Raw genomic sequence first — 72089 nt, 5'->3', positions numbered from 1 at the left:
GCCCCTGCGCAAGGATGACACGCAAAATCGTGAGGCGTTCCATATTTTCCACACTCCATTCTCATCTCCCAAATCCACACTCCCTGTCACCACAACCACTCAGTGTGATGGCTGATGCCACAGAGTTCACTCACTCTCCATCCTCCCTGATACACCACGAGTGAGCTACACGATCGGTCCTCAGATTGACCGCCGACTGACCAGTGGTGACATGTGGCTGAGCGGTTGTTTCATTTCCTCACTAACTAACTGATCGACATCACTCACTGTACAACAATGAAGAGAAGATCGTGTTGTGACGACCGAATACACTATGACTGGTGACCATTGCAAGATAATTCAGTCAAGCCGAAGAGGACTTATTGATGTGAGGGGAGACAAGAAGGAAGCGGCAGCGATGTACATAGTCTCCAAAATCTCTTGCATTGGATCATGGTGGTGTACAACAACAGTATCATCAGATGACATTGTACTGGTCTCCAATTAACCCATATTCCAACCTATCTGTTAACACACGTTTCATGTTAATGAATACACACAGATTAAGACCGTTTGTGTTCCTTTGTAATGTGTGTTTCAATGAAGACGTTTGAATGAGAATGAGTGAAACCCCGTGTTAATTGTCATTGTGTTTTGTCTCTGGTGTTATTGTCGTGTGCGATAGCATTGTTTGTTTGCCAAGTCAGTTTGTGATAATGAGTTTTACGTGGTCAATGTGCCGTTATAATTCATAGAGTAATAATAGACGAGATAGAGGAGTACTGGTATAGAAATGTATTTCAAAGTGAGCAAGTCACCACCAACACCATCATCATCATCATCATCATGACCACCACTTCTGGAATGGTCATTTGTACGATATTGGATGCAGTTGGTGATAATGATGACGGCGACGATCACAATGACAATAATCGGTGGTCGATGAGATATTCATGTGAATGTACATGTTCAGTGTATCAGTGGTCTAGATGTATGCTTGTCAATCTCATCCACCTTGTTTTATGAAGAGGCATAGCTGACAATGAATTGTTTTGGATTGTTTTCCAACTCTATTGAGTCAATGTATCTGTGTGTGTGTGTGTTTGTTTATTTGTTTGTTTGAGTGTATGTGCATTTGGTTGTTTAAAAATATAGTTGTGGATTACTATACTACTGAATAGAAGTGAATGATTCAGTGTTGTTTGTGATGCTGAATTGTGTGTTGATTTGGTGTATTGGGTGTTGTATTTGTGTTGGAATAATGCATATTGATGTGTGTGTGTATGTTGACTGGATCTGTTGAGGAGAGCTTTGTGTGAGATGTGCAAATGAGTGAATGAACGAGACAAGCCATTTGTATGGTATGATAATGAGTTAGTTTTGAGCTATTTATCCGTTTGTTTTGGCAAATCGGTTCTTGGTAATTACGTTTTTGTTGTGTAATCGGATTTTCCTAATTGCCGATATACGTATCTGCCACCAAATCAGTGAAAAACCGAGAATACCGTTTCTTTTCCTTTAATCAAACCCTGGACTTACCATTCTCACACCACTGCACTTAATTTATAGACCACTGTTCTGGTATCCAACAATGTCAGTCATAAAAGCTATCAATAATTCTTCATTCATGTTAGTATCTCCTATTTACTTCCAATACATTTTCCTAGTTTCCTCTTAAGCTGGAATTTGACTTAGTAAATTTTCATCTAAATACAAACAATAATGATATCAACAATTCAAATAATACTAATATCACTAGTAGAGAAAACGATTCTCTTCAAATACCTATTATCAATTCAATAATAATAATAAGCTATTAAATAAATCATTCATAGTCTATAATCATTGGAATGTGCATTTTGTTGAAAATAAATAAATAAGACTATGATATTCCTTTTTTAAAGGTCAACTACACATTGGGTTGTTCATTCTTTTCTTTTTGATTTTAATTAATTACATTTTCTAATATTTTGTTTTCCAATAAGATTACACGTAACTTATGTCGTAGCAGTGGTAGTAGAAGTAGTATTAGTAGCAGTAGTAGTAGTGTTGTGAATGAGAACACAGGTGAGGACAACCAACTATGTATTTAGCACAAATTACAACGTTACTTGGTAAAATACAAAAACCATGCTATGATACACTATTTGCAAAATGTTCTTCAATTGCCTCAGGCTTCATTGTTCCTGGATTTTCACACAAATTGCTTTCTATTTCTGTTCTTCTCTTCTTGATCTTCTCAATCTTCTGCTGTCAGATATTCTATTCCTTACTCACCATATATACTACTTATGTTGATATCAGTAGCTCACACCACACTCGTCCCCCCTTTTAATAAGCTGTTCTCGCAATCTTTCTGATCGGCGTACCATTGTCTCCTTTGGTGCTGTTCGTGACTCGTGCTCATGATGTTCTTGAAACCATCTCTGTAGTTGACTGGCATTTACACGCTTCTGCTTGTCTTCTCTCCGGATCGTGTAAACTGGGCCGCGTCTCTCCGTGATAATGTACGGTCCCTCCCATTTCGGGATCAGCTTTCCTGACCCTGGTCCTCCTTCAGTGTTAGCTCTCCGTTCTCTACACTTTACCAGGTCCCCCACTCTAAAAGGCTTCCACGCTCTTCTCTGCTGTTCCGCCTTCTTGATGTCTGATATTTGTTTCTTTTTCACGTTCTTTATTGCCTCCGTCCTCTCTTTCCTTAATCTTGTTGCTGTCCACTTCTGCTGCTGTGGCCACGTTTTACTATGCATTGGAAGTCGTGGCTGTCTACCATACATAAGTAGGAAAGGTGATTTCTTGGTTGTTCCTTGGATGGAGGCACGATGCGCCAGCAAAATTAGTGGTAACTCTTTCTCCCAATTCCCTCCTTTAGATGCTAACCATTCCTTTAATGTCCGGTTGTTTCTTTCCGTAAGCCCGTTCGTCTGAGGGTGATACGGTGTAGTTCGTATCCTCTTGATGCCGAACTGCTTTAAACGGGCCTTAAACTCGTCACTTTCAAAACAGGGACCCTGGTCGGTTAGTATCATCTTCGGTACTCCATGACCCGCTACAATGTGCCGGATTATTACTTCGGTCACTGTTTTCGCCCGCTGGTCGGCAATCGGTACAGCGTCGACCCATCGTGTAGCATGTTCCGTCATTACTAGTAAGTATCGGTTGCCGCTATCCGTCTGTGGAAATGGTCCCATCACATCTACCGACCATAGATCACCGACTGCGGTTACTGGGACCGACTGCAATGGCGGTTGCATGTATCTATCGCTTTTCATTAATTGGCACTGCTGGCACGTCAACACATATTGGGCCACATCGTCTCTCATGCCTGGCCAGTATGCACTTTGCCGTAGTAAATCTGTCGTTCTTGCGATACCTGTGTGCGCTACCTGATGGCATTCGTGTATCATCTTACGCCGCCAGTCTTTCGGGATCACAGCCACCCAATTTTTGTCATCATCCTGCCAGACCAGAGCTCCATATGTGTTCACTTTCAGTCTTTCCTTTTGCCGAAGCAACATTATTACCTCCTTGTCCATTGCTCGTTTGTCAACATCTGCCCCCTCTCTTATCACTCTGATTACCTCTCGAAGTTTAGGATCAGATTTCTGTTGCCGGACGAGTTCTAGTGGGTCTCCCTCTATACTGTTCACTGCGTATGCTGTCAATGGAAGCTCGGCTTCCATGTCTGGTCTTGACAGGTAGTCTGCCATTACATTTTCCTTCCCTGGAACATGCCCGATACTGAAGTCATACTCCTGCAGACGTATCATCCATCGCGCCAACTTCCCACGTGGGTCTCGTGCTGTTTGTAGCCACTGCAGAGGTTTATGGTCAGTCTCGATGTGAAATCGTCTACCTAACAGATATGGTCTCCACTTGTCTACTGCCCACACAATCGCTAAACACTCCTTTTCGATCGTTGAATACTTCTGTTCCGCAGGCGTGAGAACGCGACTTGCGTATTCCACCACTCTATTAGACTGACTTAAAACGGCACCTATACCATGGTCACTTGCGTCTGTTGTCACTGTAAACGGTTTCTCCAGTTCGGGCAGTCTTAGCGTCATCTGGCGGTCGTCCAGCACGTTTTTGATTTGATTAAACGTTTGTTGGGCGGTTTCAGTCCACGAAAATTTAGTGTTACTCAACAACTTATAAAGGGGTGCTGCTATTTCGTTGAAATTCTTGATGAACCGACTGTAGAACGCCGCCCTTCCCAGGAACTGTCTCAATTTCCTTTTCGAATTCGGTACTGCAACGTTCTTTATAGTCAGAATTTTCTCCGGCAGTGGTCTTATTTCTCCATTTCCCACTTTATGCCCCAACAACGTGATGCTACTTTTAGCCATCTGTGACTTGTCCTTATTAATTCGAAGTCCGAATTCTTCAATTCGCTTCAAGACCGCTTCCACATGCTTGACATGATCTGTTTCTGTCTGGCTGTATACAACTACATCGTCGCCATACACTTCGACATTATCTAGATCCCTGAGCAGTAGCGACATTAATCTTCTGAACGTAAATGGTGCACCCGCCAATCCAAACGGCATTCGTCTAAATTGATATTGTTTATCACGTATGGTAAATGCTGTTTTGCTTCGATCGCTCTCTTTTATAGGCAGCTGCCAATAACCTGACCGCAAATCCAACACTGTAAACACTGTGGCATTCTGCAGCCGATCTAATGTTTCCACTACTGTTGGCATTGCACACGGCTTTAGTTCTGTTATATTATTCAGTTCTCTAAAATCAACACAAAATCTATATTTCCCATTCGGTTTCTTTACCAAGAGTACCGGTGAGCTATATGGGCTGTCCGCCTCCTCAATTATTCCTTCTTTCAGCATCTCTTGGACCTGTCGATTTACTTCAGCCTCTAAGTGCACAGGGACACGACGTGTTGTGAATATACTTCCTCCATCGTTCTTTATCGGGATTTCGTGCTTTACTTTGTCGCAAAATCCGTACGGTTCTCCTTCTCCAGTGAACAGCTTCGCATACTTTTTGCACAACTCGGTGATGTTTGGTTTCTTCGTCGGAACGGCTGTTGCCACTCTAACCTCAGCCACCTCGCTACTTTCATGTATTGGGAATGAACCGTACTTCGTGACCACCTTACCGCTTCTTAGGTCAACTATGGCTTTTACTTCTCTTAGGAAATCTGCTCCTAATATTGGTCTCGACAGGTTTGCGGTTACCACGAACGGGAAACTTATCGCCGAACCATCCACTTTTACGATACTGTTAGACACGCCTAATACCTCTAACATATGCCCTCCTATAGTGTGAACTGCGACTTTACACGGCTTGAATCTCTTACATTGCTCTTTACCTATTAACGAAACTGCTGCCCCTGTATCGATTAGGCACACTAAATCTAGTTCATTTACGTTCACTCTTGCATAGACTGCCCCTCTATCTACTAATGCAACAACCCCCAGATCCCTAGAGTAAGAAGGAAACACGTAACGTCTAAAATATCTCCGTTTTCGTCGTGTTGGACAGTTTATCTTCCAGTGTCCTGTCCCTCCACATGCGAAACACTTATCATTCCTTTTACGAATCACTCGTAATGCCGCAATCTCGTGCTGCAGTTCTTCAATCTTCTTCTCAATGCTGCTTATCTCCTGACTTTCGCACGCGACCGGAGCTACTGTTCGTGTCATCAACTGCCGCGTCACCTTTGCAAGCTCACTGATATCCATAGGTTGCGCGGCGTGTACCAGTCTCAGCTGCTGGGAAACGGCAACTGGCACGCTCTCGATAAACTGCGACGCCAACAACTGTGCCTCCGACTCCTCATCCAGATTTGGCAGCGCGCGACGCAGCAACTTGGTAAGCTCGACGGCCAGCACCAGCGGATCACCATCGATCGGCAACTTCGCCACTCGGAACTTCTGCAGTGCTTCTTCTCTGTCCACTGGGCTATCGAACTCCACGATCAACCTCTCCGTGACTGCCTCCCATGTCGTCTTACCGCCCGCACCGTCCAGGCTGTCATATACAGCTTTCGCTCTGCCTCTCAGCAGCGTCCCCAGCACCACCGTCTTCGCCTTCGGCTCCTTCACTCCCACCAGCTCCGCCACGGCTTCGAACTCCTTCAGGAAGCTCATCACATCTCCGTCCTCAAATTCCTTCGGCCATGGGATCTTCATCCTTGGAGGCAGCGACACCAAATGTTGTGAATGAGAACACAGGTGAGGACAACCAACTATGTATTTAGCACAAATTACAACGTTACTTGGTAAAATACAAAAACCATGCTATGATACACTATTTGCAAAATGTTCTTCAATTGCCTCAGGCTTCATTGTTCCTGGATTTTCACACAAATTGCTTTCTATTTCTGTTCTTCTCTTCTTGATCTTCTCAATCTTCTGCTGTCAGATATTCTATTCCTTACTCACCATATATACTACTTATGTTGATATCAGTAGCTCACACCACAGTAGTACTAGTAGTATTGATATTATTAGTATTGTTAATAGTATTATTATTGTTAGTAGTAGTGGTAGTAGTAGTAGTAATAGTAGTAGTAGTAGTAATAGTAGTAGTAGTGGTAGTAATAATAATAGAAGCATTGTAAGTAGCAATAGTGGTATTGTGTGCATTGTATATAGTAAGAATGTTGTCGATATTTACTGAACTAATAACCTTTTTAAATGAATATTGTCTAATGAGACTTTCAATTAAACTGCATTACCATATAGTTAATTAATGAATTAGTCTAAATTTTCAAGTCAAGTTTATTATCGAATTTTGTTTCCTTAATTATATTATTTTAGATAAATAATAGGAATAGATCAGTCTATTTTAATGGAGTTTTGTTCACTGAGCTGGATGGTTTGGTCGTGGAACTTTCATCGTCCTTTTGCACGACATCATCAGCACAAACTCCAGCTCCGAGAACCAAACTCCCATCAAAATCACACACCTGAGCTACAAATCTTCTCCATCAGATCAGCCTATTGTATGATTTTACGGGTGTTTTTAATTAGCTTAAAAATTTTAACTGATAACTCATAAGTGAAATGTACACTTACTTTTCCATCTACTCTATAGTTTTATTCTGGTAATTAAAAAATTGTAAGTATGTATAAACAGTTATCTACACAAGATACTCAATATCCATTGACCTGATACCATCAGCAACAGTTTACTGTAGGAAAGAAGAACCCAACTTCCAGCTAAAGAAGAATAAGGAAAGGATACTGCAGGTGGATAAGATATGTATTGAGGAAATCATCAAATGGCATCATGAGGCAAACGCTAACTTGGAATCCTGAAGGTAAACAGAAAAGAGGAAGACCAAAGGATCTACTTCACCGAGAAATAGAAGCAAGGATGAACAGCAACTTAAAACAACTGCAAATGATTGTCCAGACCAGAGTTGGCTGGATAATGCTAGTGGGCGACCTATGTTTCTCTTTGAGGGATAACAAGCGTAGGTAAGTAAGTAATTATTTGATTTATATTGTCTACAACAATTTTTTTTTCCTTCATAAAGTCAAATAAACAAACAGTTTACGCTGAATTTTATTTTCATCTAAAGATTTATATCTACTTGAGAACTGTTGAAAACCAATAAATATTGAGCAGCACTTTCATTGACATAATAGAATTCTTCACCAGTTCATAGTCCTAACTGAATAGTTATGATCTTGTGTTATTCACACAATAAATATCGAAAGTAACAGAATTATCATCAGTGACACTTGACATATATAGCACTATATTTTGAATTAATTAAAATTGGATATTAGAACAACAAATGTAAGCGAACAATTGTTCTCAATTAGATCGTTATCAAGCTTTACTCTAATATACATGATTATTTATACGAAAATGTTAGACCAATCAAGGCTATTTGAGTCAATAATTACAATGAAATAAAATAAGTCACCGAGCATAATTGGGTAGAAGTACAAGTTGATAGTGGAAAGACAGGTGTACTGATAGTAGTAAGAATATTAAATTACGATAACAAAACTCTTATCAATAGTTAAACATTGGAAATAAGAGGTCAAACATGGGTAAATAGACTTAGAATAGTGTGATCACAAAACATTAGAATCATTACGTAGTAAGAAGTATGTAAGTAATTAGATAGTGAAGAATACAAAAGGAAACAGGAGGAATATTACAAACAAATCATAACAAAATTAAAAATAAAATTTACAAAAAATTCGTTTGTTAAGTTATGTCCGACAATGGAAGGGATAAGTGGGTTACAAAGTTTTTCTGTACACATAAATCGGGGTGAAATGTACGAATTCCTATGGCTTCTGCTATATGAAGGAGACAGGAACGAACTCCGTTAGGAAATGATGGAGGTGTACCATAGATCACTCTAAATAATTTCGATTCATCTACATTATGACCACTATCAATTAGATGTGCCAAGACAGAACTGCGTATTGTTTTTATCTGGCCCTTCCCTTGATTGGTCTAACATTTTCGTATAAATATTCATGTATATTAGAGTAAAGCCTGATGGCAAAAATTGGAAACAATTGTTTGCTTACATGTGTTGTTTTAATTTTCACAATGGGAATCTTTAATATTCTAAAATTCGATATGTTAACGACTAAATTTTAACTCACTTATTTTGGGTTAAAATGCTGACAATGAAATCGAATATTTTCGACACCGATTCTATGTATGTAGGTCGTAATTAAGTTAAAAATTAGACTGACACTATTATCTGGTTGTCTCTAGTGTATCAGTGGTTTAATATTTAATAACAGTCTGTAATGTGAACGTTTTTCAAGTTGAGTAACATTAGATATTAATTAAGTTTATAAAGTCATGAAAAAAAGTTTTACTGACGAATGAAAAGATTCAATACTGATTACATTGAATCAATATGTTAATTCACTTGGGTTTTCTTTAACTGAAAGCAATGAGTTCATATTATAAAAAAAAAGAACATTTAAGATTGAGTAATGAGGGTATACATTGAATTTTCTTTTATATTTTTAAGATTTATATAAGTAGAAAGGGTTTTGTGGAGATTTCAGTATTTTCGTAGTTGAAATCATGAGTCAATTGAAGCTAGACCACCATGGAAAACCTGGAAGCACTGGATGGCCGTCTCGTCCTATTATGGGACTCCTCAGCAGTGCTCATCCACGATCCCGCCTCTTGAGATTCGAACCCAGAACCTACCAGTCTCGCTCCAGAGCACTTGACCGGTAGACCACTGAGCCGGTGAGCAGTGACCAGTGGAGTTCAACCACGTCTGTTGTGAGATAATAACTCACTGAAGACAATTGGTAAACGGTTGCTCAAATTTCGTGGATTGGTTGAAGTTAGACATTAACACCGTTAGGTGCCGGCTCAGTGGTCTATCGAATAAGCGCTTTGGTGCGAGATTCATATAAGTGATTATATGAAACGAAAATGTTAGAACATTGAATCCATTATTTTTAAATAAGTTCTATAGTTTCGTCTTTAAATATACACTTCTTGCAGACGGAATCCAATCTACATAATTACCGATCACCAATACATTATTATACTTAATAATAATAATAATAATAGTAATAATGTGGTATGGATTACTTATATTCACATAAATAATATATAATGACGGTCGGGATTGAATGTATTTCAGTAGAAGACCGATAACGAACGATAACGAAATGTAATTGGTATAAAAATGCATGTACAATAATAATCGAAGATTATGGACCGATATTTGCGAAAGGAATGGTCAAGATTAAAACAATTGATTGATAGTTTGCAAATTCACTGTTTATTGCATGATTGTGAGATTTTAGTGAGATAGTCTGTGATTTTCGTGTGTTAAATGCATTCAATTGTTCCCACTCGTGTTCTTGTTCAACTACAAGAAGCTCGTTGTTGATATCAAGTACGTCAATCGTATGCTAGAAGGATAACCCTGCTCTACTCATCTCGGATTCACTCACATCCTGATTCTAGGGGACTTCAATCTTCTCAGAGTCGATTTCGCGGAACATACGTACATCAGACGTGAAAACTCTACTGAAGCTCGGTTCTTCAAACTCATTGAAGATCTGGGACTATTCTAAATGTCAAGTCGGTAACTCGTTGGAGAAACAGTCAGACGCCGTCAAGCTAAGACCGTGTATTTACTGACGGAGAATTCCTAAATGACAACCTCTCAATCCTGGCTCCCCTAGTTATAAGCGATCACACCGTAATAACCTTCAGTCTTATCAGCAAAACCGAGTTAAGATGTCCTACTGGCAACAGACTCTGGAATTTCAAACGGTTGGATATGTCAGCTTTTCAAGACAATATGCAGCAAGTGGATTGGGAAATTTACCATCAACGTGATGTAGATGCTCACTAGGATTTCTTACTACACTCAATCTTATGTGCTGCTAAGCACTCAGTTCCTCAAACGATCCCCAAAATAAACAAGCAACATACAATCATCAAGAACTGCACTCTTCATTTACTAAGCCACGAAAGGCGCTGCTGGGCAGAATACAAACGAACTTGTAACAACAGCGCATATAGACAATTCAAACATGTAAGGAGCATATGCACAAAGGTAATAAGAGAAGACAGGCTTCAGTGCCAGATAAACCTTATCGATAAATTTGCCTCCAATACGCAAAGCTTATTCCGTTATGCAGCTTCTCCTTAGCAAGCCAAAACTGTGGTTTCCCAACTGCTAGGTCCTAATGGCCGGACCAACAACGATGGTGACGCCGCTAACCTTTTGGCTGAACAATGCTCTTGGACATTTCGACTAACCTAAACTAACCATGTTGATGAAAACTTCATCCACAACTTCACAGGACTTTCCGAAATGAAACTGAGCGCTGACTAGGTGTACCGGAACCTGTAGCATCTTAGACATAATGGAGACTATGAACACAAATGAGACAACTTGCCTTTAGAGTATCTCAAGTTGAAAAATATCTAGGAGTGTAGGCATGGTATTTCACCCCTGACTCTAAAAAGATGAATGCACGTTGGAAGGTATCCAGCTGTGAATCACAAAATCAGTTCGGGGACTCAAATCCAAGTCTTAAAAACAGCATCTCCAGTCACTCGACCTTCGCTCATTAGAGTACAAGCGTCCTTGAGGTGACCTAATAACTTGCAGCATCATCTTCGACTCTGGACATCTCGTTGAACACCTGTATAAGCCTTATCCCGACATTTATCCTAGCGGTATAATTCAGAAACTGACGGCACAACGACAGTAGAACGGATTATAAACACACCCTTCTGTAAGGTCCTATTTTTGAAGGTGAAAATCCCTCCATCTATACATTTGCAAATTCTACTTAATGGTTTCTTTATTTGTACATATTATTAGTCTTTTTGATGCCAATTCAGTCAGTCAGTCAGCTACAATGTAGGACCAGGCACATATGTGCATCGGCCCAAGTTGCCATACCTCGTTAGCACAACAAGATGAACACCGGATTCATAGAAGTAATTAATTTAGTGGTGTTAATATATAAAAGATAGGTTGTATATAAGGATATAGTATAGGAGGGAAAAAAGTTATGAAGCAATTTCAATCTCAAGGTTTAAGGGAAAATAAAGAGTGTATACACCTACGCCATTGTGATCGATTCTGAGCCATGTCACCTAGAGTCTCCAACCATTGGTTACGATAGTCACGCGGACCCCAACCAGGTAGTCTGCATCTGCCAACATGGCTCAGACTAGAAGTTAGTGAAGCCAATTGAGACTGTAATGATTAACTTCACAATGGTTTTCTCAATTTTTCTGACGCTTTCATTGGGTTTCTATGTTTCGTCTTGAACTGTATCTAATTTGTTTCAATTGTTATTATTCTGGCTGCTACCATATTGGTTGTTCCCACTTTGATTGTGCTGTTTCATTTGACTGGGATCGTGCATTTTGGTTGCAAATTGGAGCACTTTCCCGGAATTTGAAACACTTTATGTTATAGAGCAACCTCTCAAACAGAATTCTTACTTGATCTATCCAGAAAGGATAGAATAACATTTACTTTTTGGTATGTTCGGTAAATTTCTTAAATTTCTTGTCAATTTTCTATTTATTGTAATTTAGATTGATTATTATGGGAACAATTATTGTTTGAATAACTGTGTGGTATTATTTGTTTAGGTAATTTGCACATTTGTATATATGATAAATTTTAGAACCGTTATTACCCCAATCATCTTGTTATGATTTCGATTGGTGTGTGCAAGTTTCTTCACTTTTATCCAACAGTTATTCAGCAGCCAAACCTAGTTTGAAAATTAGGTTTGGATTTAATACCTTCTACTCTTTAAGAGTAGTCAAATGCTGGGATTCACTGCCGGCTGAGTTAGTTCAAGCAACCTTCCAGGAGTCCTTTGGGAGAAAACTTGACATATTCTTAAGGACCAAGGTCAGTATCTTAACTCCGCTTGGAGCCCCTCCGACGGCTACTGCTAGTCCCAAGCCCAGATGAAGGGGGAGGGTTGGTCATGGGTTAGCGACACAATCCTGTGGTAAACTAACTCGCTCAAAAACGTTAACCAGAAAATTAAACTCGAACCATTTAAACTCTGTCCTGTGAGTTAGAAGGTCTTCATTTAGAAGAATTATGACGCCTCGTGGTGGAAGCCAAGTTCCTTCGGAAGTCACGAGGCCTCTTCTGACAACCAGAGTAACCATTAGTTTAGGTACACGGAATGTTCGTACAATGTGGGAGACTGGGAGAGTCATCTAAGTTGCTGCTGAAATGAGGAGATACAACCTGGAGGTGCTTGGAACCATTGAAACGCATTGGACACAGATTGGACGACAGAGACTAGCTTCAAGAGAGCCACTGACATACTCTGGCAATGAACAGGAAAATGCTCCACATACATAAGGCGTTGCACTGATGCTATCCAAACAAGCACAAAGTGCACTTATAGGATGGGAATCTCATGGACCAAAGATCATCAAAGCCTCCTTCAAAGCAAAGAAAGAGGGCACTACAATGAACGTCATCCGATGCCACGCGCCTACCAACGACTACGATGAAGATGTTGAAGATAAATTCTACAATAGGGTGCAGTCAATCGTAGACAAATGCTCAAGAAACGACTTGACCATTCTGATGAGAGACCTAAATGTCAATGTTGTAAAGGACAACACCGGACATGAAGACATCGTGGGACGACATGGAATGACTGGGAGAAAGGAACGAAAATGTTGAGAGATTTGCAAAGATATGTGCTTTCAATGAGCTAGTCATAGGCGGCACTATATTCCCACTCAAATGCATACACAAGGCCACATGGACTTCACCGTACCACACTACGCAGAACCGAATCGACCATATCTTCATCAACAGAAAGTTCAGAAGAACGATGGAGGATGCGAGAGTCAGGAGAGGGGCTGATATAGCATCAGATCATCACTTGCTAGTCACCAAGATGAAATTCAAACTTAAGAAGCACTGGGCAACGGGGCGGACAATATCACGAAATTTTAATATGGCTTTTCTTCAAAATACTGACAAACTCAACAAATTCAAGATAGCCCTCAGCAATAGGTACTAGGGCTTTCACAATCTACTCAATGGACAGGGAACAACTATGGAGAACAACTGGAAAGGGATCAAGGAGGCAATCACTTCAACATGTCGTGAGGTTCTGGGCCAAAAAATCACCACCATAAGGAGTGGATCACCGTTGGTACACTGGATAAGGTTGAGGAAAGGAGGAACAAGAAGGCAGCAATCAATATCAGCCGAGCAAGAGTAGAAAAAGACAAGGCACAAAGCGGATACATAGAAGCAAACAAGCAAGTGAAGAGGAGCATCAGAACCGACAAACGTAAATATGTGGAAGATTTAGCGATGACAACAGAAAAGGCTGCACAACAAGGCAACATGAAACAACCGTATAACACAACAAAGAAACTCTCTGGAAATTGTCGTAAACCAGAGCAACCAGTGAAAAGCAAGGAAGGCAAGGTAATCACCAACATTGAAGAACAACGAAACGTGTGAGTAGAACACTTCAAAGAACTCTTGAATCGAATGACCCCACTGGACTCACCCAACATCAAAGTAGCGCCCACGGACCTCCCAATCAATGTCGGCCCACCAACAACTGAAGAGACCAGCAAGACCAACAGACAAATCAAGAGTGGCAAAGCAGTGGAACCAGGCAACATTCCAGCAGAAGCACTGAAGGCAGAAGTAGTAGTAACTGCAAAGATACTCCATATTCTCTTCAGTAAGATTTGGGATGAAGAACAAGTGCCAACAGACTGGAAAGGACTTCTGATCAAGATACCAAAGAAAGGTGATCTCAGCAAATGTGATAACTACTACCACTCTTCTCTCAATACCAGGAAAAGTCTTCAACAGGGTATTGCTAAACAGAATGAAGGACTCCGTTGACACCTAACTTCAAGATCAATACGCTGGATTTCGTAAGGATCGATCGTGTACAGACCAAATCGCAACTCTACGTATCATTGTGGAACAATCAATCGAATGGAATTCATCACTCTACATCAAATTCATTGACTACGGGAAAGCATTTGATAGGGTAAATAGGAAAACACTATGGAGGCTTCTTCAACACTACGGCGTGCCTGAGAAGATAGTCAATATCATACGGAACTCCTATGATGGATTAAACTGCAAAATCGTCCATGGAGGACAACTCACCGACTCATTCGAGGCAAAGACCGGTGTCAGGCAGGGTTGCTTACTCTCATCCTTTCTCTTTCTCCTAGCGATCGACTGGATTATGAAGACGTCAACATCTGGGGGGAAGCACGGGACACAATAGACAACTAGGAAGAAGCTGGGACGATCTAGACTTCTATCTTCTATCGCACTCGCAACATCAAATGCAGGTCAAGTGTAGCAGCAGCGTCAGCAGCAGTAGGTCTCAACATACGCAAAGGGAAAAACAAGATTCTCCGGTAGAACACAGCATGTACCAACGAAATCACACTTGACGGAGAAGCTCTGGAGGATGTGAAAACCTTTACATATCTGGGCAGTATCATTGATGAACACGGTGGATCTGATGCAGATGTGAGAGCGAGTATAGGCAAAGCTAGAGCAGCATATCTACAATTGAAGAACACCTGGAACTCTAAACAACTGTCAACCAACAGCAAAGTCATATTTTTTAATACAAATGTCAAGACACAAGGCAAGACCTCACTTGGAATCCTCAAGGCAAATTGAGGAGAGGAAAACCAAAGAAAACATTACGCCGAGAAACGGAGATAGAAATGAGAAGAATGAACAACAATTGGATGGAACTAGAAAGGAAGGCCCAGGACAGAATTGGTTGTAGAATGCTGGTCTGCGGCCTATGGTCCATTGGGGGTAACAGGCGTAAGTAACTAAGCAGGTAAGGACAACATCTTACTATGACATACTATTAGTTTTTCCTTCCCTTTTTTATCAATGACATATTTAGGTTCCTACCTGGAGGTATCGGTGATCCACTGTTACCAGACACGGAAATCCGTTAAGGGAAGGCTTCTTATACTCCGTTCAGAACCATTTGAAGAGTTCGCTGAACGTACTTCTATGGTATGTGTGAAGACAAAAAAGATACTTCAAGCTGTCTTACTGTAACCTCCTTAGTTTAGTTTACTCTCCAGCAGAAGGAATAAACATGATCAAACTGAACGTTATTTCTATTTTTTATCTTGTTCACGTGGTAAATAACTCGCGATAAGCGCGCTGTTCCTCGTGTGCGTTACTTTAGCGCTCTTACACATGTGACCAACGTATGATTTCGTCCTAGAAAAATCTTACTTCGAATTTTACAGCTTCAAAGTTTATAAAATCGGCCTTTATTTCATCACATTTGTTATGACTCATAACTATCGCACTTTTAGCTTTGGTTGTTATTATATGCTTTTAGTCCCACATCATATGATGTGAATGCCATATAGCTTTCCAAGTTATCCGATCTCTTAAACTTCTCAGCACAACATCATCAATAAGGTTGCCATTGGCTTCATCCAAAATCAACATTCTCGTCCCACGTATGACTTTGAAATCTCCACCTGGGGTCTGACTAATTCGGTAGTGAATTCCGTTTTGCCGTTCGGTGAATTAGTTATTACATCTAAATCTTGACATTTGTACATCGTGAGTCCCTAATTTGCCTGAGTTGACCAGTCTCAGTCGGTTTGTAGTAATAACATAGTCTGTGTCAGAATAAGTACAGTTCGCATTCACGAATTCATATGACAGAATTTCTTCTCCATTATGATGAATTGGATTTCATTAACAGTTCAGTGTGTTGTGAGCATGGATTAGAGCTACCTCCCCCAATATTACTTTAACTGTTGTTTTGTGGCTCAAGGTCTAGAACTCGCATTCTCAAATTCAATTGTGTTGAAGTAGTATGTTTTTGATCGTTTATACGTACTCTAAACGTTATGGTGTAACATTTAGCTGTCTATTCGTTTCTGTCTGGTCTTCATTTGAAGCTGTGAGATCGAATGGAGTTATATATTGCTAGCCGATGTAATAGGTTCGATCCAAATTAAAGTATGGCGAGGACTTGATTGAACATGTAAGCATCTTTAAACTGGGATTATTTCTATATTTACTAATGAAAGTTAGCCATAAGAATTAGTAATGGTCAGGTGCAAGCTGAGGACAGTTTGGCAATCAAAACATAAAAATACCCGCAACCAGGTTGCAGTGACACATATCTCTTGAAACACTTTGCTTTAAGTACCTAATAATGTTTCCCTACAACTTCAGTCTTCAGTAATAAGGATAGTAGGTTGATGAACCTGTGTTAATCCTGACAGATTTCCTTCCAGTGAAGGTCCAGCTTCTTTTTGAAAATGTTCACTGATGGTGCTGATACCACTTGTTCTGGTAAAGCGTTCCAGTCATTGACCACTCGATGAGAAAAACGGGACCCCACCTTTAGTTTATTAGATCGCGGTTTCAGAACCTTCTTGCTATGACCTCGGAGATTATTAGTGCTGGAGGGAGCAAAAAGATAAGACATATTAACACCCAGATCATAATTAAAGATACGAAATGCCAGTATAAGGTCACCTCGCGTCCTACGATAAGATAAGGGGAAAAGGTTTAGACGTTTTAAACGCTCATCGTAAGGGAGTTTAGAAAGATCCTTTACTAATTTTGTCCCTACACGCTGGACACGCTCAAGCGATTTAGTATCCTTTATCAGACAAGGGCTAGCTGCTTGGATACAGTATTCTAAGTGTGGCCTTACATAGGTGGGATATAAAATTCGAAACATATCCTCGTCGAAGCATTTAAATGCTCTGCGAAGCGACCATAGCGCGCGATAGCCTTTGGAAGCAACCGCATTGCAGTGCGTAGTAGTTTTCAAGTCGTGACTTATAATTACTCCTAAGTCTTTGTGCTCTTGAACGCGTGGCCGAGATGTACCATTAAAGGTATAGTGGTAACTAATATCATGCCCGATGTGCATGAACACGCTCTTCTTGGAGGCTAAAGGTTTTCGGCAAGTTTAAATATTTGTAAAATGGTGGGCATTATTTCTTCACATACAATAAAATAGCTCATATCATGAATTTCATCTTAGTGTCCCCTCCACTAAATAAAAGAGTCTGAATATAATTAGATGTTAGATGTAATGACATGTAGCGAATATTAGGATTAGTTTGGGATCACGTATATCAAATTTGGTCCACTTCAAACCTAGTAGCTCCTCTATCATATGTAGAATTTGACATGTCATCATGTTTTAGTTATTTGCAGTAAAATTTGAGTCACGTGAAATCCTCCTACTAGCCTGAGGAATGCCTATTACCGTGTTTCAAGGCTCTAAAGGTAGACCGAATATTTTCTCACATCTGTGAACTGACTTTCAGTTTAAAGAAAAAGTTCCAATAAAACACTAAACATCTACGTTGTTTTTTATTCTGCTCTGGTATCTTCTGTTTTTTTCTTTTGTTTAGTTGATTTACAAATATGGAATCTGTCGATATTCATTGTTCTGCCTTATGCACAGCCAAAAATCGGCACTTGTCACTTGCTACGTCTACAGATGTTTCAACTCCATTTTGTTTCGTAGTTATTGCTGACCCACAGCTTGGTTTACAAGAACAGTATGTGGAAAAACGTCCTCGACCCCACCACTGGGATGGGGAAGTAAAGCTTGTAAGTAGGGCAGTAAATATTGTAAATCGTCTTTGTCCGAAGCCAGCTTTTGTTATCATTTGTGGGGATCTTGTTAACGACCAGCCAGGTGGTCCTGATAGATGTAGACAAACATCTGATTTGCTGGACGTGTTGTCTCATCTCAACAGTGATATTCCTCTTATTGTACTTCCAGGAAATCATGATGTTGGGAACCACCCTGATGCAAATGACGTGCAGGACTATAGAAGCGTGTGGGGAGATGATTACTTTACTTTCATATTTAACCGAACAAGGTTTATTGTACTTAATACTCAATACCTAGTGAATAATTCGAAGTGCCTATCTTCGGCCAATGAATTCCGTCAATGGTTCAATGAACAACTCTCTATAAAAAATGAAAATTTTGATATGTCGGTTGTATTCCAGGTAATATATTTTACTTCAAAGTAACTGAGAATCGGTAAATGTTGGGATAATGCTTTGCTAGCAATTTTTAGTTCTATATTTCCATATTTTTCAAAACATCATACTTTATATGTCTCCGTCATTTGTTATGGTCCGACCACAATTTGTATTATAAAGCTCGTCCTTGTGTTATGGGTTATGTCAAATAATGGCTTTTTGATTCTATCCTAAAAGTGGGAAGATATAGTATCCATTTGTGACCACTAATTGCTACAAGAGCCTACGTTGACTAGGGTAAGAACATTGGAGCAACTTTAGCATGCGCAAATTAACACGTAGCACCAATTCGTGGTGCTGTTTACTTCTCTATTTAATCTTTTTACTGCCATTTTTCTGACTTAGGTTTGTAATGTATCACAGTTGATTGGAAATACTAGCTATTTATAACAAAACACTCCGATCACAATCGGCAGTAAAAAGAAAAAAAAGGAAATCATACGGACTAACAAAGGTAACAGTCCTGAAGAGTATAAACTGATATAGAAAATACGGCTAAGATAAATTTCATTCGCGCCCCAGTGTTCGTGAAAAATAACCGAAAACTACAGAAGTATTGCCATTAGATCGTTTTGGAGCCATTCATGATGAAATCTTAGCTATTGAGTTACAGAGTCTCTATGACTTCATCTAGGAGTAGTAAATTATCACACTGACTAATTAAATGTTCATGTACTTGCCTTCGTCCCGACGGTTGCTGCTACCTTGACGTGGTGGTCGGGCTTGCCTATCGTGATGAACCAATCGAGCTATACTAGCTGGAACAATCATTCCTCAAGGTCCTATGCCAGGCAGGTTAGTTGAAGAGCGGTAAGACTAAAAGCAGCAATCCCAAGGTCCGAAGGCGAAGTCGTACTGCTAACTGTACAGAGGTGTGACGGCAGCAAGGTGTTTTCTTCAGACAACCAGCATAGCAGCGATTTTGTCTTTCCACAAAAGAGGAGTGGAATTAGAAAAGGTCGACCCTAAAAATGCACACGTCGCCTTATCCCACGAATTTTCGTCCCCGTCAGTAAGGTCTCATCAAGTACGAAGCTAACATGAAAATTAATCACAAAAGGGTCTTATGTGACCGACCTCAAGCAGTTGTCCCTTGGGCACTGCGGTCAGGCTCCCAGGTCACTAAGACCACCTCTAACCTAGTTTCCTTTTTTAGGTACCTCTCGAAAAACCCTTTCATAGTGTGGGCAACCAGAAAGTGATAACCGCTCTCAAACCTATAACAGCACTCAAGATCACTGTATTCATAATCAATTTCCTTCAGTTCCTATTATTCCTCCTGACTGGGCTTTCAACTCTAAACTTCCTCTTTTGACTTCCTTTTCAAGTATCACCATGGTCGACGATTCTAGTGCGCGAAACCCTGTCTCAGGTCTACTGAAACATCGCTCCAAACTACACATTGGAGCCTTCAACCCACGTACTCTATGTCAAATCGGCCAACAAGTCTCCTTGGCTAAAACCATAGAATCTTGTACCATTGATGTATGCTGTATCTCAGAAACACTCATACAGGATCCTAGTATGGTCATTCACTCGACCTCACCTCGCCAAAACGAAGAGCCAACGAGATACACCCTCTGTTTATCTGGCAACCCGATGGCTAGTTCTCATGCACTTGCAGGTGTAGACATAGCACTTAGTACGAGAGCAGAACAAGCACTATTAAAGTGGGTCCCCGTTAACAATCGCCTATGTGGTGTTCGGCTAAACGGCTCCGTGCACATACATGCTGATCGACTGAGTGTTCTCGTTGTGTGTTGCAGGTGTAGGCATAGCACTTAGTACGAGAGCAGAACAAGCACTATTAGAGTGGGTCCCCGTTAACAATCGCCTATGTGGTGTTCGGCTAAACGGCTCCGTAAAAACTCGGAAGGATAGGGAAATACGTCATTGTCTTTTCAATGTTTCTGCCTTCCCTCCCACTGGCTGCAGCCATAATGAAGTGAAAGAGGACTTTTATAGAAAACGTCGACAACTTCACTTATCTTGAAAGTCTGATCAGCCCCTATGGGCTGATATCTGACGAAATCTCTGCGCGGATTTAGAAGGGTCGTTTGGCTCTTGCTAACTTACGTGAACTATAGCGAAGGCGAAATTATTATTTTATTTATTTAAACACATACATATTGATACAAAGGGGCGCCACACAAAACAATGAGAACGGGAAGACAAAGCGGTTAGATGCACATTTATAAAAGAAAAAATAGAATGAAAAAAGGAGAAGAGTAATGATGGGGGGGAACTGAAATGTACAACCAGAAGACTCAGTTAAGAAAGTTATAACCACCCTTTATGAAGAAAGTAAGAGAAGGTTACAGCAGGATCGCCACTGGCTTCTATTCTGAGCCATATCCGATAAGGTCTCTAGCCACTGTGTCGCACCATCTCTCGGACCCCATCCAGGGAGTCGGGAAGGACCCACAGAAGCTAGCCCTTTACGGCTTTCTTTCATACCACAACATCATGTCATACAATGACCACCTCTCCGCTTTTTCCAACCAGTCCCAGAGTCAGCAAATAATACATGACGTGGAATTCTCTGGGACGACATTCGTAGAACATGTCCAAGCCACCGAAGTCGGTGTTTTAAGATGGTGACACTAATTGAATTTTTGTCTCTGCGCCCGAACACATGATGCCGAACCTCTGCATTACTAACATGGTGTTGCCACTAGATGATAGCAATCCTTCGGATACAACGATGATCGAAAACAGAGAGTCGTCCAACATCCTTAACTCGAAGAGGCCAGGTTTCACAAGCATAAAGCGAAACTGCTCTCACCGACGCGTTGTAGGCCCGATCTTTTACAGCCAGACTAACATCACGAAGACGCCAAAGATGGCCCAAATAGGCATAAGCCTCTCCGGCTTTCACTGTACGTGCATCGATCTCATCACTCATGCCACCACCAGCACTTATGTAGCTACCTAGATACACGAACTTCTCAACTACTTCAATCTGCTCACGATCCAGGGTGAGTACAGGATGAGAATCCTGCCAGAGCTGTTTCCAGGATGTCATCGATGTAAAAGTTGTAGAGAAATATTGAGATTGGACAACCCTGCCTAACCCCACTGCTCGAATGGAACAAGGGAGAAAGGTGGTTGTATGCCCTCAATCTGCCTGAGGTGTTCGTATACAAGGCCTTTAAGATGTTAATAAACTTCTTAGGCACACCCTTCTTCAATAGACAATCCCAGAGAACAGTCCTGTCCAACGAATCGAAGGCAGCCCTGATATCAAGAAACACTACGATTGTTGGCCTGCGATAAGTATGACGGTGTCCTAACATTTGACGGAGGGTGAATGTTATGTATTTGACCTAGGCTGTAGCCAATTGTTACGTCTGACCGATTGTGAACGCTATATTTGCTTCCCTAAGCTAGTTCCGTACTCCCGAGCTAGAACTATACACCGACTTGAAGACCAGAGAAAAGGCCCAAAGTGCGTGGGAAGAGCTTTACTACAGGATTCATTTATGTACAGAAAATACAGGGGTTTTATAGTAATTAAGAGACCTTGAGTTTCCATAGTAGTAGTGTGTTAAACAGCCAATCAGGATCTCGTTATTTTAGTAGCATAGCTTCTATTAATCGCTGATTGGTTGGGGTTCTTTATGAGCCTCTGGAGGCTCTGATAGAGTTTACTGTAAGGCGACTTAACAGTGAAGATATGATCAATGCATCCTCGACCAGAACGAAAACCAGCCTGCTCCTCGCGAGTCAATCGTTCTCGGGTTTTAAACAACCTACGAAGAATGACAAGCCAATAGTTTGGACGCAATCGGAAGTAGACTTATCCCCCGATAATTGTTACAGGAACAACGTGAACCCTTTTTAAAGGTAGGGACAACTATCGACTCATTCCATGATGTTGGAACACTTTCTTGCTCCCAAACCTTTGCAAACAACACAGTCAATTCCTTAATCAGAAAGTCACCACCATCTTTAAAAAGAGCCAGAGGTTAGTCATCTGAGCCCGGTGATTTGTAACGTTTCAAGAGTTGGAGTTCCTTGCGGACTTCCGCCTCGTTTGGTGGATCAGTCTTCACCGGCCATGGGGGCAGGACAAACTGGTCGATGTTGCTGGAGCAGCAGGCCAGTTGAACTGCCCTTCGAAAAATTCCGCCCATCGTCCAAGACGCCGAGAGATGTTAGTGATTGGCTTCCCGTCATCTTCGCAGATTGTTTCACTCACACCAGACTTCTTGCTGCCAGTGGCTCGGATGAGTTGGAAGAGCTTCCGGCAGTTACCGATACTTACTTGCAACAGAAGTTGCAGCCAATTTACTAATATCAATCCGTTGACGGCGGTCATTTCTTCGGCCACTGAAAAGTAAGTAAGATTGGCGCAGACTAGGGCATGATCAGAGTCCAGATAGGTACTCCAAAAGGAGCGGCAGTCTTGTACACAACCACGCCAGCGGTAGCTGATCGCGATGTGATCAATCTGAGTCCAGGCTTGGGATGCAGAGAAAGGACGCCAGGTGCCACACCGGCGACGACTGTGCCGGAAGTTAGTGCTAGCCAGAAACAGGTTGTAGTCTGTGCACAGTTGCAGCAAACGGTCCCCGTTATCTGTCCTGCGACCAACAAGTCCCCATCGGCCACCTAAACGACTCTCTTCTGTGCCTAGACGCCCGACCTGTGCATTCAAGTCTCCGGCTAATACTACAATATCTGTCGAACGCGCTTTCTGGAGAAGAACAGTTAACTGGTGGTAGAACTCATCCTTGATTGCATCGGAGCTGCAATCTGTCGGGGCATAGGCGGAGATGACGAAAAGACACCGTTTCGAATTAGGACAAGTTGGTGATTGAAGAAGAAATTTAAATCATTAACTAGGTACTTGGGTGTGAGCGACATTAAATGTAGGGACCAATGATACTATTTGGCTGCCGAAACCGAAGTAAGCAAATCAGGTTTCGGATCAGGGACTTAGTGATTGAATGTTGGAGACCGTAACCTCTAAGGCAAAGTTAAATTATATGATTGAAAACCAGTTTTAAAGAGTCTCATTTATTTCCTAGTGAATATTATTCCCTTGATTTTTCTTTTACCTATATATTGGATTGTATTGCCCCAACGAGTATTAGTTTCTTCATTGTTTCTTAATTAAAATATTAAATCTACGAATTTGATATTTTAGTGATTTGTACCATTCTGTAGTTATGGTGAACCACCATAAAATCTCGTTTGTTACTGAAAAAGATTTAAATTATATGAAACAGTGATCATTTTTATTGTCATAATTGTGGCTTAGAATTAGTGGACTTGATAAAAATTCCTTTCCAAATTAGGTTTAATACTCATGATTTCTAAAATTCACATTTTATCCCCATTTACCAAACAAACCGAATCTTTGAACTAGATAAAATTAGTCTATTGTTGCTCCTATCACTTTGTTGGTTAAAGTTGTTTTATTTCTATTAGAACAAATTTACATCATCGACATCGAAATAGAGCCTGAGACAGATGTGTTGGCTCAAGTTGCCATATCTGATTAGCGAGGCGAGGCGAATATGTCTAACATTGTTATTGGTAGTCAGCCAGTTAACTATCCAACACTAAAAATCAAGTTAGCACTGAGAAATCGGATGTCCATTAAGCTGGTTAGTAGTAATTACTTTGAATTTAAGTGGTTATAGTAATAGCATTGAACGATTTGTTGACTGTGCATATACACATGATGCATAGTGTTTATTATTCCCTAATCCATTGTCCTCACTACCGTTAATATTGTTATTATTGGTTTAATTCTTTTGGTTTTGTGAATATTCCTTCCTACTGCAATATTACGAGTTGTAGCAATTTCATACTGTCTATGGATAAATGAATCATTGTTGTAAAAGCGTAAAACCTAGACAATTCAGATAAACTTTTTATGTAAACCTCCTCTGCTTCGGTTTGGGCACCCGGGCAGTATCACAGCCCTCACACAAATCAAATGAGATTTGTGTGGCGCATATGTATTCGGTGCCCCTTTGTACCAACATTTATGTGTTCAAATAAATAATGTAAACCTCCCTGTTTATCTTTTATGTCTCAGTAGTACAACTATTGTTTTAGAGGCATAGTGATTAATGTCATGATTTACTCACCTAAACAATAGACTCTCAATCAGTAGGTCATGGGTTCGAACTCCTCCTTACCTAACACAGTTTAGCCCATTAGGTATTTTCACTAGCCCTTACATAGAAAGTGTAGGTTACAGCTCACCATATAAACTTGCACTTGTTAAGTGATTTTTATTCATCTACGTCACTCTAACCATTGATTTCGATTGCTTCGTATTCCACCAATTTATCGCTGCTACATCTCTTTCTCATAACTTAAGTTTGGTCATCAAATCTATAAAATATCTTGGTATATGGTAACCTTCCATTTTCGAATTGATTGCATAAATCAATCAATTTTTCACATCCAATAGTATCAATAGTTTAGTTAGTCTAATTTATGATTTTTGTCGTACAACTTTTATTGTCATTGTTGTTTTTCTCCTCCCATTTTTTTACACTCCCCCCCTCACTTTTTTTTCTTTTTTAGCACACTCCATTTTTCTTAGAAGATATAAATGAACCAGATAATTATTTCAATATACCAATAAATTATCGTAAAGAATTTGTCAATAAACTTTATCAACATAAAATTTATTATTCATTCGCTGGTCATTTACATAAAAACAATATAGCAACTTATACCCCATTAATAATTGATGAAAATAATAATCATACTAATAAAAACAATACTGATAAATCATTTTCAATGATCACTTCATCATCTGTTTGTGTTCAATTAGGTGATGATCAACCAGGAATTCGTCTTGTTCAAATTGATGGTAACAATCATGAAAATGAAGACATTTTAAAGCATGTCTATTGGACGTTGGATGAATTAGAGGAAATCTTGAACTCTGGCAAACAACCAGAAATTTAACGTTTCGTAGACATTAGGTTATTTTACAACCTTGTTTTCCTACAGTGTATAACGTCATAATATTTGTTGTTTTTTCTTTTTGAATGGGGGCATCATGTAGAAGGACTAAGTTTGTTTTTGAAAAAAAATAAGAAAATATTTCTTGAAAATAATTTGTTTTTTATTGCTTTCCCCCCATCTTTTAGTCATATTTGCTATGCCTGTGATTGAATTTTCTATGGTTTGTTTTAATTGCATCATTGTACTAATCATTTGAATTGGTGAATTTTTTTTCCCTTTTTTAGTGTACTATTAATTTCAAGGTTCCAATTATTTATGTTTGAAAGTTGGTATATTCAACTGATGTATCATTTTTTTCTAGACATAAATATATACGTTGTTCAAAAGTAATCTAAATAATAGAGAAAGTTATATATTAAGTTTTTAGATTCTTATTTTAAATTACACATATTTTTAAGGTTTCATGACCAAGTCAGTATTGATGATTATGTTGAAGCGAAAATAATAAAAACATAGGGTATTTTAGGGTTCAAATCTGTCATCTGTCTGTTTCTAAGGTATTGTTGAATTTATAACACTGAGACTTACACCCAGTCATCGTTATACACGTTAGTGTACGGCTGAGAGTGGGGAGAGTCAGCTCTCCCTCTCAAAATACTCTTAAGTGGCCACGAACATACAACCACTGCCAGGGAAGTCCTACTCACTGCCTTCTCGTGTCGGGGTGTTGTTCACAAAATTGAGAGAACGGAAAGCGAATGCCCGGCGCTTTAACCGGGCCGGTAGACACGGCGAGTCCGCCTAGGGGAGTTGGAAAACCTTGATTCCAAACCAATGGTGCACGTGGGCTCCAGTATACTGAAGGAACAAATGGCGTATAAACCAATCGTTGGTCACCGGCTACCATGGGACTACATCTCCTCACGATGCCCCACTGCCTTGTGGATCAGACCTTTAGGTCAAAGGCTCGGGGTGTGACCCCCTAAAAAACTACCTTATTCGGTCTGGGTACTCGGGCAGTATCTTAGCCCTTACACATATCGAATGATTTATGTAGCGCATGCCTATTCGGTACCTCCTTGTACCAATGTTTATGTGTTTAAATAAATAAATGAAATAAGTATTTGGTTTTAATCAATCCTCTTCATCAACGAATACTTATCAATACCTAGTCAAAGTAGATGGGATAGGATTCGGATATAAAACCTGGGTTTTTAAAAGTTGGATACCCTAGCATTCAAGTCATAATTCTACAGAATTATACTTTGTTAGTTCCAGTGTTAATTTACAACAATTATGTAAAGTTTATTACTAACTAGTTGAGATGAAGTTGAAGATTTATCAGTAGTTACACCTTGTAGCCCAGTTGGTGGAAGGAAGCTATCTAGTTAAACTTTAAACCTAGACTAATCCTCAAAAAGAAATCAACCAGTCTCTGAATAGGTTAATGCTTGACAAATTTGTGTTAATGTGAAAAAAATGATGACTAAGGTGTACGAAATTCCGAGTCATGCGTGATTTTGAGAATATTGTCGTCTAATCAACTAAGTAATTGAAAGAAGAGAGATAATGTAATTTTTTAGTAATAAAATTAATGGTTTCTAAGAGAAAAGAAAGAAAACATGTTGATCAGTTGTTGCTAGATTGGATATTAACAAAAGAGTTAACAAGGTATGTCGATCAAAAGTCAATTTTATGGTATATGCGTTAGAACAAACAGTAGGATTTATGAACCATGTAGAAACACAAAAAGGAAATAGAATTAGATAGGTTTGAATGAGTGTGATGAATCAATGTTCTGTTATAATCCATTTTTGTATATATATGTCGTCTGCCTAGGTAAGGATTCTACAAACTTCTTTTAAGTACAAAAGTTAGGTTTCTAAATGTAAATTCTTATAGTTATACAGTGTGAAAAAGACGGGTCGTTAGATCATACAGTAAAATTTGATGCAGTATGTTGGTTAACTTTGAAAGCTTTATTTTAGTTAACTTGGAATCCCATGTCAACTAAGTGACTGTATATAGAACTCTTAATTACCCTTAACTATTCTTTGCTTAACCAAGCCAGATGGTGTTTAGTCTCCATTTTTAATTCAACAATGAATAAGACGAGCAACCTGATGCTGTAGCCATGAAATCACCACTGAGTCTTTTTCTGGCAGAAATTTATCCTACAAAACTAAAGAATAATCAGTCAACAACTATTTGTCGCATTCAAAACGATATTTTAATGATATTGAAAGATAAAGATGAAAAAGTTAATTTATTTAACATTCATCCATCAATTACATTTAATTTTGAGGAAGAACGTGGAGTAACAGCAAATCGCTATATCAATGGATACAGTTTGGCATGGTTGTGTAAAGGATTGTTAACGGCGATTAAGAGTTTTATTCTTTGCCATTTGACCGACGAAAGATGTCAAACTCACTTGAATACAACTTCTAAAGTTGTCCATCAAATAACTTGGTCTCTTTGTGCTTATATATGGTGTGACAACTTGAACTAATTCACATATATACCATTGACTCCGTTGGTTATAACTGATATCTGATTAGTAAATTAGTTATAATCTACTTAATATTTTCATTCTTTTACTTCACTTGTTAGTCATGAAAAGCATCTCACTAGCTATATAATGATCATCTCGTAAATTCGATCTACAATAACTTACAGTTTTTTTGTGTGTATGATTTCCTTCTGATACTGTATACTTTATGGTTAGGTATAATCTTTAAGCTCAATTAATTAGTGCACCCAATTGAAATCAACGATGAGTTATTGTGAGTAATATATATGTAATTCATTAATCTTCATCATGGTTGCCAGGGTCAAAAGTTGACTTATTTACATATAAAATTCACATATTTTAAATTATTCTATAACCATATTTATTCACTGAGTTTTTCATTTGTTTTAGCAACCTAATTCATCAAAAAAATATTCTCTTAAACAGCATTCCCATGATTAAATGTAATAAATTGATGTTCATTTGTAAAGTTCCCAACTTAATGAAAACTTTTATCACAAATAGTTCATCAATATTATTACCTTTTGGATCTGTTCGATGTTATTCAATTCCTATTAGTATCAGAACGAATAGTACTACTATTAAAACTTATAGTAGTAGTCGTCTAATCTATAGAAATTTATCATTTACTGCTACTTTATTTCAACCAACATCATCATCGACATCAATAAAACTGAAAGATCATCAAACCAATTTAAGTTTGGGACTTTTTCATCCGAAGAAGAAACGTGTAGATAAAGTGAGTATAATATATGTATATATATGTATGCTTGTTTTAACGGAATTAGTATGGACTGACTAAAGAATTATTTATCTTGGTTATTTCAACGATTCATAAGATCAGAAGGGGTTTTGTGGAGATTTCAGTATTTCCATAGTTGAAATCATGAGTCAACTGAAGCTAGACCACTATGGAAAACGGCCGTCCAGTGCTTCCAGGTTTTCCATAGTGGTCTAGCTTCAATTGACTCATGATTCATAGGATGTTCATTGTAACTTCGCTAAAATTGACGAATTTATTGGATATAAAATTTTAGTTTTGATCAGTAATCTAAATGAAGACCAGATATCTTATTATGTTCTTGAAACCAACTAATTAAAATACATGATGTACTTGTCTATGTTCTACACATATGTAGGAAACCTTCTACAAAATATTAATAATTCGTTAATCTACTTAACAAGTTTAATGAATATGAGATTTAACCACGTTTTCATGGTGAACTTTTATTTTTACCATGAAGCATCTTAACTCTGTGAAAGGCTTTCAGCTCTCACATTTTATTTTATGATTATTTGCGACAACTCTTAACCTCATAACACAGATTTCGTTCAAATTACAGGTCGTTTAGTGTATAGTTTCCAGTATTTCCTTCAAAACCATTTTGTTTCAACAACGATATTAGACAAAAGAGATTTTCTTAATTCTTATTGTTCTCGTCAAGGTCAGCGTTGAACCCCATTGAAGAATGTCATAAGTTTATACAGTTCAAATCCCATGTTATCATACCATTTTTAGTAACGCCACATTCTATTACATTTCGTTATCAACATTTATGGTTAAAACCTTATTTGTGTAGAAAAAAATGAGGAAGTATACCAGGTACCGGTATACATAATCTAGTCTTCATTTATGCAAAACCAGAGTAATAGAAGAATACTTTATTAATTCCGAATTTGAAATAAGACCTGACAAAGATTTATAAATAAAACGAAAACTTAGAAATAGGGGTATATAAAAACGTCGACTAACTATACAATAGAAACATAAGTAGTAACCCTTTGTATAATAGTCTTAAGAATTATACCTTCGCACTATTCATCCCAGTTTGTTAGTGTTCGAATAAGAAAGGGGAAAAAGCCAACTGAATATAGAGACAGCACAATCAATAATTAAATAGCATGTCGAATTATGTTTGGCAATAAGTTGATCTCTGACGACGATGATTAAGTAAAAAACGTGCAGTAGGTTTGTGTGCAAATCAAACATATGAACAAAGTTTGAATACAGCAAACATTTCACTTAGATCCAGTGATTCAGTGTTAAAACCCTAGTTACCAAAACTGATAGCTCTCTGACTAAATCGCAGAAGGACTCGCCTGTATTAAATTTTTGATTAGTTAGTAACTACGATTGTGAGCTAATTTTAAAAATTTCCTTTTTTTCAAATTCGCCGATTTCTATGTTACTGTAGAGAAATTCTGTTGCTCAATCTAAAAATGATCATCGTACACTTGTGTACAATATTTACGAGTGTTTTGCTGTCAGTCTAGTTAATTAAATCATCACTTAGGGATGAAATTCTATAGTCGCATCAAAATTTCATTTTTGTACCGTCTCAGTGTATTTATATAAATTAATCATTACTTATTGCTTTTCAATGAATGATCACTGCAGTGGCCAGGGTTATACTTTTCCAATCTTTATTACTGATCTAGTTTTATCGATCAAGTTCCAGTAATCTAAGTGGTTCAACACTGCGTTCACCATATTGTAATGTTCTTATAGCTTGGTAATAGCGTCTTGAACAAGAGCGCTAAGTGATGCAGGTTCAGACCACATGGATATAAGTTTACACCGAGCATCACTGACGAGTGACTGATAGCATAGAAGGACTGGACAAACATGCCACTAATCATTACTCACTGATCGATTAATTGTAAACCTGTCAGTCTTACAGTAGGTCAGTCTCGACACGAATAACACAATGATAACGTTCCAGACTGTGGCACCGTGTAACATCGAATATACTGCTTATTGGCACTATACTCTTATCTAGTCGTTTCCTATTATTTTGGTTGTTTTAAATTACCTTAACCTCTTGCATATACAGGAAATCGCTGATTTAAAACAATCCGGATTTTACGATATCTCAGGTTATGGTTTTGCCCAGTGCACTGATTTGAAAATGCTCCGCTCTTATCTTTCCAAATTTGATAATCTGTATAAATTTCCTACATTGCCATCGGAATTATCATCGGAAGTATTGTTAATCTCTCAGTTGTCTGAAATAAATACGGAAAATAATAATCCATGGGATGCATTTATTTTCAAGTAAGTGTGTTTGTGTACATGTCTTTGTTTATGTGTAGCATCTATTCATGGGTATACTTACCGACCATTGGATACTAATCGTTAATCTCATCAGTCTGATTGATCTATTTGATGTATGATGTGAATCATCGGAGAAAGTTGCCAGATCGTCTAACATCTAGGGCTCCTTTTTAACATCGTAAGGGTCTTTAATGTTAATGTCTACAACAAAAGGCAAAAACGACAGGCGTTAGGTTGAGTCACGATTATTACTAAAAGATGACAATTTTACACAAACCAAAGGTATGATTCACGACCACAACTCATTTGCTAAAAGTTGGATACTGATATACCACAAATCCATAGTTATTTAGCCGAATGTTGTATTTTAGTATTCGGTGTCTATGTTGGATACTGTAAAATTGCAACATGATTGCACTAAATAAGCAAATGATCAACAAACCCAACTCACAATACCTCTGATTGCTCTCTAATCCCAGACACTAACAATTAAGAGTATAAAATAACTTCTGGAGTAATTTGTTGCTTCTGTCGATGATAACATGATTAGAAATGTATGGTCTATTGTTGATGTTCAGAACTGAATTTTGACTCATCTTTGTTGGCATAAATTCATTCTGTGCGATCGGTCTCAATTTAAAGCGTTATCCAGTGAGCTACTGAGTTTGAATGGTCGTTTTTATGTGTTTCAAATTCATTGGGGTAGCATAGGGTGCATGTGGAACTCAAGCCCCCTGAATTGAGGATGTTCGGCCATTCCGTTTTGAAAAGATTACTGAGAATCAATGTTACCACTAAATTAGTTATGTCAAGGTCCGGCAATATGTGTTCGGGCGCAGTGATAGTAATTCAATTAGTATTACCATCTTGAAATATGCACTCTGATAGATTAGTTGTGGCTTACGAATTTCATCATAACGACTTCCTCATTGTGCACTATTTTTCGATGTTCACACAGTGCAAAGAGTGGAGGGGTGGTCAGTTTATGACATGACACCGTTGTATGAGAGATAGTTATATAGGTCTAGGGTTGGTTAACTCATCAGGAACCAACTGTTGGGATCCATGAGATGGTGAAATTCGGTGATCTCAGTCACTACCAAATATAGCTAACGGCTATCCTACCATACTTCTTTCTCTACTACTCTTCATGATAGTCAGATAAGCTTTCCTAACTGAATTTTTTTCTTAGCTACAATTTCAACCAAACTGTAAATTATTATTATTTTCATTTCTTGTTTCATTGTACTTCCATGATATTAGAAGATATTAGGATTAATATACTAGCCTGAAACTCCCAAAAGTTTCTGATTCAAGTCAGATAGAACTCGATGAGCACAACTGAATTTACTGTATTTAGAAGTCGTAATAAGCGCATAACAATCTACGAAGGAATCATTACTACATACAAACATCATAACTATTCTTCTCTTCCTACATTTCTTCACATTATTTCATTAGTGGGGTATATTTGTTTTGCATTTCTTATTGAACCAATTTCTGTGTGAACTAAATAAACAACACATTGACCAGGGATTCTGGGTTGTTTACATTTAAATAATTCGCGCCTGGATTTGTATTTCATCACAAATACCTATAGCAGCATTTAAAATTGTTTCAATTACCATAATTGAAATTTGATATGACAATATTTGGACAGTGGTACTGAGGGGAATTTAGCTCACCACTAGAGTAGTTTGTTTCTCTCAAAAACAATGATGTAACTATTGTGATTGAGTTTTGAACAAAAACTGATTCAGTAATAGTTTCCACGTATTTCCTTTTTTTCAATTAGAGCATTTTTCCTAACCTCATTGCCAAGATAATGTAACAAGGATTATATTCAGCTGTTATTATCTTCCACTTTTTTTTATACTTTCAGTAATGGAGTGGCTGTATTTTGGAATATGCCTGAGGAAAATGTAAGTTCATCGGAATTTTTTTTCCCGTCATCAATTTCCTTACATGATTTTTCCTCTCCTTTTTCAAAAAGACTCATTCATTCACCGTTTGCTGTATATTTTCTCACATATCCTCAACAGAAATCGAACCCAAAATTTTTATATTTCATTGAGACCATGCTACCACTGAATTCTAATATTATGTATTAGGTTATAAAAACTCATTTTAGCAATTGAATAACATGTCCAAGAGTAACACAATTGTTCAAAAAAAGGAATCAAATGGGAGATTGTTGTTTAATTTGTGCATAAGTATTTTTTGATAGAGAACAGTAATTTAAGTATAAATTAATTGAACTTACTAATGTAGTGAACAAGAACACGAGTGGGAACAATCGAATGTATTTAAGCACAAATTACAGACTGTCTCACTAAATTCTGATAATCATACAGTGAACAGTTAATTTGCAAAATAACAATCAATTGTCTCAATCTTCACTCTTCCTTCTGTAAATATCAGTCCGTCTTCTCTAATTTCATTGTTCATGCATTTTCGTACCGATTGCGCTTCACTAACACTTTATCCATTTAAATTAATTTCAAATAAACCCATTTTTGTCATAACTTAATGATGTACACACTTCAAATAACAATTCTGTTGTTAATCCGGTCACCGGTTAAATAATTCGCATTAGTCACTGAATACTAGTAATATCAAGTAATTATCCAGTTGGTTCTTTGTTTTTTTTTATTGTTCGTGTGGTGATATCAACATGAAATTAGGATTGTATTAACATATTCTTCATAGTTGAAATCATGAGTCAATTGAAGCTAGACCACCATGGAAAACCTGGAAGCACTGGACATCCGTCTCGTCCTATTATGGGATTCCTCAGCAGTGCACATCCACGATCCCGCACTCGCGAGATTCGAACCCAGGACCTACCAGTCTCGCACCAGAGCACTTAACCGATTAACACTTATTGATGACTCATAGTCCATTAGTTTGAATAGCTTGAAAAACATTTATCTGTATTTGTTTACAGAAAATTTGAATTTCGTTCCCAATTTGAAGTTTTTTAAATATTATAAGTGGTGTAATTGTAGATATAGCAACTAGTTAATTACAGTTCATACTCTTCAATAATATCCGAGGTCATATGTTGATTACATTTGGCTAGAATTGGATTTGATGACTTGTATTTCAACCAGTTATTTGAAGCTGATCAGCCGAACATATCTGAGTGTGGATGATTCTTGCTACAAGAGTTGTATCATAGATTCTACAAGAAAATCAAATCAAGATAAGATCTTAGGCAATATTGAGTCATTTTTACAAGGAGTTTGTACGTAATGAGAGTTTCAACAAATATCAATTGTGGAAAATTCCAAATTTTAATAACAGTTGTGTTATGAATTTGAAAAATGCGTCGCCAATTTGTTGTGATCTTATGCCCGGCTTTTTATCACGTAATTTATCCACTAATCGGAATACGACTTTTCCAATCTTAGCACTGTGCTAAAACAATGACGTTCGATTGGTATGAGCAGCCTAGCGTCCTTAATGGTCCTTCATACACCTAGCCCTTTTAGTTGAGTCCAAAACACCAATTACAGCTTCTGTTATGTGAATCATTTATTTCAAGCATATTCGGTTCATATACCGGACAGACTGACCGCATCACACCATAAAATAGAAAATAATATTTGTACAAGATCAAGCCAAGTGTGGCTGTGAACATGGGATACAGTAATCAATAAACTGAATATAATTTAGAGACAGTAAATCGCATAATAATAATTTATTGGTCAAAATAAAGCTAACAATAAGGTACATATATATATATACACGTCAAATTTATAGAATTGAAAAAAGACACCACAGTAATTTAAACAGTAGAATCTGATAACTTCTGAGGATATCCTGTTTGGTTTATGCCCGATTATATTATAGATTGTATATTCAGAGTTATTCTTAATGTTTCCGGTAACAGGGTCGAACAGAAACTCATTATTATCTTGAATTTTTCTGATTATTTGACATATTTTAAATCAGTATAGGGATTTGTGGAGGTTGTATTAATCAATCTAAGCTAGATCACCATTGAAAACCTGAAAGCACTGGACGGCCGTTTCGTCCTAGTATGGGACTGATCAGCAATGCTCATCCACGATCCCACATCAGTGGCTCAAACCTAGAACCTTTCGGTTTTGCACGTGAAATCTTAACCTCCAGACCACTGAGCAGGAATCCAATAGTTTTAATGTCTAACTTCAATCAATCCATCATCTCGCGCAACCCTTCATCCATTTTCGGAAGTGGATAACTGTCTTGCATCACTAATTTTGGAATTATCATTAAATTGTACGTTTATAAATAGCATTTCATCAAACATGGTGTTTCATGGATATGAAATTCATTTTATAGAGTTAGATAGTTATGTCTAACGCTTACATGTTTATTGTACCATATACCTTGGCAATACAAACCTGTACGTATTATCACCATTGAGTTGCATTTTTTGTGATAATACAATTGTAATATAATATCCAAAGATTAATTCTAACAGTTGGAGAATGAATTACTTACAGATTAATTTCCTTCAGTTGCCTATAACATTTCATCATGTTTATTTGTTATATAAGCATGTTCTTTTTATTACATAACGAACTATTCATCTGGCTAGTTATCTTGTCTTTGATTTTTAATCATTCCGGGGGCTTAAGTGAATTATACGGTCTTGTATGGAACCATCATTTGGCCACACATATCATTGCGTTCATCTGTCGATTAGCATTCCATTCATCAATTTTAACAGTGGCAATCAAAACACAGAAAACCTCCTCTATGATAGATTAGTAATTTAAAAACTAACTCTTCTCACTCAAATGTTAAGTAATTGCAAGCTAATTGGCAAGATGTTCTGATAAGTACTAGGTATGTACAGACTGTACGTCGATCAGTTTTCTAATAATTTTCTCCAATTATCATATGTCATGCAAAGTATATTATAATGTTGTATTATGTAGCTAACTGGATGACTGTTAAAAGCTAAACTTCATCGATAAGACACCAACAACACTATAAATTAGACAATATTTAATAGATCAGAGGGGGTTTTGTGGAGAATTTAGCATTTAAGGACTCTGGCTCGAGACTGGTAGATCCTGGGTTCGAATCTCGCGAGTGCGGGATCGTGGATGCACACTACTGAGGAGTCCCATAATAGGACAAAACGGCCGTTCAGTGCTTCCAGGTTTTCCATGGTGGTCTAGCTTCAATTGACTCATGATTTCAACTATGAAAAAAAAATTTAATAACCTCATAGTTACCAATTTGATATTCTTACATTCAATATATATATAGTTTAAATTATAATCTCATACCGTACTTGAGGTGACCTTGGTATATTTTTCTAAAATTCATGCCTAACATTGTCATCGATTTTGTTACTGTTTAACTGAAGAATAATGTATCGGTATCTTATATATATGTTCATACTTTACTAAATATTTAGCATCAGTCATTATTAAAAGAATTTCGTCAATTCAGTGAAGGAATTTTAGAAGAGAATCTAATTGAACGCGAAGATTTAAGATATTGTTTAACCAAGTGAGTATATTGTTATTTCTTTTTTGTTTCTGATATGTCTTGTTGATTGAACGCTATACTCGGATCCTAAGCTAGTCTTGCACCCCCAAGCTAGAACTACACAGCGACTTGAACACGAAAGAAAGGGCACAAAATATGCGGGAAGCACTTTACTCCAAATGTTCATTTATGTACAGAAAATATAGGGTTTTTATAGTATTTTAAAAGTCCTTGGGTTTTCCTAAATAATCTAGGATACTACTAAACATGATAACAGTGTAGTAATCAACCAATCAGAACCTCTACATGTGACTTTTCATTTTCGTGATATTCCTAATAAAACTTCTAATCAAACTCTGATTGGATAAAATGCTCCTTAATGTTTTCCTGAGCTTGTCATATCTATTGCGAGTAATTTGCAGGATCGCCCCAACAGTTTCAACTCACTCTCTAATTGATGTGTATTTAAATTAACTGTTCAACTTCGATTGGCGGTTATTTTATCTTTACAAATAGATATTTAGACAATTTATAAAGGTTTATAATTTTCTTGTCAATGTTGAAGATTGTAATTGATCAATTTATATTATCATTTGTGTATCATGAACGGATTGGGTTGATATTGTCATTTCATCATGATTTCTTATAAAAGTTTGAATAGTGACTAGCGGTGGAATCCAGAACTCTGTTGTCGTTCTATTTGGTGGTTGGTTAGATGAATATACCTTCATCCTAGTTCTGATTTTCACACTGAGACTCATGATCCAGTCCTTTTCGTTTTGAAAACTTATGACAAAATAGAATTATAGAGTTGGTCCTCTTCAGATGCACATATACCAACAAAGACTGATCAATTGGAGACCTTAACGTCAACAACAATAAAGTTCATACCTGTTGTACAGACAAGTGACTATTTGAACTCAATAGTTCAGTGTATAACGCATAGGCATTTAAACCAAAACGATACTGGATTCAACTGTCAGTTACTAATTTAAATTTAATAAAGACATGTTTAGGCAATAGGTATTATTATTAAGTTTGACTTGATAATTTCAAATAAATCGAGCATAGGTTAAATTGTTATTAATAGAAATAATCTATTTTTAGTATCCTAATGAGTAGAAAAATTAAATTTTTCTAACATTTCTTGACTCAGTTCAAGCCATTTCTTCAAAGAATAAATAAACAAATTAAGTTGATTGAAAGCGTGAGTCAATTGAAGCTAGACCACCATGAAAAACCTGGAAGCATTGGACGGCCGTTTCGTCTTATTGTGGGACTCCTCAGCAGTGCGCATCCACGACCCCGCCTCGCGAGATCCGAACCCAGGAGCTACCAGTCTCGCACTAGAGCACTTAACCGATAGACCACTGAGCCGGCATCCCATCGTGTTTATGTCTAACTCCAATCAATCCACGAAGTTGAGCAACCGTTCACCAATTGTCTTCAGTGAGTTCCTATCTAACAACAGATGTGGTATGAACTCCACTGGTCACTGCTTACTAGAACTCCTGGATTTACCTCTCGAAGTCAGTCACTAGTGAGCATATGATTATTATTATTATCAGGTTTTTTTTGTGGAGTGCTTCCAGGTTTTCCCTGGTGGTCTAGCTTCAATTGACTCACGCTTTCAACTATGAAAATACTAAATCTCCACAAAAAAATCTCTTCTGATAAATTGAGTTAACCCAACTTTAAATGGTAGAAAGGAACAATACAAAAATATTAAATACGATCAATCAAAAAACAGGTCAATGTCACGTTACTCCAGTTAAGTTGATTTATGTGAGACATGTTTGTGTGTTAATAGATAAAAAAAAGTGTGACATCTGTAATGTGAAAGGATAGAGTTGAGTTTTGTTTGCATGATAATAGTGTGAGATCTGACTAGAATCAGACATAGTAACTCGGATATTTGATCCAAGTTTGATGGTTGGTAGGGCTTTTTTTCTATTGGGGGCATTTGGATTTAGTAATATATGAAAAGCTTCAGCTACTTGCTTTTCTTTGTAGTTAGAAAAAACATTTTTGTATTATTTTGATACTTTTAACATCGACTTGATAGTTATTGAGAATGAAATGGACTTCTGTTGCCGATTCAATTTGGAGCCTTTCCAGTTCTACAGGATTACTTGGCGGTTTCTTTGTGTACCTTAGATGCTCTTTGGTTGGAGTCAAGATTTCGCGAGATGACTCTCCAATGTAGAAGGTATCACAATCGATACATCCTAATTTTTAGGCGTAATCCTCTGTTGACATAAACAGGATCTTATCCTTTATGTGAACTAAAGCATTCCGAATGATGTTGGTCATTTTGTAGTATGATTTAATTCTGTGTTGTTTTAAGACTCTTTGAAGTTCTTCTGTTGTGCCATGACGGTATGGTGAAACTGCAGTACCAATTCATGGTGTTTCATTCGAATTATTATTTAGCAGTAAATCATCCGGTTTTACTGAGTCTTCAGTAAACTTCATAGGAAAATTATTAAATTGTAAGATGTTTAGACAATATTTGAAATATCTCTTTTAACGATGTGCAATAATATATCGTATTCATTAAATAACTGATGATTGACTTAATGATTAATGCTTTGAGCATTATAAATATCTTATTGTGTATCATTATTTTTATGCTTCACAAACTAATCTTTAGACAGATTTAACTGATCCTTGTTAACAGTGTACATAAATGAGTTATCTGTGACTAAATCATAATGGTTGATTCTCTTGGATGAACGAAAGGATTTACCTCGATGAACGACTGATTTGTTTAATTCTGGTGAGGGTAATGTGATATATGGATACTGAGTTGGTTATATGTTTTGACTTGTTCTTGAAACCGTCCCTTCTATGAGCTCTCTACAGAGCCAATAAACAAACTACACGAGTTCTCATTGCTGTATGAAATGTCAGATGTATATGTAGGTGGTTGACCTTGGACTACGTGAACTATTAAACTGGAAAATGTCACTACCTGCTTATCTGTTATGTGATCAGTTTGTGTAGTTATAAATATTCAGTAGCTTTAAGCATATTTATTCGATAGTTGATAACGCGGATTCCCACTCAATCTTTAATTTCTTTACTACTTGCGTTTGTCGAGCGTTGAAAGCTCAATCTAATAACTCAATTAGACAATATATTGTATTCATTCTATAATCTAATTAGTTTATTCAAATTAAGTATTTTCATTTAATAAATATCATTCTTTTTTATCATAGTGATCAAACCCGTGTTGTCGGTGAAGACATTTACTTACATATTCCATCATTAAAAGATGTATCACATCATACAGAACAACAAAGACAACAATCATACAAAGTGAGCTATAAAAAAGTTATTTATGTAATATTATTTTTTAATTTATTAGGATTTAACATTAGAAGACCAATTTTCAAAGCTTGCATCAGCTTCTTTGACTGAAGATAATTCACTGTTGGAAAAGTTTGCATTTTCTGATGCTTTAGCCTTGTCAGGTAGGTTTTTTCTTCTTTTTTTGAATCTTATTTTTAAAAAATACCTCCATTACACGAGATCGTGAACCGATCAATGTTAAACCACCACTGAAAACCTGGAAGCACTAGACAGTCGTTTTGTTCTAGTCTGGGACTTTTCAAGCAGCGCCCACCCACCATTCCTCACTCTGGGCTGAAACCTAGAAACTTTTGGTTTCTTGAATAAAATCTTAACCTCTAAACCAGTGAGCTGGCATTCAACGGTTTTAATGTCTAATCGCAACCAATGCACGATATTGCGTGGCCATTTTCCATTGTCTTCTGTAGGTAACTGCCTCACACCTGACATTGATCGGTTCATGATCTCAACCAGTTTCCTGCATTATTTATTGGTATTGCACGGATAAAACTAAATGTTGTTTGTTGTTAATCAGTCTGTGGTTACATAAAATAAATTATTTTATCCAATAATTTAATGAGGTTTCATGCATTACTGGCTGTACTGTTAAACAACGTGTGTTTAAATCTTAGTGTTATAGGTTGGACAAGTATCACACTAATGACATTGAATGTTAAGTGCATTATATCAGGGATTTACTGAAGTTTAGAAAGTGTGTAGACTGTTAATTTTTTCACTTAAAATATGTTGAAATTCATTGTCCATACATTGTCAACAATTAAAGTTACCTGATTAAGGTTCATACAATTATCATAACGAACTGGTTGGAAACATTGATTGATATTGCCTAGAATGAATATTAATGAAACAGTGTGTTCCTTAGCCTTCCTCTTTTCCGTTTTTCTTCAGGATTCTAAGTTAGCTCTTGCCTCATGATGCAGTTTGATGATTTCTGAAATGTATGTCCTATTCACCTCCAACGTCTTTTCCTTAATTTCCTCTTCAGTTGGGAGCTGGTTTGTTCTCTCCCATAGTAGGCTGTTGCTGATAGTATCCAACTAAAGGACACCCAGTATTTTGTCTAGACAATTGTTCATAAATACTTGTACATTTTTGATGATGGTTGTAATAGTTCTCCAAGTTTCAGCTCCGTACAATGGAATTGTTTGGACGTTCGTATTGAAGATTGTGACTTTGATGTTAGTTAATAGTTGTTTTGAATTCCATATGTTCTTCAACTAATGTTTTAACTATCAAAGTAAAGATTATATGTTTCTGTGGAGTGATAACTACTGAATTGATCTTCATTGTTTACTTATATAGAGAATTAAGTGACTGGTCCATTTATAATAAACAATGATTGATTGTGTATTTTAAAAAAATTGTACTCGATAATGAACTAGTGACTTTTTCTTATTTGAACATTTGATTAACTTTTTTGTGGTTTTCACATTTCTTAACTTTACACTCTAATGTGTTTAGTGAAACTCTCTCTATTAGAGAATGGGTTCGATACAGCAGTTGTTGAAATTGAACCATGGATTGAAGTAAGTGACTAGTTGATTATTAATACTTCCCTTTTCTTTCATGCTCCTTATTTTGATTTATTCAGTTATCCTTTTTTCCTCGATTTGAATTCCTAATTGTTTCATTAATTTGCATTCAATTTATTAGTGAAAATAACTAGGTATTCAGTTTGTAAATTGTATTCATTATAGATTGACCTTGGTTGAGGTATCAATGATAACCAAGGAGATAAATTCCTAGCTATTTCGTTTTTATTTGGGGAAGCCTACGTGTAATGTGCACTCATAACATCCTAAAGGGGTGGACACAATGTGTCCTAGTTATTAAACCACTAGGTTAACATTCAACTCTGCATCTTTCCAGCTTCAACCAACTCGGAATTATTCAGTGACTTTGGTAACGACTGTTTTCTTTCCCGACTTATCTGATTTCTGTCAGTTACAACTTTACATTGGAATTACAAAAACGTGTCTTGAAGTAAATCGCTAATCAAAATACTATTGTAGTTTTGTTGAAGGGATATTTTTTATAGAGATTATCACTTACATATCAAAATAATATTCAAAAGACCCTTTTAACAGAACTATAAGTATTTAACACTTGTAAAGTTAAGTAAATAACTATAATCACATTCATGTGATGTAGATTGAACTGCATGAATTTTATCTCTTCTTCCAAGTTTTCTTCAATGAATTTGGTTTCTTAGACGAATATAAAAAGATGTTATAACATGTGGGTGCGTACATGCCCTGTTAATATATGAACATTATAAGACCGCCAATCAGAGAGCCGCGATTTATCGATCGCCCAATGATACACAAAAGCTTTATGAGCAGTCTTGAGTACTACTCAGTCCTGCTTTCTGCCTAGCCCAGCCAGTTAAGTCCAGAACACCAATAACAGCTTCTGCAATATGAATCATTATTCTTAAACATACTGGGTTTATATACCAATTAAACAGACCACATCGTACCATAAAATAGAAAATAACATTTGTACAAGATTTAGCCAAAAGTGGCTGTGAATAGAGGGGAACAGTAATCAAAAGACTGGAGATAACTCAAGAATGGTAAATTGTATAATAATAGTTCATAGGTCGAAATAAAGCTTATGATACGAGGAACACGAATATGAATAGTTTAGTTACTTAACAATTATACAATAGGAAATATACACATTACATTGGTCCATAAATAGTCCTCAAAGTTACCACTCATAATTCTCCACTGGATACAACAAAAGAGAAAATCATAACTATTTCTATTCAAAGGTGAAAATAGTATCTCAGTAACCATTTTGTTAGTCATTAACAAAGTTTGAATTAAACTGGTGTACCTTACTTTAGAACAACAAAAAAATGAAATGAACAAAATGATGAGAAATAAAGTAGTAAATTATGGTAAAAGTAGTAACGATCTAATTTAGTCAAAAAAAGTATAAACAAATTTGAGTAAATTAATAGAAACTTATTCATGACACATTCAATTACAACATTTACAGAATCATGTAGAGAATCAATGTGTAGTTATGTCGATCCAATCGATTATGTATGATATCATCATTCAGTGAGTATTATGTAGGTAGGTAGGTAGACAGGTAGAGGTATCAATTTGATAGTTTATATTTATCAATGATTTTAATAACTTCACTGAAATTAATGTTATATGTTCGTTGAGTAACCTTTAATAATGAAAGTAACTTGATCATTATATTGTTTGTTTGTTTTTTTTAAACCAAAATATGGTTACATTTGTGAATATTCCCTTATTTATTTATGTTTGTTTAAACACATAAATATTGGTACAAGGGGGACCAGATATATATGCGCCTCACAAATCTCATTCGATTTGTGTGTGAGCTGTGATACTGCCCAGGTGTTCAAACTGAAACAGGTGGTTTTCTTAGGGGGCCACATCCCGAGCCTTTGACCTAAGGGTCTGATCCACAAGGCAGTGGAACACCGTGAGGAGATGCAGTCCCATGGTAGTCGGTGACCAACAATTGGTTCATACGCCATTTGTTACCTCAGGATACTGGAACTCATGTGCACCATTGGTTTGGAATCAAGGTTTTCCAACTCCCCTAGGTGGACTTTCCGTGTCCACCAACCCGGTTAAAGCGCCGGACATTCGCTTTTCATAACCAACACCTGCGCAACGAGAGGGCATTGAGTGTAAAAGTGAATTTTTTGGTAATGCGTAGTGTACAAAATCTGATACTGATACGTGAGATTCTACGCACTAACCCCCAACTGACTACTTGAGCGAGAACACAAGAAGTAAGCGAAAAAGCATAATAGAATACCAAATAAAATGCGCAAATACTCATATATATATACCACACTATTCTTAGGAAATTGAAATGCACTTATCCTTTAGGTCACTTCTGATTGACATCGATTGACCTTCTCAATTGGTTACCTTTTGATGGGTACTCATCAAATTTCTATTGATGTTTTGTAATCGCATGTAAACATTCAGTTAGTTAACACTTTAAATTATCTCTTATCTATTAACATTAACCTGTAAATGTTATTTTATTCTCTGAAAATGTAAATTATATATCCATGGGTTATATGTCTATCAGTTAAGTGCTCTGGGGCGAGACTGATAGGTCCTGGGTTCGAATCCCGCGAAGCGGGATCGTCGATGCGCACTGCTGAGAAGTCCCACAATAGGACGAAACGGTCGTCCAGTGCTTCCAGGTTTTCCATGGTGGTCTAGCTTCAATTGACTCATGATTCCAACTATGGAAATAAATTATATAAAATTAAGAAATGACAGAAAAAAAGTTTTTCTATTCAGTTGGGATATTAAAAAATAAATTGTTATCGGAAATATTTTTGAATTTTTGTAATGATGACCATGTTTTTGGGTTGTCAAAACAAATGGATCACCTGACGACTAATCCATGATGTACAATAAGGATTTAATATTGTCGATTAATTGTTGCTCATAAGATCCAAATAGAATCAATATCATAAGATAACATAGGTAATCAGTATCACAAGGGGGGGTTTTGTGGAGATTTAGTAATTTTATAGTTAAGATCATGAGTCTCGCGAGAGCGGGTTCGTGGATGCGCACTGCTGAGGAGTCCCATAATAGGACGAAACGGCCGTCCAGTGCTTCCAGGTTTTCGATGGTGGTCTAGCTTCAATTGACTCATGATCTTAACTATAGGTAATCAGTGTTGTGAGTCCTTAAGAATTCTTTGATAAAGTCTTTAAAGCTGCGGGAAAAGCAAAAAGTTTTTGTGTACTCATCATTCAATGGCAGCTTCTAAGAAATTTCTAGAAAACTGATAGTTTATGTCATATCCTTGTTGGATAACCACCCATTTCGTTACCAAATTTTGTATATTTTTAGAATCCTCCAGAATCTCAAGGCCACACGTAGGCCTATGAGTATCCTTGTTTTCTGTAGGTAACCTGACCTTAGAAGAAAAACTACGTTTCTTAGTTTTCTTAGGACCAGAAGTGCAGGAAAATTCTACATTTAAGCACCGGACGTATGAATCAGTAGAATAATGTTTAAACACAAGAATAAACATTTTGAAACATAGTTTATTGGAAGCTAAGGGTTTCGTAGGTCATTCAAAGACTATTGGGATTAAGACTTATTCTTCAGTTTTCATTCTCTACATTTCGGGATTATTATTTGCTGTATAAATAAGTTTGTAGTCAATGTGTCCAGGGATTAATCTTGCACAGTAAGTTGACAATTATTAGTTTAAATCATTAAAGCGGTAATTATAACTTTTTGTGTTTATCGTTTATTTTTTGTAGAAGATGAAAACAGGTCGTGGCGCTAGATTCCGTCAGTCTGCAGTTTTACGAAAAACTGGTGAATTGTACACAATTAAGTAAGTCGAATCATTCCCTCCCTCACTTCTTATGGTTTCAGGCATCAATACGGTAGTTATATGATAATTATATTCTATTATTGAACTGTGAGAGATTTTTAATTCATCAACATAGAATGCTTTATCAACATCAGTTTCTATGGAATGAACACATAAATACCCTGCGTATATGTACCGCTTGTATCCTATAAATAAATATTGGTTTTCAAACTACGATTCAAAAATTATTTTCATAATACCCAGTCGATCATCGAGTTATAGCAGAAATATTTTCTTAATAAGTACCAATTATTATTTAATTCTTTTTGGTTTTCATCATACAATGTGGAATAATTTAACCAATGTTACCATATTCAAGTTAGATATTTAAAGAATCAGTAATTTCTAGCAAGAATGTGGAATATCTTAACTGAACAACTGATTATTGGAAACTAGCGTTTAAAATGATCAACCCTGTTGGACTGGTTTATTACAAAATCTTGGCACCCATTCAGAAAACTCAGTTTTTATCAAATTCCATTACTTATGAGGTAGGCGAGATGTCCGTCTTCCAACTAATGGACTTATATACTTTCCAGAAGCTCTCTGTTTTACTTTATGTCTGTGAAACTTGACCATTAAGAATAAAGGATATTCGTAGGTTACTAGTATTCGATCATAGGTGTCTTTGGAGCATTGCTCGTGTATTTTGGGACCACCGGGTGACCAATGTTTAGGTTAGGGATAGGATACTAAGCAAAGGTGCAAAATCGATTGACGAGGTTATGAATTCTCATAGATCTAAGTGACTAGGATGTGTATTACGTGTTCTGAACCACCACTTACTTCAATGTACTATGTTTACTGATGTAGGAGTACGTTAAAGGGAAATTAGGCCCAGCCAAACCAGAACGTAACGTCAGTCTCTAAAGTCATTGAATGTTGGTCTAAGCCATGTTGATAGATGCAGACTGTTTGGTTAGAGTCCTCATGATTATCGTAATCAATGGTTGAAAAAGCTATGTGACATTGCTCAGAATCGATAGCAGTGGCTCATATACATTTAATCTTTGTCTTTCTGTACGTTTTGAGTACTATTTAAACCTATGTTGATTTAATTTCGGTTATTTATTTACTCCGAAAAGGTGGCTTACATTGAGTTACGAAACGTCAGAAATGCAATTTTCCTACTCATTGCGATATAACAAGAATATATTTATTATAATCCATAATATTAAAAAATACACTACACAATTCAAAACATCTACATCTCTCATAAAACTTATTGTAAATGGTTGTATTGTCCAATCTGAATGGTTTTACTGTGAAGCTTTTATTATCTCCGTAAATTTTCTGATGTTGTCTAGAAATACAGTGAAATCTTAATGATTATATTATCCAGTTAAGGTAACGCGACCTCACTAATATCATCATTCTCCTAAGCTAACAATTCCCACTTGTAAAGATTTCAATGACCTTGATATAGCTAGTGAATTGCACTGCTATATATATATATATATATATATATATATATATATATATATTACAAGTCCTGTTATTCATTATTATATATGACATCATCCTATATCTTAAGATATGCTGGTGGGCGGCCGATGCCACTCCACGAGGGGTAACAGCCGTAAGTAAGCAAGTATATCTTGAGATGGTGAAGATTAGTAGCTCAGGTGGACGCTTTAGGTGTAATCACCAGAGCCGACACAGAAGAGCTAGAGACGCAAGCATATCTGAAGCCGAACAACACATATCAATTACATTAGCGAAATCCCAATAGCTTACAAAATCAGCTGTATAAAAACTTTATTCCAGCGGTTGAGAATACACCGCAGCACACTTGCAGAGCGGAAAAATGAAAAAACGTTTCTAATGACTATCCTTCGAAAGAACGGCTACCCACACAACTTCCTCAATAAATATCAACCCGACTCATCAACAAAAACGAAATCAAGTATAGAAACCAGCAAATGGATCATCCTACCATATATAAAAGACATCAGAAATCATAACGAGAGTATTGGAGCCGTTTTGAATAGGTGTAGCAAAACACCTGAGTCATCTTGTATCATTTACATTTTATTAGATCTGATAGTTTCTGTCTTTGGGAAGACTCAGAAAATTTCTCGAATAAAAGTCTAAAGGGAACCTAAAAACGCTGAGAAACATCTTATCCAACAAGCATTCAATGGGAGTTTACCGGAAACATCTAGGAAGTGCAAAGTCACGCGTCACATTTCCGATTGGATGATTGTCTACCCTGCTACTATGTTTAGAAGGGTTCTAGAACTTTCCAGAAGCTTGAGGTCATCTAAAATGTTATAAATACCCTTCATTTTATGTACATAAACTAACCTTGGAGTAAGGCGTTCTTTCCATATTTCGCGCCTTTTCTCCCGTATTCAAGTTGTAGTGTAGAGTTAGCCCGGGGGTTAGTAGAAGAGCTTAGGAAACCGATTCAAGCGTTCAGTTAAAAGAATTATAATCTTTAAAATGAAATAATGCGTTAAATATCTTTCTTTTTATTTTCTCCTAATTTATAGACATCTGCTGAACGTTAGTACTAGTTTAATTGAAACACCTGATTTCTATTGGGAAAGACCGGATGTTGAGAAATTATTTGAAAAATTAAAATATGTACTAAGTGTTTCATCTAGAATAAAGGTATGTGTTTTCCAATTAATTTAATTACTTCAATTAAGTGTGAAACTATAATTTATGGTCAACCTTTGAGCGATTCTAGAATAACCTATGAAAATTTCCATCTACTAACCAAAGTTATATGAGGGTTACAAACCAGTGTGAAGAATCAAGTTTATAATTTTCAGTTGATAGTTAGAGTTGGGAATTAGATTTAGGGTTCTCATCACGAACTGGCATCAGCTATAATGGCAAAATAATATTTTGCCAAATGGATGAATAAATTTCACGCCAAAATCCGAGACCTCTTATCCTAAATCTGTTCGGTTCGTCCATAAATTATAGTCTCATCAAGTGATTAAAATAAAATTTGAAACTACTTCAATACCTCAGATGCAACAATGTCAAGCGTATTTTCTATAGATATTTGAATTATGTTAAGTTTGTTATAATTCCGGTCAACATAGCAGAAAGTTAAATGTTTGTATATGGGAATAACTTATCATTCATGTAAGAAGTTGATTTGATTAGTTGGTAGTTAATAATAATGGATACGAATTGTATGTCTAACGTTTCTTACAGAATAACATTTGTTTTATAGTTGTAATTTAATTATTACTACATGTGGATTTTCTCGATATTGCCATTTGGGCACAAACATTATAAGCGGAGATAAATGACGACTAGCAGTCGAATTCAGAACACGCGTTTCATCCTAATCAGTGGATATCCGGACCTAGTAGCTATACGGATAACGTGATGTTGATCGAAGTGAACGATAATGGGTTCAAGTCCCGAAATGAACATCAACTCTGGGATGCAGGTAAATCCAGTTAACAAGTCTTACATAGGACAAGACTCACGTCCTGGATTCCATTGCTAAAATCTAGCCGTTAAGAATCTATAGTCAACTTAGTAGACTTCAGTAATCATATAAAAACAATAGATTCACTTAAAATGCTTCTTATTTTGTAATGTGTTTTCTATTTTTAATATATATATATATTCTCCACATAGGTTTTAAATTCACGTTTGGATATGTGTAATGAATTAACATCAATTTTAACAAATCATTTATGTTCTGTACATTCAGTACGTTTAGAATGGATGGTGATTATTTTAATTTTTGTTGAAGTTATCTTTGAAGCAGTTAATTATTATGATAAATCTGGTAAACATTAATAATTGTAAAAACTATTGTACATGTATTATTTCTTTCAAGATTTGATTTATTCAAATAAAAATTTTGTTTCTCTACTTATAGTATCTGATGTAATGACATAAAGTTGTAGTTCAGTGCTTCGCTAATCTTTCGCCTCGATAAACGTTATAATACAAATCTTAACGGTGCATGAAATCAGAAAGCATACATATCTGAGGTGGAGGATGAATCATTGAATGATATTTAAGCAATCAACGTTTTGTCTAGAGTCTCTCATGTGCTCTAGTGATCATAACAGTACAAAGATATATGCAAATTGTTACTATTCAAATGACATTGTCTGTTAAGTAAGTTAATAAAAGGGCTTAACCAAGATTAACCATAATCTAAATTGGTTGTAGAATAGTTGCTATAACGTAATAATCTATAGATTACATCCATGTGTTAGAAAAAAAACAAGTGAGTAGTACTCGGATTAAAAATGTATGATATTAAGGAAAAATAACAAATTGGTTAGGAAAATTAATTAATTATGGATTGAAATGATCGTTCTGTATGTCAGAAGGGGTTTTATGGAGATTTTGGTAATTTTATAGAGTTGAGATCATGAGTCAATTGAAGCTAGACCACCATGGAAAACCTGGAAGCACTAGACGGCCGTGGGACTCCTCAGCAGTGCGCATCCACGATCCCGCCTCATGATATTCGAACCCAAAACCTACGAGTCCCGCGCTAGAGCACTTAACGGATAGACTACTGTGTTATGATTTGACCTAGCCGTCGCCAATCGTTATGTCTTGATCAAGGTCGTAGCTTATTGTTGTGACCTATTCAAGGTCGTCGCTGATTTGTTATGACCTTACGAAGTAAACAAGGACGTAATTCACATAAATTATCCACCAATAGAATACGACTTCTACGACCTTCACACTGTGACAAGAACGTTCGATTAGTATGAATAACCTAGCGTCCTTATTGGCCCTTATCCGCCTAACCCGTCCACTTGAGTCCAAAACACCAATAGCAGTTGCTGTAATATGAATCGTTTATTTCAAACATACTTTGTCTATATACCAAACAGGCAGACCACACCATAAAATAGGAAATAATATTTGTACAAAATCAAGCCAAACGTGGCTGGGAGCGTGGGAGACAGTACTCAATAAACCGAGTATAATTTAGGAACAATAAATCATATAATAATAATCAATAAGTCAAAATGAAGCTAGTAATAAGATGAATATAGACATAGATAATCCAGTTACTGAATAGTTATACCATAGGAATATAAATAGGATAATAGTCTAATAAGAGGTCCCGTAAGTTATCAGTACTTACTTTTTCCCTAGTATATAACACCTCCCCTTTTTTGAAGCATCATGGATAATAACGATCCTTTGGATTTATTTTTATACGATTAGGTTTCCGCCTGATGCGCTGCGACCGCCTTGGGAGTGTTGTACACGTCTTCTTTTTATTCGGGTCCTTTTTAATTTCTTTATCCGACTCGGTTAATATATTTAATGGTATATCATGCTTTCTATCACTTCCTATCTCCCACTCCTGTCTGGTCGGCTGTATCTGGTTTGCATGTCGTACCCATATCTTTTGTCCAACTTTCACTTCATAAATAACTTTCCCTTTTCTTCGGACTATGATGCCAAACTTCCAGGTTGGCTTTACTCCCTGGAAATCTCTTGCCATTACTGCTTGTCCCACATTAAACCTTCTGGGTAAGGCACCATGCCTTTTGTTGAACTGCCGTTCCATTCGTTTATTCTTGCGGAGACTGATTTCAGGTTTTGGCTTCATTTGTTCCATAAGTATTCTAATCTTTCTTCCAAAAATTACTTCTGCCGGGCTTTCTTGATTGTTTGTTGCTGGGTTGGGGGTTGCGCGGTAGCTTAGTAAAAATCGTTGAGTTATATCTTCTATTTCTCCTTCCCCTTCGGCTTTAAGCAATGCTCTTTTAAAAGTGTCCACGAACCTTTCGACTAAACCGTTAGACTGTGGATGGTATGGGGGTGTCTTAATATGCCTAATGGCATTGGCAATGCAGAACCTCGAAAATTCAGCAGAGGTAAACTGTGGTCCATTATCTGACACCAATATACCAGGACACTCAAAACAGCTGAATACTTGCCTCAATTTCTTCACAGTAGCTTGTGTTGAGACAGATTTCATATAATGGACTTCTGGCCATTTGGAGAAAGCATCAACGATTAACAAGAACTGTTTACCGTTTATAGGACCGGCGAAATCTACATGAACCCTTGACCACGGATTTGACGGTGTTCCCCAACTCTGCATTTCGGTCTTGCGAGGGGCTTTCAGGGCTTTTGCACATGCGGAACATTTCGCAACATATTCTTCAATCTGCGCATCAATAATCGGCCAATATACATAACCGCGTACAAGTGCTTTCATCCGTGCTACCCCCGGGTGTGCAGCGTGCAGTTCTAACATCACTTTCCGGCGTAGGCTTGTGGGTACAATGACTCGATTTCCAAACATTAGGCACCCGTCCACGAGCGATAAGGAATTTCGTCGGTGAGCATACTGTTCAATGTTTTTGTTGTCTATATGAGCAGGCCAACCATGTTCAAGGTAACTTATAATCCGTTTCAGCTCGCCGTCTTCTTGAGTGTAGCGTCTAATATCTTCAGTGGATAATGGTGTTGCTTTTATAGCAACTTGTAGTATTTGGTGGATATCTTCTTCCAATGATATCGTTGCAATAATAGAATCTTCGCTTTCCTGTTTCTGATTCGCAATTAATCGAAATAAAACATCAGCTTGTCCAAACTTTTCAGTTGATTTATATAGAATTCGGAAATCATAAGCAAGTAGTGTAACAGCCCAGCGTTGTAATCGATTAGCTGTATATGCAGGAATACCTGACTTCGACCCAAATATAGATAAAAGCGGCTTGTGATCTGTTAGAAGAGTAAATCGACGTCCATAAATCATCTTATGAAATTTCTTTACTGCAAAAACTATAGCTAGTCCTTCTTTTTCAATCTGACTATATTTTCGTTCAGCTGGGTTAAGTGTTCGGGATACATGAGCAATTGGTTTCTCTTTACCATCAGGAAAACGATGACTGATAACAGCCCCAATTCCATAGTTGGAAGCATCAGTGGCTACAATTATTTCAAGCTTATGATTGTAATGAGTCAGCAATAGTTTAGAAGATAAAATCCTTTTTATTTCGTCGAAAGAATGTTGGCATTCTTTTGTCCAGTGCCATGTTGCATCAGCCATAAAAAGTTGATTTAACGGGTGTCTCAATTTATACATCTGGGGTACGAATATACTATAATATCCAATCATCCCCAAGAATGAACGGAGAGTTGTAACATCAGTTGGTGTGGGCATATTTTTGATGACATTTATATTATCCGGATCTGGCCGGCGACCATCTTTATCAAATATATATCCGAGATATTTAACAGAATTCAGCATAAATTGACACTTTTCTTTTTGTAATTGAAAACTGGCTTGCGATATTCTATGGAGCACTACGTCTAACCGGCTCATCAGTTCGTGAGCAGAAGAGGCAACAACTATAATATCGTCCAAATAAACTGCCACACCTTCAAGTTTAGACAACATGGTATCCATTATCTGTTGGAAAATTGCTGGAGCTGGTTTTACGCCAAACGGTAATCGACTAAACTGATAAAGTCCACGGTGGGTATTAATGGTTAATAGCTCCCTCGAATCTTCGTCAACTTCCACTTGTAAATAAGCTTCAGATAAATCAAGTTTGGAAAAGTAACGTCCACCGTTTAGCTTAATAAACAAATCTTCTGGCAAGGGAAGTGGATATGAGTGATTTTGTAAAGCATCGTTTAATCCTGTTGAAAAGTCTGCACACAAGCGAATAGTTCCGTTTGCTTTCTGCACTACTACTATTGGTGCTGCCCATGCTGAATAATTAACCGGTTGTATAATACCCAGTTTCTCTAATCGATCTAATTCCTTATCAACTTTATCGGTGGCTGCATACGGGACTTGGCGTTTTAGACCAAAAACAGGTTTTAAATCCTGTCGTAAGTATAATTTTGCCTTTCCAATGGTACAACATCCCAATTTATTCTAGAACAACTTCTTGTGTTTCTGCAAGAGGTCCTCTATCGTTATGGCTTTCTTAGTTACATGAACCATGGGTAGATCTCTAGAACTATTTGTGCACTTCATTATTCATATTTCACTCAATGGTACATCCCATAGGTTTAGTTTATCTATCCAATCTATTCCAATAAGGTCTAAGTCATGCCTGTTCGTTAGATAGCGATTCCCTGTGAAGTAGTTATCTCGAAATTTAACAGAGCATTTTATAATTCCAACAAGCTTTAAAATATCTCCGGATGCATTTCGTGCAGTATGCTTAGTAGGTAATACTTGTGGACAACCAATTAAATTCCATGTTCGTTTAGAGATCAATGTGATATCTGACGCTGTATCCAATTGTAATCGGACATGAACACCATTGACCACTAATTCCACATACCTTCTTTTATCTGCCATACTTAGAGCCCGTGTAGAATATATACTGTTAAGATATTTGTTTTGAAACTAGTGAGGACGCTTCGTCGGCTTTGATCTCAAATTTTCTCTAGTCCGGCAAACTGACTCTTTATGACCAAGTTTATTGCACACCGTGCATCTATGATTTCTGCCCCCAAATGCCCTGGTACGGCCGAGAGTGGGGAGAGTCCGCTCTCCCTCTCGAAATGCTCTCACATGGCCAGCGAATATATAGCTTCTACCAGGAAAGTCCTGCTCACTGCCTTCTCGTGGCGGGGGTGTTGTTTACGAAATTGAGAGGACGAAAAGCGAATGTCCGGCGCTTTAACCGGGTTGGTGGACAAGGCGAGTCCACTTAGGGGAGTTGGAAAACCCTGAGTTCCAAACCAATGGTGTACATGAGCTCCAGTATCCTGAGGGAACAAATGGCGCGCGAATCAATCGTTGATCACCGGCTACCGTGGGAATGCATCTCCTCACCATGCTCCACTGCCTTGTGGATCAGATCTTTCGGTCAAAGGCTCCGGGTGTGGCTCCCTGAGAAAACCACCTGCTTCAGTTTGGGCACCTGAGCAGTATCACAGCCCTCAAGCAAATCGAATGAGATTTGTGAGGCGCATATTTATCTGGTGCTTCCTTATACCAATATTTATGTGTTTAAATAATAATAATAAAATCTATGATTTCTAAATCTGCAAAATCTTGAAAAGTGCCACGCGCCGCAATACCAACATTTCGTTGAAGGTTTAGGAATTTTTGTGTGATATTTATGACTTTTGGCATTTTTCTGTCGTTGACTCGTCTTAACAGCATGGACAGAATGATTAGATGGTGCAGCACTTTTGGTTTCTAACATAGCCGAATCCTGTTTCAAGTTTATTAATCGTTGACACTCACCAGTAACAGTTTGTAGCGTCATTTCTTCATCATGTTCCATACGAGATAATAACTTCATGCAAACATCAACATCATACAAACATCATCAATCAATTGTCTCAAACATGACTGTTCCTTTTGCAAATGTCAGTCAATCGTCTCAGACTACACTTTTCCTTCATTTCCACAGCAATCATTCACTGTCCTCGTTCTTTTCTCTTCGATCTTCTTAACGCTCTGCCTCCAGGCATTTCACTTTCGACTGATGGTATATGCCACTTATATCTATTGACATCAGTAGCACATATCATAATGTCATCTAGACTGAAGAAAGCTAGAAAACTGACCAATACGTTTTACTTAATAGTGGTCATCCCTCATTGTGTGACTAAATGTAGATCGTTGAGCATAAGCCATCAAAAATGTATAGATCCAAGCTAACATAGGTAACACAGCTCGGCACTACTACACAAGTACAGAACATTTTAATAATTTTCATCATACTAATGTTTTAGACACGAATTAGTATAATCAACGTTTCAAAGAATATACAGTTAGTCTGACTACATACAATTAAAACACGACACAACATAATAAGGCCACCACTCTTTCTATTGCGTGCAAGTATGCATGGTTAACAAAACAGTACATTCAAGTTAGACTGCCTTTCTACCTTGAGCAGAGACGGTTAACTGCAACGAGATTTCTCTGTGAAGTTAAACCTGATTCAATGTACCACAAAAAAGAGTGTGAAAACTATTCTTAAAAGCATCTATGCCTTTAGGTAATGTTATAATTGAATTAATGAACCGATTGAAGCTAGACCACAATGGAAAACCTGGAAGCACTTGACGGCCGTTTCGTTCTATCGTGGGACTCCTCAGTGGTGCACATCCACGATGCCGCCTCTCGGGATTCGAACCCAGGACTTATCAGTCTCGCGCATGAGCGCTTAACCGCTAGATCACTGAGCCGGCATCCAATGGTGTTAATGTCCAACTTCAAACAATCCATAGAATTGAGCAACCGTCCACCATTGCCTTCATTGAGTTACTATCTCACAATAGACACGGTTGAGCTCCACTAGTCACTGCTTCTCACTAGGACTCCAGGAAATACTTCTTGAAGCCAGTCATTGGTGAACATATGATTATTATCAGAAGGGGTTTTGCTAAGGTTTTAGTAATTTTATAGTTGATGTCGGATAGATAACGGTAATTTGCATCTTTCATATGTTTGTCTTCAGCCACCACATGGAAAACGTCAGTATATCTAGAGAGTAAAAGACATTAAAAAAGGGGATAATCGAGTATAGTGTTGAAGAAGTAAGTTTATAACATATAGGAATCAAATGTAATTTTGAGACATATAATAATCTTAATGGCATCAATCATTTGGGTGATAGCGAAACAGAAAGGATTGGAAGTTCATTCTACTTAGGAAAAATAGTGTGTACCTATACACGAGTTGAATTGGTGAAACTATACAGCTGAAGTAAAATATTCAAATTTCAGTGTGACGAGCGAAGCATCAACCTACATGAATGTCACTTTATCAGTCTGAAAGTTTTGGAACACACGCTCAGTGTAAAGCTTATAAATACAAAACATGAGCCTCATTTCATATATCAGTAGAATAAGTCTAAGTATCTGTTTTATGAGGCATAGGGGATATAACTTCAGCCATGTAGAACCTCGACTTAGTTCACCAAGTGACAGTTCCCAATAGAAAGGTTTGAAGTTAATTCGTGATCTCCGACAAAAATACCCTTGCTAATTTCAAGGAGGGATTCAATTACCCTTAAATTCCCAGCCTCAGTAGCAGCTCAATGTGCAGCAGATCACGAGTGGTTAACCTGTGCTATGTGTATGTTAGGTTTGCTTGGAGTTTGTTTCAGGAGTAATGGGAAGCTCCATGACTGTATATTACTAAGGTAATGCTGAAAGGAAAGCATCATGAAGGGGCAGCAAAGTATTTTGATATTAACCCTCTAGAATGTTTAACTGTTTGCAGCGGAACAGACAACTTAGTAAACAAAACTCAAACAAGCTGCCATTACTAGTAGGAATTGTGGCTAAAGATTCAATGTATGGGAGAATACAGTAATAAATAACAGTAATTTGAGATGTGTAATGAAATGAAGTGGCTTTGAATGATGGAGGGAAAGTTGTAGTTAGAGCTGAGAAGGCTGTTCATCAAAACTGGAAGTGCATCCAAAGAAAGTAAAGTCGTAAGAGACTCTAATAACCATATCTTTTACTAACCAATGTGGTCATGATGTAAATGCTCAAATTAACAAGTTATAGGTAATCTTAGTGGAATATTCAATCCAGAACGAAATTTCAACATGAGTCTGAGTAGCAAGTGTAGGCGAACAACCACAATACCACTGATTGGTTGTTTCGTACTCCTTCATACAGAGCCTGGAAGAAAAAACCTTTTCAGATTTATGAACATAGGTGGATTGAAATCATCGCCCTTATCATAAATACTTGCTTATCAGTAAAATGAACAACTGTTTCCTGGAAAATCCATCTGGTTAAAGCGTATAGCCAAAATCATTGACGATGTGTGCAGAGATCGCCATTTCGTTGGCGAGTATGTTGATGACTGCTTGATTGCAAATTCGGACAGAAAACCTCACCTCCTGCATCTGGATTCTCACTCTGCAAAGCAAAGTGGTGACCATTGTGGATTACTCAGCACCGACCACAATCAATCAATTACGTACGTCCAACATTCTGGTAGGTTTCTATCAATGGTCTATACTGAGTCACATGTCTCTCATGAGACGCTCAACAGACTAACTTAGTGGAGATGTGAAACTCACCAATTTGGATGAGAATGATAAAAAGGCATTCTCCACTGTCAAGAAAATTACTTCAACGACAACTACGCTTTCACACCAGGACACTGAAGCACTCATGAGTATCTCCGTATACGCATCCGACTCGGCAATCATAGTGTTGCAACAGTGGATAGACTATACTTGATGACCTTTAGCATTCTTCTCAAAATGGTTGCAAGACACTGAATCAAGGTAAAGAACTTTTGGTATCAAACTACTAGTCATATATTGTGTTGTACGGCATTATCGACACTTTGTGGAGGGCCTAGAATCCACTTTGTTTAAGGGCATTAAACCTCTAGCTTTATCTTTAAGCTTGTCTGCAGATAAGTACTCCTCTTGAGAGTCTCGACAGCTGGACTACATTTCTTTTTTTACCTCAGATACACAACACATTTCTGGGGTAAATAATGTAGCTGCAGGCACCTTGTCTCGTATAACTTCCCCGAAACTACGGACCAGACAGCTACGAACAGGTAAGGAAACGTTACTGTGTGACACATCTGCTGGTTAGGTTCGTCCAATAGTGCGGGCACATTATGGACGCATCATCTTCAATACGTTGCACAAGCTTTCTCACCCAGGTGTTCGAGAGCTCATATAGCTCATCTCAGAACGATTTTGCCGGCCTAGTACGAACAAAAACGTAAGGGATGGGCACGTTCCCGTTTAAGGTGGGAGAAATCCAAATTGATAAGACACAACCAATGTCACTTAGGCTAATTCAAAACTCCTGATGCTTGTTTCAACTATGTTCGTCATGATTTGGTAAGATCCTTACCGGATTCGAATGGATTTTTTTACCTCTTAACGTGTGTGGAATGTTTCATACGGTGGTCAGAAGCAGTACCCATCAAGGACATTACTTACAAGACAGTGGACCACGCCTTTGTTCAAGTACCCCTACAACCATTATTACAGACCGCGAACACCAGTTTAAATCTGGAATTTTCCATTGTCTCACCACACCCCTAAGAACCTCATGAATCTGAACGATTACCCACCGACAGTTAAAAGCTTCATACTCAGCTAAAAACGTACCGCAATTGATTGAGGCTTTTCAGCTTGTGAAACGTACTTACATTTTCATTTTTTTTCTTTTTCTAGGACTAGAAAGGACAAAAACTCGATTACGAATACAATCAACAGAAGTTTTTATCGTGGATTTTTTATTGCTACGACGCACTATATGGCTATACATATTAGGGAAAATGATCAGATACTGTTGGATTTAGCAAACTATCAGCAAGCTCATTGAGTTTAAACTTGTGGCTGGTCACGTTTCAGCCGCATCACTATTTCACTGTTGGAGGTAGGGAGTTGTAGCGCTATAAAAATCCGCAAGATAAATAGTTCTGTAAGCCTGAGATATCTATTCTTGTCTCATTGGTTTTACTGGACACACTCTGGCTGAAGGCGCTTGGTGACGCATCCGGATCAGATCACGAGTGAAAACAGTGCTACTCATCCCTTCCAAATACTCGTCAGTTTAAATCAGACGCTTCTCAATGAATCGGAAACTTTCCAAATACATATTCGAACATATTCTTCCCTGACTTCTGATTTTATTGTGTTGGTATCCCTCTACCAAACAGAAGCGTTACCAAACCCTGAATATTTAGGGCATCTTCAGTACTGAGTTGATGTTATCTGGTGCACCAAACGACAAACTGTAAGTCCGTTCATTGTTGTAACATTACGTGTCGTTTTTAACTTTTATTTTTGTATTTCGTGATACTCTTTTCGTACTCTCAGATTGTTTTCTTCCATTTGTATATTTTATTCTCGCAATGATAGAACAGACATCGAAATTACTAAAGATTGAGATTTTTACACCACCGTTCAACTCATGCCATTCAAATCTGTTTATATTGGGGACCGGTTCTGCTACTCAGAAGTTGACTTCCACGATCACGATGTGTTGGACTTTAAGCACTAATCCTCTCGATTTCGGTAGTTACGTCACACCTAGTTTGTTTGCTAGTGACGTTTCTAAACTTTTTGACAATCTAAAGAAAGTTGTCTTTAGACGTGGAGACCTAGTTGACGGACAAGAGTAGGATCATCTCTTTTGAATCGCCTAGTTGTAACACGGCTCGGAGACAGAAATGTTGCTTCATCCGGTGTTGCACTGGAAGGCGATGCTGTGTCTGGTGTCGCTCCAGGTTCTGCAAGCGGAAGAGAATGAAACAGATTGACATGATAGTAATTTGTATGTTGTCAGATGTTGTAGAAGGCTATGACAATGACGATTGTAGTAGGACATCCGCATAGGGTTGATGTGCTCGCTTGTGTGCGAGACGAGCGGTTCGCGTGTGTGCAGTTGTGTGCAGTGTTTGGCTGTGATGATCAAGATGATATTACATAGTAAGATATAGTATAGTATGTATTGTGAATTTAATATTTTCAGAATTCGTGTTACTTTACAGACATTATTTGCCTGATACATATAGTGATATCATACCTATAGACCAAGCATGTTATTCAAGATTATTTTATGTTTTTTATTTTAAAAATATTCTCTGTAGTACATTTATCACATATGTATAAGCAATGAAGTAAATCAGCCGAGAGGTTTCATATTTTCAAGTTCAGATACTGTTGATGTATGGATGGTGCATTTAAGGTCACTTCCTGATCCTTGACGAATTGATCATAACCATCTACAAGTAAAGAATATAAAACAGAGGCATAGTGGACGGAACGTAAAAGGCATTAATTACTACGATAGATTGTTCAGGTTTGCAGTAATAAGTATAATAGGTTATTTTACGACCTACATTTTGTGTTTAATATTATTTAATTAACAATGCTATGGACAAAGTGCAAACTAACAACAGCTCGATAGGTTACTTAGTGTATTCAGTAACAAAAATGACTGTATTCTCACTTGTGGAACAAAATCCCATTATAGTGAGATTGAACCCTAACCACACGACTTTTGAAGTCGAGTATATATTCACTGAAAAGATTTACATTCAACAATTAGCATGAAGAGAGGTTAACAATGGAGAACGCGGGAACGTTCATTGAGTTAATGGGGTGGCATGGCTCAGCCTCGCAGACGTTGTCATTCCGTAATAACTTATATTTGCTCACATTAGATACGTTATCCTATTCTTTAGCCTAAATGCGTTCTTCAGAATTACTAAATATCATATTTTAGCTGTTATGATACGATGAGTCAGTGTAGACATTGATATAACTTCCACGTAAGATCTTATGAATTACGTTTTCACATCATGATATATCTACAATTTTATGATTAGGTCTATCAGTATAATAGTACTAATAATAAAGTAGACCATAAATCTACACCCTTGCAGGAGCTACGGCTGTTGCAAGTGGAAACTTCTGCATATTGAATTACTTGACCTGATGTAAAAGATTGTTTGATAAGTATTTTGAAGAAGACTAGGTTTATTTTCAGCCTTGTTTTCCATAACGTCTCGAGTCCAAGTTTGTTACAACTGGATTTATAAGTTGGATACAAGCAGTCTCAAGAATGCAAAGTGTAAATCGTCTCCGGATGGATTCTAGCCTTAATGTATCCCTTATGAGAGCACTATAAAAAATAAACGTTCAGTATTCTAGGAGTGGTCATATGCATACTTTGTGCATCAAAATATGTGACTAGTTGGTACGGAAGTTATGAATCATGTAACACACAAGACGTTGGGACTAGGAGGTCTGTTGCGTGATCTGTTCCGTGAAAGAAAAATTGTAGGAGTACCTACTTCTCCATTCTACTACCGTGTGTAACTTAGTTAACGTCTGGCTGTTTCTAGTAAATCCTAAGTTGAGTGGTATAGCGCCAAAGCACATCCATCCAAATTTAGTCGTTTTAAACTCCGACTGTTACTGCACACACCACTGGGCTACCGTCTTGTGCTCCATACTGATTCAATATTGTATAGCGTTCAGTTCACCAGGAGGATATGAATAAACCATTTTGAGATTATCTGCATATAGATGAGGCTTAACTAAAGGAAAGCAATCGCAAATATCATTGATATAAGTTAAAAATAGAAAATGATTTAAGGCACTATCTTGTATTACATCGCTTTCGATTGTTTGGTGTCAGTGGCTGAGGAATGAATTGAACCAACCAAGCAGAATGTTTTCAGTTCCGTAAGATGTGAGTTTGCCTATAAGAAGCCGGTGGTTAACTATGTCCAAAGCTTTAGAAATGTCAGCATATAGCACTTAGACTATATAACCTCGGTTACATTGAGTAAAGACTAAATTAAAGAATTAAAAGTGGCAATTCATACAAGATCGATTTTTAAGAAATCCGTATTCAGAACCATCGATAAATTCTTCAACGAGTAAATAGTCACGTCTGCTACGTGACTCTGAAAACCTAAAGGAGGTTAAAACGTTACTAACTTTAGATACGTGGAGAAGATAGGTTATCTTGAGCCACAAAATTGGTTTTATTTACAACTATACCAAGATTTTTAGACTACGTAAGTGTGCAGATTGACCGTTAGGATTCCTTGAGTTGTTCAGCCAATAAATATGAATCGAATCCAAACCAGATAAGCTGAGAAAACGTCTGGTGCCTCTTATCAAGGTGTATACATATGCACGGACTATCTTGAAGGTTAGATGATCCCTCACGAATTTAAGCACGATTTTGTCATGTAAGTTATAGATGATTGCCTTATAACTAAGGATTATTCGCTTTACAACTCCACTAGCGATAATATTGGTCAAAGGTGCTGTCTTACTAATGACTTCAAGTTTCACAGGAACCACGTATATCAACAACAGTAGCTTGAAAGAAGGTCAGGTGTTAATTTCTTGCCTGAGGTCATCATGAGTTGATGAGGAACCTGCAAGTGACTCCACTTCAGAATGTGTCGCTTAATTTCATGTATATGCAATCTAATTCACTTTTTATACCATAGATGCCAATGAACTGTATTGTAGAGCTTATGTTTAAATTAGACACTGAGTCATCCTGCAGCATGTAATGCGTAAGTCCGGTCATAAAATTATTGGTTTCAATAACTAAATCCATTCCGACCCTCATATATAGAGGAAATACAAAATGAATTATACATCTTAATAACCAACATCGTTCTTTTGGTAGCCAAGGTAGATCTCAAGGAACGAACGGTTTGTTCTGTCTAGAAAAGTTTGTTTGGTGAACTTGTGATGAGTGGAATTTCTCTATGAGATGTTGCCCGTATTCTCATGTTTGGACTCTTTTATGAACTGATCTCAAATGCTACAAAACTATGGAGTTGAGTTAAAGATAGTATTTTCTCGGTTACGTTTGATTTCTCTTAATATATTCAAAATTTTTTACTATTTCTTTAGGTGCATTTTGTAGACCATTAGGTTTGAAAATACCACAGGTATTGTAGTTTGACAACAATAATGATGTAAAACGAGTCTTTAGAAAAGAATTTTCAGATCTGAAATTCTGCTGGATCTGAGACGCAATTTCAACCCATGATTTGTAAATTCGTCTGCTCGCGTTTTTCAATGATTTTTCCAGCGCGGAACATGACCCGACCTCTCAAATCGTCGAAAACCCTCCGGAATCCCATAGTATGCCTGACGCGACTATGGTCACTACTCCAGACAACGTCGACGACTGGGTACAGGCCGTAAGCAAAAAACGACAAAACGACCTAAAAGGGAATCCTTGTCCCATAAAAGTAGTCGAGAAATCGAAGACTGATCACAGCGACAGGTCAGCTATTTTTCATGGAATCAAGCGAAGTGAAAGCTCTGAACCGAACGCTTGTTTTGAACATGACATTGTGTTGATAAAACAGCTACTCAACCAAGTTATGCCCCAAAATATCTCCGGAGTCCCCTTTGCTAAAGGTGTATAGACTAGGTAGCCTGGCAATTTTGAAGCCTAATCAGTTCGGACTGTTTCAAATAGTATTCAAATCTCCAAATGAATGCGACCTAATCTTAAAAAATGGACACAAATTAAAGGGTTCAGGAGTTTTTCTCCGTAAGGACTTACCGCTGGCGGACTGTGTGAAAAGACGGGAAGCCGAAAAAGAACTACAGCTCAGATTAGACGCTGTCAAAAAGACATAAAAATTGTAAATTTTGGGGTTGTGAGGCGAAGCCACTCTGGGTGAAGCACGAGACCACTTAAATAGGCTTTGAATCTGTCACACCAATGCCCGGAGCTTGCTCAATAAGCCAGCGGAACTAGGTGTTCAGATTGACTCTACTAAGCCAGACATAATCGCAATCACAGAAACTTGTCTGACGCAGTCTATAGATAGTAGGGAACTTGATCTCGAGGGTTTTACATTAGTAAGGGCCGACAGAATACAGAAGCGTAAAAGAGGTGGAGTAGCTCTATTCATTAGGAATGCTATTCCATTCGCCACTATCGACAGTGTATCTCACGAGAGTGGGACGTATTAATTAGTTAGTTGCCGCTTGAAATGCACGGGACAAGAATTGCTGCTTGGTTTGATCTATCGCAGTCCAAGCTGTGAGGTAAACGAGGTCCTGCTAAGTAGTCTCAACACTTGGTCACGAAGTGATCGATGTATAATCCTAGGGAACTCTAGTGCACCCATGGCAGACTGGGGAAATCTGCGACCTGAATCGTCAGATAATTCCTTTGAACAGGAACTAGTTGATGCGGTTATCAAATGTGCCCTGGTGCAACATGGGAAAGAAGCGACTAGGTACGACCCGGGCTCTGAATCATCTTTACTAGATCTTATATTGACTCACTATCAGGATGACGTTGAGAACCTGGATTACATGCCACCCCTAGGCAAAACTGTGCAGCTTTCAGCTTTGACTTCCATATAACTGTCGATCACAAGCACGTGTTAGCTGACTCTAGACCTAACGTCTGGAAAGCAAACATACAAGACATCATGCACTCAGCATCGTCAGTAGATTGAACAATAGACCGAGAGTCCTCAATCGCAACGGCTTGGGACGTATTTCGAAATTTATAGTGAAAAGTTACCGCCCCTCACATCACTTGGACTACACCTAGGGGGCCGAGAAACTCTCCACCATGGTTCAGTAGGAAGGTTCGCATCCTTCTCCATAAAAGAAGGAAAATTTGGGATAGATTTAGGTCACTGGGGACTGATGAGGCAAAATATCAGTATCAAAAAGCTCGGAATACCTGTACCTCGACCTTCCGTAAGTCCAGAAAGCTGTACGAAGAGAAAATCGTTAAAGAATCCATACAATGCCCTAAACGCTTGTATTCGTATATAAACCAAAGGACAAAATGAAGAAGAAATGTCCCTTCACTATGGGGAGACAGTACTTCGTCATCACTGGTGGAGGACGACCTTGGAAGTGCTCACGTATTCTCAAAATACTTTAGCAATGTATAAACCATAGAAACACCCTTCCCACCAGTCCATGTAAATCCCCCCACAAAAACACTGGACAGCGTGACCATTAAAGAACTCGATGTCTTCGGGCTGCTAAATAAGCTTAAAATAAGCAAATCCACTGGACCCGGTGAACTGCATCCCAGGTTACTAAAGGAACTAGCTAACTTTGTTGCGAACCCTTCAAGTATATGTTTTAATCTGTCCGTAACCCAGGGTCGTCTACCAAAAGACTGGAAGAATGCCATAGTAAGTCCTGTCTTCTAAACAGGCACAAAACATAAACCTCAGAATTACCGACCCATTAGTATAACTAGTGTGGTTATTAAAATCTTATAAAAGATTATTCGGAAGGAGCTGTTTGGGTACCTCGGTGAAAACCGGATACTTTTAGAGAAGCAGCATGGTTCCAGAGTAGGTTATTCTGTCTCACAAACTTATTAGTCGCTCGTGAAAGCTGGTTCGCTCTCAAGGACCAAAAGTTACCTGTAGACGTAGCCTACATAGATTTCAGCAAAGCTTTCGACAAAGTCCCGCACAACCGGCTGTCATATAAGCTAAGGAATGTCGGGATTGGAGGCAATCTGTTGACGTGGATAAAAGACTTCCTAGTTGGGCGTCAACAAAGAGTAAGGGTGAACTTCAAGTTGTCTGGATGGGAAACTATGCCTAGTGGAGTCCCCTAGGGTACAGTTTTGGGGCCAGTGTTATTCCTCTTGTACGTAAATGACCTCCCTCGTCTACTATCGTCGTCAGTTTTGCTATATGCTGACGATGTCAAGATATGGAGAGTGATACAAAGTAAGGGTGAAATTACCTGAATGGTCCCAAACCTGGTAGTTGCCGATAAATATTTTCAAGTGTATTGTGATGCATATCGGTCATCAAGGTACAGATACATACACGATGAATAACACTGAGTCACCTGTTGTCCAGACACACAATTAATAAGGAGTCATCGTAGGCCAAGACCTTAAGACTACTGCACACTGTCGTGCAACAGTCACCAAATGTGTTAGAAGTTTATGGTCAATACGTAGGGCTTTGAGTCATATCGACGCAAAAACGTTTTTGACTTTGTATACAGTGTTCGTGCGTCTTAAACTTGAGCACTGCATACGAGCGGCTAGCTCCTGTTTAAAAAAAATACAGTGAGCCCTTGGAAAGGGTTCAGAGAACAGAAACTAAGCTGATTTCCGGAATAGCGAAGCTCCCGTATGATACAAACCGACCAAGCTAAACCTATTCTCTCTGTCATATCGAAGAATCAGAGGCGACTTGATTACAGTTTTCAAATTGGTTAATGATAAATTTGCACCTGATATGCCCTCATTTTTCTTGTCTTCAGAAACAGGAAATCCACGAGGACACACCAAAGATGTTCACAAGCCCAGAACGAATTACTTGTCAGCTGACCATTGACTTTCTCATCGAATCATCAAGGAGTGGAATTCATTACCTCAGCACGTAGTTGAGGCTCCATCCGTCGACTCCTTCAAAAGAAAGTTGGATCAACTGAGAGACCATCACTGCCAGGACTAACACAGGCCATCAAGCCGCCTGTCCTTTCCAAGCTGAAACTGAAATTGAAACTTTTGTTAACTATCAAAGAATCATTTTCTGTAACTATCGAGTTATTGTCTACCCGAGTCTAGTCCTGAAGACAGTTGTCCTCTTCTTATTAGCGAAACTGAGGTTCATACAGTGAATTCTTTTAGTTTTCATATCACTATAAAGTCTGGCATTTTGTTTATACTTCTTGACCTGGCCTTGAAATCAACAAGCGCTGTCTCCAGGTTGTTTCGTTTTCGTCGTTACTGGCTCGACGTGTGGTTCGCTTATGGCGTCGGCTAGTGATCTTTTGTCAACTTTCAAGAAGGATTTAGAGAATCTCAAAGACAATGATAAGTACAAAATAAATGCTTTGACTATCTTTGCGCGCGATCATAAAGATGCCATTGGGGTTGCTCAGAGCATTGTGGATCTTACGCTTAAGCATGTTCAAATGGTGAGTTGTTTAGTATCTTCCACCTTTTATGTCCTGTGCATAACTGTACAGATGAAAAAAAGAACAATAAATGTTTTTGTCAGTTTTGAATTTTTTGTATCATATGGGTGCTGGGTTTGGGCGAAGCGATAACTAATTGCTTAAGCGCTTAATCTAGCCTTCGTATGCGATTTGTCTATTAATAGTCGTGTAGAATCTCGTGAGACGCATATTGATTAGGTAGCGTTGTAGGTTTCACGAAAATCGGGTTGTTTTTGGAATACAGTTATCAAACCTTTCATTACAGATACCGGCAGGATTGAAGCTACTTGGCCTGTACGTAATCGACTCAATAGTTAAAAATGTAGGTACGCCCTACAGAAAGTTGTACACCGTGGATATTGTTGATGTCTTTGTGCATTCCTTTCAATCGGTAAGTTACAACGCGGAAATTGTCTTAATGCTCTATTTAGATACGAGATGAGAAGGGGCGTTTAAAACTGTACAATCTGAGGACAACATGGAAAGATATATTTCCAAATTCTAGGATGTATGAATTGGATATTCGAGTGCGTGAGCATGATCCAGCTTGGCCTCTTTTGGCCAGCGCTCCTGAAGCAAAAGCTGCGTTTAGATCATTACCAAATGTCCCAAAAATACAAACTAAAACGGAACCTGTGGTAGTTAGTGTCAAGCAGGAAGCAAAGGAAGCTTCATTGACAACGAAAACTGTCATCTCGGCCTCACGTGATCCGCGGCTCAATCGGAAACGAAAGTCACCCCAAGAATCTTATTCGTCTGAGGAGTACCTTATCGACCGTTCAGGGGATCAAAACATGGAGTCAGTTGCTCGAAAACAAGGTAAACAGGCAGATGCTAGTGAGTCGTCTAAGAAGGTTATGTTGTTTGGTGGTGAAGATTGTGATATGCGTTCACAAAACTCTGTACCAGCTTCTCCCGCCAGATCATCAGGTTGGTCAGATTACATTGGAAAGCATAGTGAAGTCTGTTCTCGACGGGAAACAAAAGACATAGATATGCGTTTTGCTTTGTCAAACCCTCCGCTTGCCTGTTCTCCGAGTTTTAGTATTTCTGAAAAGATATCGAAAGGACCATTAGATGTACTTGTTATTAATAAACCTGACGCCGCACCGACAATCTCTCCTGTATCCAGGCACAACACATCAGAAGAACGCTTTCCACCGAGTGAAGTACAGTCGGGAAAAGGTTTTGGTAGTTCTAATCCAGATTTAAAATTACGTCCTGAGATTTTGAAATCTGAAAATATTCCACCTCGATACTCCAAACTAGATAATTTCGTCCCAGTGAAGGAACATCACCCACCATCTCGCATTACAGATTTCCCCAGAGATAGACCACAATTAACTTCATCCTTCCAGCCACCTGCAATCCCACCTCCTCGTGGGCCACCGATTCGTGGTCCTGTATGGAGTGTTGAGATCAATGGATTTCCAGACATGGTTAATATTGGCGTCGATCCACGAATGCTTAGTCTTGTAACTCATCCCAAGCCACCCAGACGGATAACTATTGATGGTCAACAATTCACATTGTTGTTAGATAGAGTTCAACCATTAATAGCAATTGGGGATCGCATACATGCTGTACGATTCCGGTGTGAGTTTGCTACTATTGTTATTGATGGTCATTGTTTCAACATTCCTGGTACAGGTTTTACGCGTGTTTCCATTGGACCCAGATTCTATGTGGCATACCTAGGTGGTCCGGGTCATGAACTTGTCATCGATGGTCGTCCACACACTGTCCCTACAACATCCCACCTAACTTTTATAAATGTCGGTCTTCATTCAGTTGGTGTAAAATTTGTTGGAAACGTACCAAGGAATGTCAATGTTTTACCACCTATTCCTCCTCGTCTACTCAAATGGGCAGGTCAAGGTTTATTTGGTTCACCTAAAAACCTGTTTATGGCACCACTCAACCCAATCAAGGAACTTGCACGTCTTGCCGAACATGGATATAGTTCAAGAAACCATGCTTCCTTTGTAAACAGACCTGTAGGCAATGGTAAGCGACCGTCACCTATGCGTCCCTTAGATGCTCCAAATAGCAGTAACCAAAGTAATGGACAGAAATTACCAGAGTTTGTCAACCCAGATATCCCTAATAAGAGCGAAAAACCTATTGCAAACGAAAATGAGAGCTCATCAAATACAAGTGCTCCGCTTAATATAGATGTACATGAGTTATTCCAAAAGTTGGTTAAAGCTGGTATAGTGCCTAATACGGAACATGAAAAAAAAGCAGAACCTCCTGAGCTAGGGAGCTACAGCTGGGAGCGTTTTAAGAATCCATTCGGTGTTGAGATTGACGAATTATATAATGGTCATCAATGTGGTCAGTGTGGTCTGCGTTTCCAAAGTGACCTCTCACCGGAGTTTGCGAAGCACCTTGATTATCACTATATGAAGAATTCGAGTTATGGACAAGAACGACGCAGCCGTAACTTCTATCAACCATTACAGTATTGGCTAATTAGTGAAATGACACGAGAAGGCGCCCCTCAATTCGAGCCTGGTAGTCCAATCCATGATTTACAAGAGTACAAATGCACAGCATTTGCGGATCCGTCGAAAAATGTAAGTCACTTTCAGTTATTACTTTCGTTTTCACTTTTTAACTTCTCACAGGTCACACTGGATAACATTTCTGCCTTTGTGAGATCCCACTAGACAAAACAGACCGTAGAACTTGACAAAGTAAAAACTACTTGAATAATTGTCAGAATGCGTTATAGAGCAGTAAAAAGATATCTGCAGGTATGAATCAGGAAAAGAGATTCGAGTATTATTAGCTTCTCGTTGAGTACTAATAAGTGAAATCATCGTGAATTATACTATCCTAGGATCTCACTAGGTTTTTCGCTCGTGCACTAAAATCTTATTTCTTTTAATAGTCCCAGGAACGTGCTCTTGGTAAAATGAAAGTCGGACTATGCCACGAAGTGCGCATTTAGACTTTATCGTAATACTGATATCTCGTAAGCGTTACTAGGTTATCGGTGGGGTTTTTTCATACTCAACAGTTTTATAAATAGTACTTCTTAAATTAACCTAAACCTAATAGAATAGATTTGACCTTGTGAGAGTAATCTTATTGAAACCTCTGGATAGCTATCATACGCTTTACAGAACGAGTACTTCCTGCTCAGCATTCTTATATATTCCGGGTAACAGTGTTGGAGAATTTTCATTACTAAGACTTCTATCTCTTCCTAATAAGGCGGATGATATATTATAAAATACTAACAAAGTCATCCGAAATCTGGAGTTCAATTCTAGATATTCTTTAGAATGACTCAATGTTATCCTCTGAAATACGGTTAGTCAATGGATAATCAGTAGTCCTATGTTTATCGTACTCAATGGTATCTAGAACAAACAAATTTTAAATTGCTGGTCGCGAAACGCGATTCCTACCTTCAAGTAACGTGATACTCTGGTGGTTTACATTCTACCGTTTAGACATTTTGCGTAGCGTTTTATTGGTTGTTTTAAGTTTCCTACGTTTTGTAAATTGCGATACTCAGCGTTCTAATTTATTGTCGTTTGTAGGTGCTTGGTTGGAATGTAATTATATTCCTCAGTTTTTAAAATTAATCTTAAGAGTCGTAACGACACAATTTGCATTAGCTCCGCTCAGTTTAGGAGGTGATAAAGTGTTCATCACCGTAGCGGACAATATGGTAATTGCGTTTATCTGCGTGTCGATCGGTATGTAGTAACCCATTGTTTCATATGTGTATGGAATGGTAGGCTGTTACTGCCGTGATGTTCGCGATAGGAGCAAACAATTTCTGTTGATGTTAGTTTTCTCTCAGGAAGGTCACCATTAGACAACGTTCTCTCGTCCTAATTGTTATTCCCCGTAAAAGAAGAAAACTTGGTAAAGCAGTGAGGATTGGTTCATAAATGCGAGTGGGAGTGACTTCGGTCTCATCGCTGTGTGTGCAGCCGATAAATCTCGTTTCAGAAACTATATTTTTGTGATTTAAAATTTTATTCTTAGCGGTAAGATAGCTTGTTCCAATATAGCACCAATAAATCATTGCACTTGCGGTATGTACTTTGGAAGGTTATCTAGATAAGGTATCGTAGGGGGGATCGCTTTCATGACTCCATTCCCTTTGACCCTTTCTTCAGTGTTTCGCGAATTTTGTTTAGAAACTGATTAAATGCTCAAGAGTACTTTGTATACCAGTCATATTAATAATGTGCTTTTAGTGACTTCAGAAGTATTAATCTTACATGCTAATTTTAAATGTATTACTGGAAATTTCATGATGGTTTAAGTTGTTTTTTGGAGATATATTGGTGTCCAGTTTGCATTGCCATTGCTGTAACTAATACAGAGATTCATTTTAGTTTTGGGTAACCAAAAGCTAGCGATCGTTTTGTTAGCTCTTTTTAGAGTCAAAATAGTGCTCATAGGTGGTACCATATAGGTCTGATGTGTATTAACCTGTGATCAAAATGTGTCGTAGAAGATAATTACATAACTTGACGTTGAAAATAGCTGGGTGCAATGGAGTTAAAGCCAGTAACTCTTTGAAATCCTTAAATACTGGCTCATATCTTTGACTAAAATACTAGCAAAAAGGTGTACAAATTTGTTAATCGATAAACGTCTCTTGAATTCATTTCGTTTGTGATTTGGAATGAACATAGTTTATCTTGGTAAATTTTATAAGGCTGTTTTCTTATGAACTCAGAAGGATATTATTTAGGTTTTGGTGTTCGTATCGAATCGATACGGTTTGTGCTCTAATTTAAATCGTCCCACCTTCCTAACAAACCAGATAAAGAATTTCAGGAATTCATGTTACAGACAGATACACGACGTGGGATCTTGAATAAATATTTATTAGTTCACATTACTATGTTTACCGCTACATGAGCAAGTTCACAAGAGTAAAGATATAATATACAGCTAGTAGAGAAAATAATAATAATAGTCACGAGAACTAAGGAAACTACCACATAAAGTCACTTGGTCAATCTGGTTAACTGATTTACTGCCTCTTTTAGTACCAGTCAGATCGCAACATTTCGTACTTAAGAGGGAATGAAGAATTACATCTGAAAAGTTTTAGTATTATTATTCAAGGGGCTTGTAAGACTGCATTTATTCGACACGGATTTATGTGATTTAAGCACTTCAGGTCTATTAGGGAGTTTTAAATCAAGAAACCGATTTCTGAAAACCTTGATGCAGAATACGGTAACTAAAGGTATGCTTGGTAAAAGTAGACGATTTGGACAGCCATAATAGACACCAGTGGATATGGTTTGTGTGATTTATCGCAACCTCTGACTTCGTTTACGAAATGCAAGTTATCAAAATTAAATGAAAGTG

General features: G+C 37.8%; 4 protein-coding genes across 4 annotated transcripts in view; all 4 read left to right on the top strand.

Annotated features, from left to right (window-relative positions):
- Window positions 1-17905: 17905 nt before the first annotated feature.
- Window positions 17906-25894, top strand: Smp_168170 (hypothetical protein; the record flags this gene model as incomplete). Its single annotated transcript, XM_018799496.1, has 2 exons — window positions 17906-18502; window positions 25088-25894. The coding sequence occupies 2 exons, from the start codon at window positions 17906-17908 to the stop codon at window positions 25475-25477; spliced, it is 987 nt and encodes a 328-aa protein (XP_018651279.1). The 3' UTR covers window positions 25478-25894.
- Window positions 25895-27611: 1717 nt separating this feature from the next.
- Window positions 27612-28451, top strand: Smp_168180 (hypothetical protein; the record flags this gene model as incomplete). The annotated part of the gene is made up of 2 exons (XM_018799495.1): window positions 27612-27737; window positions 28401-28451. 2 exons carry the CDS (start codon window positions 27612-27614, stop codon window positions 28449-28451), a joined length of 177 nt encoding a protein of 58 aa, XP_018651278.1.
- Window positions 28452-28464: 13 nt separating this feature from the next.
- On the top strand, window positions 28465-45545 carry Smp_084860 (hypothetical protein; the record flags this gene model as incomplete). Its single annotated transcript, XM_018799494.1, has 8 exons — window positions 28465-28749; window positions 30845-31065; window positions 32948-32987; window positions 36485-36579; window positions 39780-39879; window positions 39929-40034; window positions 41395-41459; window positions 45227-45545. 8 exons carry the CDS (start codon window positions 28465-28467, stop codon window positions 45305-45307), a joined length of 993 nt encoding a protein of 330 aa, XP_018651277.1. The 3' UTR covers window positions 45308-45545.
- Window positions 45546-66545: 21000 nt separating this feature from the next.
- Smp_084870 (hypothetical protein) overlaps window positions 66546-72089 on the top strand; it is a gene marked incomplete at both ends in the record, with an annotated part of 11254 nt that continues 5710 nt past the window's right edge. The window contains 2 exons of the mRNA XM_018799493.1: window positions 66546-66713; window positions 67166-69364. Coding sequence (XP_018651276.1) covers window positions 66546-66713; window positions 67166-69364 — 2367 coding nt within the window. The remainder of the gene's footprint in view (window positions 66714-67165; window positions 69365-72089) is intronic.

This window comes from Schistosoma mansoni, chromosome 3 (genome assembly GCF_000237925.1).
Source record: "Schistosoma mansoni strain Puerto Rico chromosome 3, complete genome".
Taxonomy (NCBI): Eukaryota; Metazoa; Platyhelminthes; class Trematoda; order Strigeidida; family Schistosomatidae; genus Schistosoma; species Schistosoma mansoni.
This window is presented reverse-complemented; position numbering and strand designations above follow the sequence as displayed.